This window comes from Prosopis cineraria, unplaced genomic scaffold (genome assembly GCF_029017545.1).
Source record: "Prosopis cineraria cultivar Desert tree isolate PC_DT_omini unplaced genomic scaffold, ASM2901754v1 PC11, whole genome shotgun sequence".
In the NCBI taxonomy this organism is placed as follows: domain Eukaryota; kingdom Viridiplantae; phylum Streptophyta; class Magnoliopsida; order Fabales; family Fabaceae; genus Prosopis; species Prosopis cineraria.
In genome coordinates this window covers 35,089,680-35,161,768 of record NW_026555342.1, presented here as the reverse complement: position 1 = coordinate 35,161,768, position 72,089 = coordinate 35,089,680, and the positions used below count along the sequence as shown (strand labels likewise).

The window sequence follows — 72,089 nt, the reverse complement described above, 5'->3', positions numbered from 1 at the left end:
CTTCACTTGAGAATCGATTATTTATTATTTAAAAAAACACCAATTTGGACAAGTTACGTTTTATTAATGATTCTCAAGTAGGGTTTTATTTTTTCACAATATATGTTAGAAATTTTTTCAAGTCTAGTTAGTGAATTCTCAAGTGATGTTTTTTATTAAACATTTCATTTTCAAGTGGGGTTTTATGTTTTCACAATATACGTTAGTAATTTTCTCAAGTTGAGTTAGTAAATTCTCAAGTCGCATTAGTGAATCCCACCTCACAAATTACATTTTTTATCACAACTAAGAACCATGGTTCTTAACTGATATTTTAAAATTTTACGATCCGTAATTAAGATTAATATTCTTAGAAAGTTCTTAATTGTCATTCTCCCTTATAAGTATATGTACAGCCTTTTTTTTAAAATTATATTCAATGTGAACCAATAAAACATTTTGGTAATATTATATGGACAAGACTTGTATACTAAGTCATATATGTATAGATACTTTTATCCATATATGTATATATATAATATATACTTTTATGAATAAAAAAACATGTGAATTTTAATGCATTAATAATATTAATAAAAATAATTGTATAAAATAAATAATCTATAAAAGATATATATATCTTGATTTAATTAGAAACAAGCATCTTAAATATATAAAGATAAATATATAAATTTTTTCATATTGTATCCTTTTTGAAAAGAATCTCACATATTAATAAATCTCATTAATTAAACTTAAATTTTTTTAAAAAAAGGATAAAAATATAAATTTTAAAACCAGATCCTTGCAAGCGATCTCGCAATAAGTAATAAACATGGAGCTAGAATATATTTATCATTATATGTGAATCTCCCGAGCATTGCAAGGGGCCGGTCACTAGTTATAGGGTTCTTCCTTTTGTTTTTAATAGTTTAATTTTTAATACTATTAGGATTTTTCCCTTCTAATTATGTTGAAAAATTTATAATTACTAATTTTCCCTTATCATTGAATTGCATACACTCTCTTCAAATTTAATAAACTTTAAATAATTAATTAAATAATTTAAAAACATTGTTTGATATTGAAAAAATTTATAGAAAGATAAACATAAATTATACTAACTAATTTATTTATTATTATATTAAATACCATTTTCATTAAGTTTTTTTGCATGTGTGTTTGAAATATTATCTTTACTAACTTATGTATTTATTTTTTAAAATTAGTAAATAAATAACTTTATATAACTAAAATAAAATATGAATAAAAAAGTGAAAAAAATATATGCATTAAATGTTTTGGTATTTTAAATTATTTTCATATAACATTTACATTTAAAAGGGATATTTTGATCCAACAAATATAACTGAACGATTAACTAAATAATTTCGGTGGATGGAAATGAAATCTTTAGAGTAAAAAGGAAGTCTGTGGCTGGTAGTTATTGATTATATGGAAGTTTGTATGGGTTTTTAAAATATAAATGGAGTATATGTAATCAAGATAAAATAAAGGGAAAGTTAATATATTTTACTCTTTATTTTATATGAAATAAGATGTAATGTACAACTATTTATAAAAATAAAAAGCTATTGAAAATATAAAATAAAATAATATTAAATTTCAACCATTCAGTTTTATGCTACGTAGGGAGAGATTTAGATTTGTATCAAAGCATTTAAAATGGAGAAAAAACAGCAGATTTTCCTTGGATTAAGTTTAGAAGTGTCAAGAATCCTAAAATTATTTTTGATATAATATTTTTTTTAATTTTTAAAATAGTATAATCTAACGCCTACTAGTAATAAAAATTAATTTTGATTATTAGTTAACTAAAAAAAATATAGGCTTTAAAAGTTACAGAAAACTACTAAAAATTTTCAGTAAAAAACCCAAAAATTACATAAAAAAAGATCAAGAAAATTTTATTAGTCATATTTTATAATTTTTGACTTTTTTTTAAATTTTTATGATCAACTAACAATCAAAATTAGGGAACATTACACTAAAAATAAATTTATGTTTCAGATACTCCTAAATCTATAGTTTAGTTTTACCTTTAAAATTTATTTTAATTTCTTGAAGAATAAAATCTTACATTTAAAATTTTTATTTTTAAATTTCATCAAAAAATTATGTTTAAACTTTATGTATTTAAAATTCTTTACTTGATTACTATAAAAAATTTAAATTGAAAATGAATGATAAGAGAGAGGTGGAAAATAAAAGCAGGAATTTTTCAAGCAGATGATTGAAATGGCTGACATTTTAAATAGCCAAGCTCAATGAAAATTTTGAAATTAAGAAAATATAATAAAATATAGATTTATCCAAATTCCACTAAATAATCGAAACTGGTGCCCCTCCCAATGCTGGATGGGTTCGATGATGCCAGGAGCCCGCGACTGAGTCTTACAACTCGTCAAATTTCTCAAGAATCCATGTTTTATTTTAAAAAAAATGACAAAGAAGTTTTAAGAGAGTTAATTAATTAAAATTAATTTTATGTGCCAAATTTCATAAATTTATAATCTAATTTTTAATTTTATAACTTCATTATGATAAATTTATAATTTATATTTTAATTTTTAATAGAAAAATAATTTTTTTATTTTTTAACCATGTTAAAATTTAAAAAATAAGTTATAAATTTATCACAATACGGTTATAAAATTAAAAAATTGAGTTACAAATTTTTAAAACTTAGCACTTGAGACCTAACTTAAATTAATTGATCCTTTTAGGATCTTTTTATCATTCTCCTTTTTATTTATTTATAAACTTATTTTCTTAAGCAATACAAAATTAGTCCCTCCAATTTTTTTAATAAAACACTTTCAAATTTTTCATTGAATAAAAAAAATATAATTAATTCACTAAATATATTTTAAAATAATTTTTTTACTTTACAAGTATTTAAAATATAAGAACAGAAATACGTAACATATGAGTTGTAAAATTAAATATATAATAAAATTAAAATAAAAATAATAATAAATAACTAGTCATGTTTTTTTTTTCTTTTGTTAAGAATTAAAAAAAGAGAGAATGATAATTAAGGACCTACTAAGAACATTAATTTCAATTATAAACCGAAAAATTTTAAAATCTCAGTTAAGGACTATGGTCCTTAATTGTGATAAAAAAATGTAATTTGTGAGGTGGAATTCACTAACACAACTTAAGAATTCACTAACCCAATTTGAGAAAATTACTAACGTATATTGTGAAAATATGAAACTCTACTTGAAAATTGAATGTTTAATAAAAAACGCCACTTGAGAATTCACTAATTAGACTTGAAAAAATTTCTAACGTATATTGTGAAAAAATGAAACCCCACTTGAAAATCATTAATAAAAAGTGACTTGTCCAAATTGGTGTTTTTTATTAAACAATGATTCCCAAGTGAAGTTTCATATTTTCACAATATACGTTAGAAATTTTTGTAAGTTGAGTTAGTGAATTTTCAAGTGGTGCTTTTTGTTAAACATTAATTTTCAAGTAGGGTTTTATATTTTTACAATATATGTTACAAATTTTCTCAAATTGGATTAGTGAATTCTCAAGTGATAATAATAAATTCTACCTCACAAACTATATTTTTTTATTATAATTAAGGATCGTGATCCTTAACTAAAATTTTAAATTTTTACGGTTCATGATTAAAATTAATATTCTTAACAAATTTTTAATTATCATTCTTCCTTAAAAAAATGTCTAAAAGTATTCTGTACTAGGAATTAGAGAAAGTACAGGTTTGGCGATTCCCTCTGTGGGCCGTGGCAGATGCCTCGAGATTCTGAAAGATTCTATTCACACGGTTAGCTTTATCAATCATTGCATTTGCATTAATTAAGCCACCAAGTCAGGTTTCATTTTGAAATCAAAGTTTGCTTACTGGCCTCGCTCGTTGACTTAAACTTCAAATCGTCCACTTGATTAAGATAAAAGATAAAGGACGATGCTGGGATCAGCTGAACTGATGATGTTGAAGAAACACCAAAGAAGCAGTCAATTCAATAGTGCTTTTTAATAATCACAATAATAATTGTTATTTTTGTCGTTGTACATATGTATTGTCTTTTTTTAAAAATATATTCAATGTGAACGAATAAAAATATAAAACGTTTTGGCAATATTATACAAGATTCTCATCAAGAAACAATTCATTGATTCATAATTTATTAGTTTAAATATTAGAAATTATAATTTTGATTCCATCAACTCCCAATATGATACTCCTTTCACCCTCATTTTCCTAAGTCACAATTAATTACTTTCATGAGATTAAGAAAATTAGTTTAAATTTCAGAAAAAAATTGTAACTTTCTAAAATTACCTTTTGATTTTTATAGTTCAATTATCGAGAGATAATAGAAAAGTCATTCATAAAAGTTTCCTTAAAATTCTATGACAATAATTTGCATATCTGTTTTTTTTTTCAACTTTTGGATTTGGTCATTATACTTTATTTTATTTAAATTGAGCCCTTATAGTTTAATTTGTTATATATGTTACTATTGAAAGTTGAAATTATTAGTCAGTGATTAATTCTTTAAAAATTGAAGTTTATGTACAATTTGATATAATATTTTTGGAAAAAATTGATTTAATGCAATTTTTATATTTTTATAAATTTTTCACTAAAAATATTTAGAATACATAACCAAATTATATAATTTTGAGTTATAAAAATTAATTATGCCATTAATTCTAAAATTATATAATCTTTTAATAAAAATAGAAAGTGGTTAATTTTAATTTTTAAAAACAAAAATTGAAAGATTTAACCTTTAGTGATTAATAAATATAATAAATTAAATTATAAGGGCTCAATTAAAAAAATAAATTATAGGGACTTGATTTATAATTGAAAGAAACTATAAGAACCTATTATCTCTCATTCTATTTACAAGTTACTTCTAAAATATTTCATCAAAACTAAAAAAAACTTTAAATTTTATTAATTATGTCTTAAAATTTAATAAGTTTCTACTTCTACTCCCAATAAAGATAATATGACCACAAAAAATAAGGGCATAAAGGTACAGATGAAATATGAAAAAACACTTATCCAAACAAGTTTCAAAGTTTTTATATTTTTAAAAATAAAAAAGAGGTTTTAAAAACAAGAAACAAACATAAACATAAACACTACAAATGAATAAACAATTCAATAATGCATATAACTCCAAATAAGATACTCCATTATTCAAAAATGTAAGATACTTTTTGAAAAATTAGATGTTTAAAAATATAAAATATTTTTAGTCTTTTGAAGTGTAATCATTACTTTTTTAAAAAAACAGTGTCCCTGTTAATGAATGACTTTATATTTATTGTAAGGTATTTAATAAGGGTACATATAAAAAGATAGAATTAGTTTGAAAGTAGGTCATTACTTTATTGGACGTGAGATTTGGTTTAAAACGGATGGAGTAATAACTTTATTAACAATTTATTACTGAAATCATAAAATTAAAAGTCACAAATCAAGCAAGGTGGGTAGCGTACGTAATTATCTGGAATCTGTCATCTCACATATTATGATATGTGTTGTGGGAAGCAACAGGTTGGTATAAAAAATATTAATAGCATATTTTAGGCAAAAGGGTGTTATATATAATAACAACTAATTTAATTATTTGTTAATGTAAGGTGACAAACTCTTCAACTAGGGTCAATGTTTTGAAACCCGGATTGGACATCAAACAAAAAAAAACAGCAAGTCAGGGTTCTCACGGTTCAACCGGTTAGACCGGCGATCGAACTGGTGACATAAAAATTAAATAAAAATAATATATATTATATATATATATATATATATATATAAGACATTAATTTGACAAAAAAATAATATATCAAGCAACACCACAAATTCACATTGCATAACATGTTCTAATTGCTCAAAATCTTAAACAATGACATCACGAATTCAAAATATAGTCTCAAACATGTTCTAATTGCTCAAAGTCTCAAATAAAGATACCACAAATCCAAAATATATGTCTCAAACATATCATTGCAAAGTTCACAACATCATAACTCATAAGTTTAAATTTTCATTACTTATCAAATATTGAGGGATCTTGGTTAATCCAAGCATGTGCAAGCTCAAAGGCATCAACATCTTCACCAAAGCTATCAACATCCTCTTGAGAAAATAATTGTAAATCAAGTCCACTAATAGCTTCACCATGTGCCATGTTGCCTCTTTGCTCATTATCTTCACAAACAAACATTCAATGTATATAATCAAATTAATGAGAATCATATGATAAGTGATAAAAAAAGTGAAAACATTAAGTAAAAAATACCAAATCTTCCTCATCCTCTTGATGAATGATAGCTTTTGGTAGCACTGTGTTATCATAAATGAGATCCCGTTCTATATCATCAATATTGAGCAAAGAACAATCATCTTCTTCCATTACCCAATAATCAATCTGATCAATACTTTCATAATCAATAGGATCCAAAGCTTTCTTCTTGTTAGCAACTCTAATAAAAACACATGATAGTAATAAAGTATAAGGATTCATGTAACTTATTTTTTATAACTACAAATGAAAGTAAAATTTTGAATAATTTACCTATTCCTTAATGAAAAATTGTAATGCATATAGACAAGATCATTCAATCTTTCATGCTTCAACTTATTCCTTTTCTTGGAGTGTATTCTTTCAAAGACACTCCAGTTCTTTTCACAGCCCGAGGAAGATGTAGTTTGGCCTAATATCTTAACAGCCAAGTCTTTAACATTTGGACAACTACTCCCAAAATGTTTCCACCATTCATCTATCATGAGAAAAAATAAGTCATTAGAATATATTTTAAAGATAAAAATAATAAATATTAAAGATAAAGGTATACCAGGTCGCATGGTTTTTGCAGATTCTATAGCCAATGGATGACTAAAGCTTTCACACCTTTCTTGGTATTGTATGCCTTCTAACAAAAACTTGGTTTTATTAGAAGAAATTTTTCTATCTATCACATTAAGATATCCTTACATAACCTCTAGCTTTCTAGAAAAATTTTCCTTATCATAAAGGAAAGCAAGATTGAAGAGATATGCTACTGCATGAAGATTTTGTCAAAGTTGATAATCCCACTTTTTCTTAATAATACTTGCGTAAGGCTTATAAGGATTTTTTGTGCCTGAAAGTATTCTTTATAGCTCCTTTTGCTCTGTACATGCCATCATAAACATGGCCAAGTGAAGGTCGGTCATCAGAATCAACAATTCTCAACAATCTCACAAGTGGTTTTACAATTTCAACAACAATTTTACAATTATTCCAAAACTGCTTATCTAATACTATCATTGTCACATCCTTTGCCTTTGAATCCTTATAATATCTAGATTCTACAAATGTCTTGCTTGTTATCAAAACTTGAGTATCATGCTTGTGCTCATAGATACTTTTCAAGGCAATGAAAGTAGTGGCAAACCGTGTTGCACTAGGCCGGATGATTTCTATCCAACCTTCTCTTTTCCTTAACCAAGCTAGCAAAAAGACATGGTTGTAAATGAATTTCGAAACCATGGATGCACGTGTTGCTAAGCTACTAACAATCCCCATTTTGCCAATATCTGATAAAATCAAATTTAAGTAATGGGCAGCATAAGGAGACCAAAAAATAGAAGGAAACTTATCATTTAACAACCTTCCAGCAGCTTTATAATTAGCTGCATTATTAGTTACCAAGTGGACAACATTGTCTGCACCAGCAAAAGCAACCATATCCATGAATAAGTTGTAAAGATTTTGAGCATCCTTAATAATATCCGATGCATCAACAGATTTAATGAAAACCATTCCTCTACAGCAATAAACAAGAAAATTAATCAACTGTCTATTTCTTTGATCCTGCCAACCATCAGCCATTATGGTACATCCAGTCTCAGCCCAAAAGCGTCTATATTCCATCAACTAATAATTGCACCTCCTTTTTTATGTCTTGTAATAATTTGGTTCTCACAGCATGGTAAGTTGGTCCTTTATAACCAAGGCCAATAGCTAAAATAGCATCTATCATGGGCTGATAGTAAATAGAATTTACAGCATTCATAGGAATGCATCATACAACCACCTAACCGCAGCTAAATCCACTCTATGCAAAGCTTTTTTACCTATAAATGCACTTCAAATTCCTGGTTGTGCTCCCGAGCTTGTCCTTGGGGTAAAGAATTTGTCTCCAACTGCAGATGCCTTTTTTTTGGCTAGTTGAGAGGAACTTGAAGGAATTATTTCTTGCACAATTTCATCATCCACTTCCAATGGATTGTCCTCTTCTTTTCTCAATTTCTTAGCTAGTCTCTTTTGATCAATTTCTTTCAAGTTTTCCTCCAATCGATAGCGAACATCATATGGCATACTTTTACAACTAGTTGCATTTCCTTTTTTTTTTCCAGCAAGGTGTTATTTCATTCTGTGTATTCCACCACCACCAAATTCCTTTCCACAATATAGGCATCTTAAGCAAGGTTTGCCACCTTTTTCATTTGGTATTTCAGTACAATGCTCCCATGTAGGATTTGACTTAGCTCTAACAGATTGTGTAGATGCAGTACTAGATATTTGTTCAGATGACATTTTCTAAATTTAAATTGAAAGCACAGATAAAACGTGAAAAAGAGAGCGAATTAGATCATATTCAGAATTCCATATCAATAAATAACAAAGTAATGAAAAATAAAGAAAACAAGCTGGCTGGAGTCTTGGACGAATTGTGCATACATACTACTCATTATACAAATTACAAACTCAAATACATAGATACAACATATAAGCTAGAAATTGAACCTAGAAGGAGAGCAGAGCACACCAAGAATCCAACAAGTTAGAGCAAAATGAGAATCACGCAGAGGCAGAGGCATGAGCTAGAGTTGGGAGGAGTTGGAGGCAACTCGAGTAGAGGCAGAGGCAAAGGCACGAGCTCAGAGTGGCGAGAGAGACGAGAATGGCTGACAATGGCGATGAAAAATCTAGGTCTAAGCTGAGAATGGCAAGCAAGATGCAAGAAGGATATGAATTAAAATTTTAAATTTTAAGCTTAATCAGTTGATCATTGAAGATGAGAAATAGAGAAAGGCAAGAGAGAGACCAGACTCACCACAGGCGCGAGATGGTGAGTCAGCGAGAGACGAGTTTTGAGCTCTGGCCTCAAAGACTGAGTCTGAGGCCGAGCACCACAGTGGTGAGAACAAAGCATGATAGTAATTTTGAAAGAGGTAAATGCACATCAGGTGTTCGATGAATGTTCTGTGAGCAGAACAGAGCTTAATTTAGGCAATGGAAAATGTTTGGGGTGATGTCATTCAACGGTTCACTCTTTAGAATTGCGTGAAATTGGAGGGAAGGACACAGAGAGGTACACTATTATGATGTCGGAGAATCACAGAGGAATGTGACGGTTGGCGAGCTACGAAGTGCTTCGTGGACCGTCAGGTGAAGAGAGCAGCAGAGAGCATTTGATTATTCCTCCTCACTTTACTGATCACCTTGATCTGAGACGGTGAGAGTGAGCTCATGTTTGTATGTCTATAGAGTCTGGATGGACTCTACCAGAGGTGCGAGAGGCGAGACGACGTGACAGAGGGAGAGAGCAGCCAGTGGTCTGTGACTCTGTGCTTTGTGCTTTGTTTCTGCAGTCTGAACTTCAGAGTTCAGACTTCAACTCAGTGGCGCAGAACCGTAAAAGCCCTAAGTAAATTTTTTTTTATTTTTTCAATTGACCCGAATTGACCTATGTTGAACCGGACCCGGGTTTCAGGTCAACTCCGGTTCAATGAAAACCGGACGGTTCTTTTCGAGTCAATCTGGTTCAATAGCTTGAGTGTTTCAATTGGTTGAACCAGACTGCTTTAGTCACCGAGTGACGATTGAACCAATCAGATCGTCCGGTCCGATCCGGGTTTGACATCATTGACTAGGGTAAAGAGTATCTCCATTTCCCTCCACTTCCCTTATCTCAACCATTCATTAATTCTATAATTTTAAAAAAATTATTTAATAAAATAATATGAATTGTTGAGATAGGGGGAAGTGGAGATAAAGAAATGGGGAGACCCTCCATCCCTTCAACTATAGGCGTGTGTGTTTGGATTAAAAATTATAAAATTCAAATTAAAATAAATTGAAATCATCTCAACATTAACGTACGGTCTAAACATTATTGCTAACGTATGTCATTTTGGGTTAATCTCGTCGGACTAGTTTAGAAGGATACAAAGCAGTGGACGGACTAGTCTCCTGTATGTTAGAGATGGGTATATGAATTTTTCTTTTCCTTTCTTCATTTTGGGTTCTTCTGTTTTTTTTTTTTTCCTAACCTCAATTTTTCTTGGGTATTGATTGATTTCTAAATGTTATATTTAAGCACTGCTAATCTTGGTTGAGACAGTTCACGCATCACATTGGTGTTAAGCTCTCCGATACTAGTAGGGTTTAATTTCTTCTTTTTCACATACAAAATTCAAACTCAAGACATTGAAAAGCAATATGCGCCGAATACCTACTAGAAATATAATGAGAGAATTTCATTTAAAGATCATATATATGTGACATATTTTTAAATCAAGCCCAATATAATCTGAAATTTCATTGCAAGATGATAGGTCTGAATTGAAATAAAAATCTAAAACAAAATGACAAAAATCCATATCTATACTATAGCGTAATTATTGTCGGATGGGTTATTGTTGATCTACAGTACCCCGCATCTCACAGTTTCTTTCTTCTTTTAAATTTTTATGTGATATTTTTTACAAAATTTTTAGAAAATATTTATCTATCTATCTATATCTATAATCTATATTTATATCTATAATGTTGGATTTTAATTTTGATGATAACATATTAGAGAAGATTTTGTTTAACAGCTACATAGAAAGGGCATTTGAGGCATAAACATGTTGATATGCTTTAATCTCTGATTTCTTTTTTTTCCTAAGTGCCACTACTGGTATTCTAATGGTATTACCGGTACTGATATGAATGCTTGCCAGGTTAAACCTTTGATTCTTTGTTGTCACTATGGGTACTATTTTTGGCAATACCTATATTCTCTTGAGGCTTTTCTATGTGTCATCTCTTTGTGAAGTAATAAGTCTCTATAAGTATTAAGCTTTTGTTTGAACTAAAATATCTTGGGGTATTAGACTCTCTACTGATATTGTTATCTAAGTTTCTTATTCTTAAATTGCTTGACACTTCCGGTATTAACTTCTACGTTCGATCAAGTTTTTAAATCATTGTCGAACACTTGGTTAGGAATTACAGATCTTAGGTATTAACCAATGTGATTATTAACTTCATTAATTTCACTTTGACCCAAATCCAAAAGTCCCATCTGAGTTAGACTTCCAAATTCCAATCACAACGTTTTGGTGAGCCCGTGAAGGACAATTTTCGTATGGCAAGCGATAAAATTTTTGGTCTTGTAGCTCAGCTCCTCTTTGATCTACTCACCTTTGGGCCTTCATCAACTTGCAGCCCATTCAAATTTCTTTTCCCTCCTCAATTGACTATTCGATGATGAACTCTCCCTTGCTCCCACGTGGCCTTGAAATCGAAAGCCAAATCTACCCTGTAATATTTTGACTATTATTAAGCATATCTTTTTATCAATCCGTGTATTTTTCACCTCTAGATTTAAGTATTTCTCTCTGATATTGTGATAAAGAGGTTTAAATCCTTGACTATATCTCTTCCTAAGTTGCTATAATTTCAAATATCTTCGTGAAATTGGAATTTTTTACATATTGAAAGGAATAATGCTTATATAAAAAAAAATTGAGCTACTTTGTTGACAAGCTTCTTCCTTCAAATCCTTTTTAAACAGTTGATTAATTGTTGATTGTGTGTTTATGCCTACCTCCTTTTTTTTTTTTTTTTAACTTCTCAAGAATACATGAGTCCTTTATCTATTTTTAAGACTCAGTTTTTTCTTGCGCACCTTGATCCTCTACTTCACCAACATCAACCATTGTTTTTTCCTTTTGGATGATGCACATTTGGTTTCATAAACATATTGTTCTTAATAGAGTTTTCCATACCACATAGAAGATTACATGGCATTTTAGGCAAGCAAATAATAAATATAAAAATTTTATTATTTTTTAAATATTTACTTTTTATTAGTTTTATCCATTTTTTTATTATTAATGGTGCATAGTTTTTTATATTAAAGAATAAATTTTTATTGGCTAAAATTCCTAAAACCCTCTTGAGCTTTAAAGAAGTTGCATATGATCCCCTTGCCTTTAAACAATTAGAATCAATCCCCTTAACCTTTAATTATTTTTGTTTTACAAAGTCCCCTACTATTAATTCCTCTATCATGTTATTAATAGAGTTTATCATGTCAAATTAATAAAAGTCACATAGATGCTTACATGGCATTTTATGTAAGGAAATAATAAATATAAAAAATTATTATTTTTAAATATTTACTTTTGTATTAGTTTTATCCATTTTCTTGGTTATTAGCATAGTTTTTTAGTAAAGAATAAATTTTTATTTATATAATTCTTATCAATGAAAACTTTTAGATTTTTTTCATTTGTTTAATATAAAATTTTTTTTAATTAATAAAGAATAATAAAATTATAATTTTTCTCTTAAATTGTGTGAACCATGAATAATGAGAGCAAAGTCCCTCAAGCAAGAAAAATGACAGCATCTTCTTGTGTATTAAAAGTAAATATTATAATTTTGCCCTCCTTGAATTGTGTGAAAAAATTAATAAAAATATTTTTTCATGTATTTCATTAATCTAATATGAAAAAAAATCTATTAATAATATAATAGAATTAATTAACTATATGGAGTTTCAAAAAACAAGACAAAATGTTAGGAAATTAATTTTAAACATTCAAAGGTGATAAGATCATATACAATTGTCTCAAAATTTAAAGAGTTTTATGCATTTTAATCTTTTTTTTTAATGGCATGGTGCTTAATGTATCATTTTTAAAAGTTAAAGAAAAAATTATACTATATAAAAGTTTAAAATATCAAGTATTTTTAAGTGAATAATTGATAAATAGACCTTTAATCCTAGCTTTTGACGCCTTTTGTTATTCAATTCAATAAATAAATAAAATAATATGATAACCGCATGTTGTTGGAGTTATCTCTTAGGGAAATTATCTCATTGATATTTCGAGATACTCCTAATTTTGTTTGAGCTTAGTCCCATTTTCTACCCAAAAAAAAAAAATTGATCATTTCATTTCCAAATAAACTTACCAAAGCAAACTAAACTTGTTTCCAACATGAAGTAATTTTGAATTTTTTTTATTTATTTATAAGTTACTCTTAGGTTCCAACATATGTTCATTAATTTATTAATTCAGTCTAAAGTAAACCTTAAATCCTAAACTCCAAATCAACTTTGTTTTTATTAAATATATATAAATTTTAATAATATTTTTTTTATCAATATTTAATGGGGGTAAAGGAAAATTTTTTTTATAAAAATTTAATGATATAATTTATAAATAGAATAAAAAAATATTTTCTCTTTTCATCTTATAAATACAATTAGAGGTAGAATATTGCATTAAATCCAGTTATTGGCATCGTAACCCTATCTAGTTCAACTTATGAACACAGAATAATCCCGTCATGTATGAGCACATAGAAGATTGGATTAGTTCATCCATGCAAGACTTTTATTTGTTTTGCTCAGGTTAAGGCCTTTTTAAAGTCTGACCTAAAAACTTATTTAAACATTCAACCTAAAAGAAAAAAGCTTATTTAAGCAATTACTAAAATTCAATTTAAAGACCTACTAAACCAGGCCACGAGATAGGATTATAGGCCTAAAGGGAAGTAAAATATTTTTTACAATTTAATAAAATTATTTTGCATTAGACACGTTTGTATTCCCTTCAATCCTTCTATATATAAAACCATGCTGTCCTAATGAGCTGCACCCCCCAAAAAGAACAGTCAAAAATATTATTAAACATAAGTTAAAATACATAAAACTCTCTTAAATTATAAGACAGTTGCATATAATTCTTTACCTTTAAATGTTTAAAATTAAATTTCCTAACATTTAATTTTATTTTTCAAAGTCCCATATAGTTAATTAACTCTATTATGTTATTAATAGAGTTTTTCATATCATATTAATGAAATATATATGGCATATAACATGAAAGAAATATTTTTATTAATTTTTTAATACAATTTAAGGAAGGGAAAAATTATAATTTTTATTTTTAACACACATAATAATACTCTTATTTTGTTAGTTAAAAGACTTTGTTTTCATTATTAACTATTAACATATTTCAAAAAATTATAATTTTATCATTCTTTATCAATTAAAAAATATTTTACATTAAATAAATGAAAAAAAATATCTAAAAGCTGTTGATAAGAATTATAAAAAAAAACTTACTCTTTAATCCAAAAAAATATGCACCATTAATAATTAAAAAAATGAATTAAACTAATACAAAAGTAAATATTTTAAACTAATACAAAAGTAAGCATTTAAAAATAATATAATTTTTATATTTATTGTTTGCTTATAAGCTTCTATGTAACTTTTCTTAATGTGACAAGGCAAACTCTATTAATAACATAACAGATGATTGATAATAAGGAGTTTTGAAAAACAAAATTAAATATTAGTAGGAGTAAACTGTAAACATTTAAACATAAGGGCATCATATGCAATTTCTTCAAAATTCATGGTTTTGATGCATTTCAACCTAAAAAATTAAATTTAATCATTATTTGACTTTAAATTGCAAGAAAAGACTTCAAAAATTACACAAAAGAACCGATAAAATCATACATAATATTATATAAGAAAATTAATATTAATTAAATTCCCTAAATTATGTATAAATTATAAGATACAAATGTTATTTTTCACTAACATAAAAAGCTAAAATATGATTTTGACCCACAGACTTAATTGATATTAATTTTTATAGGGTATAAATTTGCAATTTTATGTGTCATTTCTGTAGTGATTAGTGGTTTTTGGCACATTAATTTTCATTTCCTTTGTAATTACCCCAGGAAGAGCAACAAACAAGTCTTCAGTTTTTCACTTAACAACTATATGTAACACCTCATTGAGCAAGGGACGAAAGAAAATAGAATTTGAGGAAGCAGGACAATGACAGCACTGACCTACAGAGCTATGGTACTACAGAGTCAAAAATCTGTACGATATTTATATAAAAAAGAGCGCGCGCGTGCACGCCCACAATACTATAGCAACATTTACACTATGATACAATTCATGCTCACACCGAGAAATATTGGGTGTTTACACCTACTCTAACATACCTGAAAATTGAAATTAGTTTTGCAGATATGGGCGGAAGAAACAACTCAACCATATCTGAATCAAAATATTCTAATGCAAAACTTGATGTGCATAAGCATGATCAACCTCTTCTGATAGGCTATGGTGCAAATGTTCCATCTAGACTTGTTGCCTTGCTAAATGGTAGAGGATGGAAATGAACAACAAGTTTATTAATAATGTCAAGCAATTGGATATTCGAAGAAAATTAATTGTACAATAAAAAAAAAAAGTCATGCTCAGAGATATATAATTGATCCAAGACTCCAAGTTTTTAAGTGAAAGACCTATTATAGATGCATTTATGTACACGGGTTAATAATAAGGTATTATAGATGCATTTATGTACACGGGTTAATAATAACGTATAATCTAGCATATCATATTTCACAGCAGGGATACAACAGCATAGAAATTAAGCATCTACCAAGGCATAGCATTTGACAAATTATCAAGCAAAACGATAATTGCATTGAATTTCAGGGAAATACTCAAAGTAACTATATTCCAACGATCATATTTTTAGTTAGAAAAGAAGTCAATTATTCTTCCTATTAAAATAATTCAAAAGCCAAAAATAATAAGAGATACCAAAATGCTAGCTTTAGATGTTTCAGGATGGGCCAGATCTAACGTGACAACAAGCTATGTGTACCTGAAATATCGACGGGACTGGTCATACTTCATGATACAAATACAATAGTGTCATGAGTTCCACATCAAAAAGTCTCACAAATAGTGTGAGATTTAAAAGTGTAAGTGACTCTCCCACCTAACAGGCTAGTTTTTTGAAATAAACTCTCCCTTTAAATTTATACTCGTTACATTAATACTTTCATTGAGAGGCCAGTCTTATTGAAAGAGCTATTCACAAAGTTTTCTTATTGGTAAAAGACCGAGTGAAGTGTTGTGGAATGGAGCCGTTGGAAACGTAGGCTCTCGATAGGGTGGTATCTTCACAAGCCCTACATCGAGGAGCCTCACAAGTGTGAGGGGCTCTCCCACCCAATAGGCTAATCTTTTAGGATAGACTCTCCCTTTGGGCTTGTACTCATTACATTGGTGCTTTTATTGAGATACCAATGTCACAAAAAAAGCTACCTATAGAGGGTTCTAATTGGTAGGAGATTGAGTGAAGTGCCGTAGAGTAGAGCTGCCATGGATGTCAACTCTTGAGGGGGTGACATTATCATGAGCCCAATATTGGAGAGCCTCATAAGTGGTGTGAGGTTTATAAATGTGAGAGGCTCTCCCACCTAACAATCTAATCTTTTGGGATAAGCTCTCCGCTTAGACTTGTGCTCATTACAAATAATAATAGCAGCCAACCGCAAGCCAAGATAAAGCCCTAAAATAACATCAACTAACCATCACAACACAGTAAACAATTCAAACAAATATTCAAGCCTATCAAGGATTTAGATATCATGTTTGGGTCCCAAGGGTCATCTAGCAAAGATATCTTCTACAATTAGATCACATTTTTTGTTAAAATGTGATGGGCTTTCTGCACATTAGGGCTTTCTTTATGAAAGGAAACACAAAGGGAGACAAGCCTAAAGCAGTGGGTTAAGCCCTGAGGGCTTGTGAGGGCAAAACAATCAGGGTACTAAACAGTAGAGTACTCTAACATGGTCTGGTTAGTAGGGGGGAACATTATTTAGGTGGAAGGCAAAGCATTAAGAGGTAGGCAAGTAGAATCATCCTTGGGGAGAGGGCCTGGCCTCTCGAATACTAGGAGGAGTGAGGTTACTTTCTTAAGCTTTCCTTGTTATTGAAGTGTAGGCATTTGGCATTTGTGATTGCACCCTCTACATTTTCCTTGCTGTAATAGAGGATACTGTTGCATTTACATTCGATCTGTGCTGAATATCTCTGGGTTCTATCATCTTGGTATCAGAGCAATGATATTCCAGGGAATGGTCAATACAAGAATGGAGGGAAGAGTAGAACAATTAGAGCAAATAGTTGAGGAGGTTCAAAGGCGAAAGGTGAGACGACTGAGAAGCTTACCGGCATGGAAAACTCGATGGCGTAGGTTCTACATCAACTTGCTAATTTTCGGTCCGCTTTCGAGGTAGCAAATGCTCCACGCCCACCACCACCTTCGCCCCCGCCAGCCGAAGGGAAGGACAACCATACTTTAGAAAATGAGACACCCATACTGGAAGAAGGAACTAGAAGGGAGATGAACAACAGAGGCAATGAAGGATTGGGACAAAGTGATGGGTTTAAATACTGACAACTGGAACTACCATTGTTTGAAGGGGAAGACTCGTTAGGGTGGATCTTCAGAGTAGAACGATATTTCACTATAATGGAGTAGGGGAGAATGAGAAGTTAGACGTGGCAATCGTCAGTTTAGAAGGGAAGGCCTTGGCATGGTTCCAATGGTTAGAAACAAGAACACCAATAAGAACGTGGCCTGACTTTAAGCAAGAAGTAATGAACCGATTTCATTGTAAGCAACTTGGCAGTGAGCATGAACATCTCTTGGCACTAAAACAAGAGACTACCATACAGGAATTCAAGGAAAAATTTGAGCTCTTCTTGGCTCCCTTAAGGGAGGTGTCCGACAAAATGTTAATAGGGGCTTTCTTAAACGGGTTGACTAAGGAAATAAGAGCGGATGTCTGCTTGATACATCCTGAAAATCTAAAGGCGTTGATGGATTATGTAGGCCAAGTAGAAGATCGCAACAGAGCAAAGGAGAAGGCTATGGAGGAGAAAAGGAGTAGAGCGGCGAAGACCACTGTGAGTGGCTGATGGAGTGATTACAAACCTTTGATCCCTAATTTTAGTGCAATCGAGAATTTCAAGAGCTCTAGTGTGCCCTCAAGAACAAAGGAACATAGGGAAAGGGCTAAAGAAGAAACAAAGTCTACCCCTTCCAAGACAGTGAATGCGGGCACCACTTCATTGCTAGCACTGGAAGCAATGTACCACGTAGGAGACTTTCAGAGGCTAAGATCAACAGACGCAGGGAGCTAGGCCTATGTTTTAGATGTGAAGAAAAGTTTGGCCCAAACTACAAGTGTAAAAACAAGCAGATCAGGCTCATAATAATTGATGAGGAGGAAGAGGACCAGAACAAGGAAAAAGAGAGGCCCATGCAAGACCAAGCCCAAGAAGAGGGAGAGAGTGCCACGATAGAATTATCCATAGCCATTGCTAATGGGCTGACTGGAAAAAGAACCCTTAAAATGAAAGGGACAACTTATGGGCAAAAGATTTTAGTCCTAATTGATTGTGGGGCAACCCACAACTTTATTGCCTCTGAACTTGTGTCAAAATTAGGAATAACCACACAGAAAGTCAAAAGGTATTCAGTCACAATGGGTGATGAAGATTTATTCATTCAGATTGAAAGTGCCCAGGTGTAAAGCTTGAAATACAAGGTTTAAAATCAAACAGCCCTTTTACCCATTCAGTCTTGGAAATGTCAACTTGATATTGGGAGTAGAGGGGCTAGAATCTCTAGGTGAGACATGCATGAATTGGCGACAGTTGTACATGAAGATAAAGATGGACAGGAAGTGGATCTGCCTTCGAGGTGACCCGTCCCTCACCCAAGCGCAAGTCTCTCTGAAAGCAATTCGAAAAACAATTAAAGAGGAGGGGGTCGGGTACTTCATGATGCTAGCAGCGTTACAACAAGAGGAGAGAGATGTCAAACTTGAAGCAGGTGACGATTTGGCCGCGATACTAGAAGAATACCCAAAGGTATGTATAGTCATGACCGGACTCCCACAGAGGAGGGCTCAAGATCACGCAATAACTATCAAGGAAGGTGCTTAACCAGCTAATTATGTCCAAACCGCTATGGGTACTTCCAAAAGGCAGAAATTGAGAGATTAGTTAAGGAGATGATACAAGTGGGGGTCATATAGCCGAGTACCAGTCCTTACTCAAGTCCAGTGCTACTAGTTAAGAAGAAAGACGGTAGCTAGAGGTTCTGTGTAGACTATGGAGCTTGAACAACATCACTGTTCCAAACAAATATCCCATACCAACCATAGATAAGCTACTAGATGAGTTAGGGGAAGCTATGATATTTACAAAGCTAGATTTAAAATCAGGCTACCACCAAATATGAATCAAAGAAGGAGATGAGCCAAAAATTGCTTTCCGAACGCACGATAGACATTACGAGTTTAAGGTTATGCCTTTTGGGTTAATGAATGCACCATCTACTTTTCAGTCTCTTATAAATAACATATTCAGAGAATATTTGCGAAAATTCATTTTAGTTTTTTTTTAACGATATTCTCAAAGACAGGGAAACCCATAGAGAGCATTTAAAGACAGCTTTGGAAGTACTTAGGAAGCATCAATTGGTGGTTAATCCAAAAAAAAAAATGTGTTCGGCCAACCACAGCTCTAATACTTAGGCTAACATTATTTTAGCCGAGGGAGTCAAAGTAGATCCCACTAAAATTTTAGCGATGCTCTAATGGCCTCAACCCTACAATTTGAAGACACTTAGGGGATTCTTGGGTCTCATCGATTATTATAGAAAGTTTGTCAAAGGATATAGCCAGATCACTTCTCCTCTGACCCAACTTTTGAAGAGGGATTCGTTCATATGGGGCAACCAAGCGCAAAAGGCTTTTGAGGAATTAAAGGAGGCCATGATGAAGGTGCCTGTTTTAGCCATGCCTGATTTCAGCAATCCATTTGAAATTGAGGTTGATGCCTCAAGCAAGGGGATAGGTGCCATTCTGATGCAAAAAGGTCAACAATAGTCTATTTTAGTCAAAAGCTATCTAAGAGGCACCAGCTAAGCTCAGTCTATGAAAGAGAACTCATGGCCATCATGCTAGCAGTCAAGAAATGGCAGCACTACCTATCAAGCCAACCATTTCTGATAAAAACATATCAGAGGGCACTCAAATATCTCCAAGAGCAATGAGTCATTGCTCCCGATCAGCAAAAGTGGGTCACCAAGTTGATGGGGTACAAGTTCCAAATACAGTACAAGCTAGAAAAAGAGAACAGAGGGGCTGATGCCTTATCTCGATGAGATTCTGAGGTGGAATTGAAGGCTATTTCAATGTGGCAGTATGAGTGAATCGAGTTGGCATCTGAAATTGATAAAGACACACACCTCAAGAAGTTAGTGTAGAACATCATCATATGGGATGTTGTTCTAAGTGGGTACAGCTTAAAAAATGGAGTCCTTTTTCATGAGGGGCGAATAGTGCTACCAAGATATTCAGAGAAGACCAAGGGATTGATTAAGGAATTCCATGACTCCATTATGGGAGGGCATTCGAGATACCCAAGAACCTACAAGCGCTTATCAGCTGTGACCTACTGGGAGGGGATGAAAAAAGACATTCAAGAATATGTGGCCCAATGTGACATATGTCAAAAGAATAAGTATGAAGCTTTGAGCCCTACCGGATTGTTACAACCCTTACCAATACCCAACGCGTCTTGGGAGGATGTAAGCATAGACTTCATAGGAGGAATGCCCAAAAGTAATAGTTTCGACATGGTATTAGTTATGGTTGATAGATTAACCAAATATAGTCATTTCATTTGTCTTTCTCACCCTTATAGTGCCAAGGAAGTAGCAGAGGCATTTGTGAGAGGTAATCGAGTTACATGGATTTCCAATCTCCATCGTAACAGACAAGGAACTGAGTCATTGTTAGCCATTTTTGGAAAGAATTATTTAGTATGGCAAGAACAACTTTGAAATTTAGTTCATCCTACCACCCTGAAATGGACGGCCAAACAGAAGTGATCAACAGGACCCTTGAGACTTATCTGAGATGTTTCACAGGGAACACACCTAAGAAATGGGCTAAAATGATACCTTGGGCTGAATTTTGGTACAACACAACTTATCACAGCGCAATTGGGATGACCCCTTTTAAGGCCCTATATGGGAGGGATCCACCAACACTACTAAAGTGGAAAGATCAGCCCTCAAGGGCGCAGGATGTGAATCAACAAATTCAAGAGAGAAATCTCATCTTAGAAGAACTCAAGCACCAGCTTGAGAAGGCTCAGAACCGCATGAAGGGTCAGGCAAATCGACATCATAGGGAGCTGCAATTTGAAGTGGGGGATGTTGTATACCTTAAACTAAAACCTTACAAGTACAGATCTCTCACAAGAAAACCTAATGAAAAACTTTCCCCGAGGAACTATGGCCCATTCACTATCCTTGAAAAAATAGGGAAGGTTGTGTACTGACTGGCATTGCCAGATACAGCCAAGATCCACAATGTTTTCTATGTTTCTCAGCTTAAACAGGCCCTTAAAGCTATAGTGGATGTTCAACCCTTACCTAAAGGATTGACTGAAGAATTGGAACTCAAAGTGTAGCCTGAGAAGCTTGTGGCAACATGTGCATTCAAGGGAAGCAAGCTACAACTCTTGATCAAGTGGAAGGATTTACCAGAATGTAAGAACACTTGGGAGGAAAAAGACACCATTCGCTCCTAGTATCCCCAATTCAACCTTAAGGACAAGGAAATTCTTGCAGACAGGGGAAAAGATGGGCTTTTTACACATTGGGGCCGTGTTTATGAAAGGAAACACAAAGGGAGACAGGCCCAAAGCAATGAATCAGGCCCTGAGGGTCCGTGAGGGCAAAATGGCCAAGGTACTAAATTGTAGAGTACTCTAACATGGTCAGGTTAGTGGGGGGAACATTATTTAGGTGGAAGGCAAGGCATGAGGAGGTAGGCAAGTAGAATCATCCTAGGGGAGAGGGCCTAGTCTCTCGAATACCAGGAAGAGTGAGGTTACTTTCTTAAGCTTTCCTTGTTATCAAAGTGTAGGCATTTGCATTCGTGGTTTTATTCTCTACATTTTCTTTACTGTAATAGAGATACTGTTGCATTTACATTCGATCTGTGCTGAATATCTACGGGTTCTATCAAAATGCTTAAGCCATCTAGTTGTCTTTGACAATTATCAAAAATGAATTGAAATTCAATATGAAATATCTCCCTCAACATGCAGTAGAGATCATGTAAATTAAAAAGCAATCTGAAAGATAAAAATCGTAACTGGACCTTGAAGTAAATGAAACAGAAGACAACAAATCAATGAGTAGTACAAGAAAACTTACTTTTGAGGCTAACCTTCACCAGATTGCATGCCATCAGATAGATCTCATTTGAATGTCCAAGCTCCATAGCAGCTGCCAGATGTACTAAGGGTAGTCTTATTATGGAAAGGATCTTTCTGAAGTAGACTGCAAGAGTGCTGAAACTCAGTTAGCAAAGAGAGTCAGCGGAAAGATAAACGAAGCAGCAGCTATCAAGATAACAACCACAGCTGTATTGCACTCCAGTCTCCAGTCTCCAAATCAGGTCCCCAACATACGCAGATGTTAACTCAAAACATTTCTGATATTCACCACACTGATGTTAGTATTCAGCTTTGCAGGCTAATAATAGGTCAGTGTTGCCTTTCAATGTAGGCAAGAAAGAAGGATTAGAATGATCAATTTTACAGCATGCGTTCTCAAGTTCTAGAAACTTTGCTTCCACAACGTTTTCCTTCTCATACTGCGTAACAAAGAAGAGAAAATCCTTGATCAGTATAATGCACTCACAGTCACCATCATAATCAACCAACACAATGCATTGTAATGCAAAAAAGGCAAATAAAACAATTTTCCCCCTTCACATTCATTAATATACAATACAAAACATTCAAATATAATTGAATCAAAAATGGCCTAGATGTTACCTTCTTTATCAAGCAGGAATAGAATGAAGAAAGCCATCCCTCTTCACTGCCATATTGCAATGGTGAAATCAAATTTGCTTCTGATATTCAGCACAGAGAAAAGGAAGGAGAAAACATGGGAGAAGTGTAAGAATCAATTTGTACTTAGATAAGTTACACATTTCTAAACAGAAATTGCAATGAATGAAGATTCTGATAGATTAGTTAAGAGCTTTTACCCTCCTCACATGTGAGCATGAGATTTTCAATAAGACATTCCAGAGCCTGACATAATCACCAAACAGCCAGAAGAAATTAGGACACTGATGCATATGTGAAGATACTTGAGAGCAAGGAGACATGGTAAATATGAAGCTTTTAAAATTGCATGAAGAGGAAAAAATTCAAGTAGTCAGACCTCTGCTGAAAGGACAAAGTATTGAATTTATTAATTTACCAGCACTTCAGACTTCAGATTACAGAAATATGAATTTTTACAGCATACACTCTCATCAACTATAGAAAAGCAAGGGAAAGACTGAGACATACCTCAGCATAAAGGGTCAGCTTTTATAGCAACTTTGTACCTTCAACCAAACAAAACAGAGCATAATAAGGGAACTTTTCATGTTAATTCTGTTCATTAAATCCAAACACATCATAATTCAACTATTGTTAATGCAAGCCAAAAAAAGAAAAATTAAGATTAAAAAAAAATCTGCTTCTTACGTTAAAAGAAAAGGCATAGTAAGTTAATCATAAGTCCCAAAAGGAACTCACCACAATCGAGTCTGGGCACAGTTTTCCAGAGCTTCATGCATTTTGCCTCTTAAGAAACATTTTGCAGAAGTTGGTTGTCACAGCACATAAAAATGCTTTGAACTAAGCAAACTAGCAAAACTAAGAAAAAGTCAGAATAAAGATATCGTCAATAGTTAATCTTAGCTATATTATGCTACCATATCAAATATTAGAAAATATACAGAATTTCTAACCAGTAAGTGGGAAGAATTAAGGAAAGAACACAGTATTGTTCTTAATCCCTTTCTGGGTAAATGTTTGGGCACAAAAAATGCAAAAAAGTTTATTTTTTGATTTAGTCATACCAAAAAGATGCATTGCGTCAATATCGAATCAATGTTTCTAATTATCCAAGATGTCAGAAATGGAAATAGATTAGGCAAAGCACAAAAGTTTGCAAAGATACAAATTTCTATACATACAGTTAGAAGACGCTACCACAACATGGCTATAATAGCAATTTAAAACTTATAACTTAAACATACATATCACACAAATAACTTAACAACCCATTAGTAAGTGCCATTTTGGTTCAAAACTTCCAAAGCAAACCAAATATTCAACAGTAAGGTATCTCGATGTATGTTTGAGGGAAAATAAACATGTAATTAAGTTTGACGGTTTCCAAAACAGGACATCAGTAAAAGTGTCTTAAAAGTCACAATTCTATGGAATTGCCCTTGATTCCATAGCTTTAAACAAAAAATCCAATTCAACCTATTTTCATGGAATTGGGATTCTTGGGAATAATGATTCATGTCTACCAAACATCACTTTATTCAGATTCTTTTTCCAATTCCATTTCCATCTCTACAATTCCAGTCTACCAAACATGGCCTAAATGTTTTGAAGAATGCTACCCATAAGGAATAGAAAACATGTCAGACTTACAGTAGTAAATGGAATCAGTAAAAGAATGCTACCCACAAGGAATAGAAAACATGTCAGACTTTTCCTTCAGTTTTGAGGATTGACATGATCTCATTTTTTATCTTTCCCCCTCCTGTTCTCTCACTATTTTCCCCCTATACCCTGCTGATTCAACATCAGATGGATTCATGGCCTCCCTTAAGGCAAATCATAAGTCTTAGAAGTATCCCAGCTAAGTTCTTGAAAGAAGGCTCAATAATAATCCTCTTGCGCTAGAATATTAATTTTCGTTTGGTATCTTTTTCCACTTATAATATCAGCATCAGATACTGGCAGTACAGGAATATAGCATTGATATTATGCCACTGTAGTCACCTAATTATAAAGTTGCAGTTGCTTATTGCTTCCAGTTTGATACTATGTTTCTCTCGCTATTTGATTAAGAAAAAAAAAAAAAGTTAAATTCCCAACATTGACTAGAATTGTCTCAAGATCCTTGACAACGCATAAGGGCAAAAGCTTATAAACAAACATTACAATTTACAAGGTAAAAGTAACCCAGAAGTAGCACGTCACTTTGACCTCACGATCTTCACCTTCTTTATCCAAAGTACATGACATTAGAATACTTTGTGTCTGAAACATTGCCTTGTTCATCCACTTTAGCCTCACCCAGCATTAATAAGCATTGATCCCATTCCTTGAGCTCCTCCTCTTTAAGAAAGCAAGTTAATATAGTATAAGCAATTTGTAATATATGTTAAAAAGCAATAAAGATGTAGAATACTACAACTACAAAACATAGCTACAGTCGCATCAAAGTTTGAAAGATTTGTAAAGAGTAATATATCATATACAAATAAAATAGACTGTAATCAATTTCTTAACTGGCAAAGCTACTCAGCTATGTCCCAAAAAAATTTCCAAATGCCACACATTTCGGTCCTAATTTATCTGAAAATTTCTTCCGGCAAAATGGAGCACCAGAAATCCATCTCATGAAGAAATAAATTGGAGGTAGTCTAATGTAGGACGAAAAGGTAACAAAAGGGATAAGCAAAGAAACTACTCTCAAAATTCAATACTCAACAATCAAGAAGTAATTATTACAACTGACTAATCCCAATTCCCAAGAGGATTTATCCAAATAAGGAAATCTCAAGCTGTCCCAACTGATCAAAATTGCATTAACTTTTGATATAATAAAACACAAGACAATCATTATAACATCAAACAATCATGAAAAATGACTATTAGTTATTAGGCTATCATGATCAGCAAACTTATTTGCAAGAGACTCAAGGCCTACAATTCTGCCCAATATAAAACACTTAAAATAAAAGTAGATGTTTATACTATGCACGCATGATACCTCATGATACATATTGCATATTCTAACATTTGTATTATGATTTTTTTTTAAAATAAAAATTTTCTATATTAGAAACTTAAAAAAAAAAAAAATTATTATTTTGGTTGATTGTTACAAACATCCTCATATTATTACCTTAGAAAAACGTGTTTAAAAATAAGATACCCATGCCCATCATCATAAAATATTGAAATATATATTACAAATATTCCCGTAAAATTTTGAAAATTGCCGTATCTACCCCATCATACTATACCGTAAAAGATACACATACCCATATTGGTGCTTCTTAGATTGGAAACTTAAAATTTTGGATAAATTTAACAACATTAACTAACTTTAACTTAATTTCTTTCTTTTTTTTTTTTACTTTAACTTAGGGTTAATGAGTAAATAGGACGCTCAAAAATCACCGTGAACCCTAAACTCTTAAAATATGCAAAATAAACCCTAAACTTTTTAAATTTATAATAAAACAAACTCTAACCGTTAACTTTTTAACACCATTAGCGTCCACGCAGTTACTGTTCAGGGTTTATTTTTCTATAAATTTAACCCTGACTATTATAATACCCGTGTGGACAGTAACGATGTTAAAAAAGTTAATGGCTTGGGTTTATTTTGCTATGAATTTTAAAGTTCAGAATTTATTTTGTATATTTTAAGAGTTCAGGGTCTAGGCAATTATTGAGTAAGAGTTCAAGTCTTATTTGCTGATTAACCCTTTAACTTAATTTCTTAATGCCCATGAGGTTGCTAAATTGTCTTTAAAATAAGAACCAGAGCTAATCTTAGTCTAAGATAATGAGAACGAGGAATAATGTCAGTTGTATTTTTATTCATAAGCGTGACGTTAACAGAAAGTTTTAATTTGGAACTATCATACAGTGCCGGTTGTGTTTGAAGTATCGCCATGCCCCTGCCCGAGCTTCATAGCCTAGTAAGCTCCCCTGTAGCTAGTTCCAACGTTGTTTCATCGGTTTATGACAAGTAACTGTTCAAAAATGTTCACACCGTCCGTCACTTCAAAATATTTGAAAATACAAAGAAGCAGTCGTAATAAATCTCGACCACAGGAAACACAAGGAAAAAGATGATACTCACAAGGCTACTCACACAAATACAACTGAATTGATCCCAGCATTTAGAGTAGAAGGACTTACTAGACACTTGACAGCTAGGTATTGGAAGCGGAGATCACGGAGAACTATCTTAAGAGGCATTGAGGAGATGAAAGGCGCGACCGTAATGGCGGCAGAGGAAGAGGGCCTGAGCCTGCATGCAGATATCGGCGGGATCATTGGCAAAGGCGGCAACCTTGTCTGCGAAGAAGATGGCAGAAGAGTAGAGGTGCTTGCTTACCCAGTCCCTCACAACACCTCGAAGCTTCTCAATTTCTTCCTCCCTCATCTCCGATTAGCTGGGTTCCTGAGTTCCAAGTGAGTGAAATGAAATTGACTTGAGGGAGAATTCTCGTTCGCTGCATCTTACGACAATAATTGATTGCGGACACCTACGATCACATTCCGTTGTAGTCTAGTTGGTTCGGATACTCGGCTCTCACCCGAGAGACCCGGATTGGATTCCCGGCAACGGAAGTCTCTTTATAATTTTTTTTCTTTTTCCCTTCGGTATTGATCTGACTCGCGCCATGTTTTTGTCCGGATATTTTATTTATTTATTATGATAAGTGTTATTTCTTATTCCCTTTGCCTCTATATATATATATATATATATATAAATTATTATTAAATATAAAAAGTTATTAACTTATTTTTTAATAAATAAATTATTATATCCTTATTAAATTAGAAACAAAAAAAGATAAGTATTTGTATTAATTTACTTTAAAAAAATTATTTTTTATTTACAATAATTAGAAGTAAAATTAGAATGTTTCTATACTTTTAGTGAGATAACTAACTTTCATTAGTTTACGTGATTTGATTAAAAATAGAGAAAATTTGCTCAATGGCCTCAAAAAATACAACTTTCATAAATTATGGAAGAAGTTTTTAAATATTTTGGAATATGGCCCATTCAAAAATAAATTAGATGTTTTTTTACTTCGTTATCCTCAAATCCGTTCATTTATTTTTATTAAAATAGAATATAACTAATGTTATTTTTATCTGATTTTCCTTGATTTTATTTCTCCATCTGTACAGTTATTTTCATCATCTTCATCAGAGGTCGTCGAATGTTTCTTATCATACAGTGCTTGCCTCTCTTTGTTTATCTTCTCTGTTTTTCCCAGACATTATCATCACATTGAACAGAAAACTGCATTATCGAATAGAAATTGTCTTGTATTCATTTATCTGGAGGTTGAAGAGAATCATCCATAATCTAATTTTCATCATCTTCATATATCCAGGTAATATATCCATTGAATCAATAAATCATCTGTTCCTAATCTATTATTTTGTTGTCATTGATCATACAATTTGCTTCAATTTCGAACACAAAACATATTATTTTCTCACTGTTCATAATATTTTATTTTTATTTTGGGTATTTAATTTTCTATGATCATCTAAGGCGTTTGTAATTTTTTTTGAACCTAGTTTGATTTGATTTGGGTGAAGGAGTATGGCGTTTTCGTGTTTCTAATTAATGTTAGTATATATTGATATACTATACTATCTCATTAATAAATCATATCAGTGATCACTTACTAACACTATGTCATCTTGTAGATATAAGGATGGTTACTCTCATAATTTCTTATGATGGAAAATAAAATTTGAACAACTGTTACGTGGATGATTCATACTTGGAGGTGCTTATGGAAGATACAACTTCCTATCTTGATGTCATGGAAATTGTGTACAAGAAATTGTGGTTGAATGCAAGTCATGAGGTCAAATTGATGGTCTCTTTCGATATTGGAACTTCAACATATAGTATTTTAAAGGTGAAGAATGATAATGATTTGATATGGTATTTTAATTCACTGAGAAATTATAATCTCTTTAACTTCCCATTGATTGTCTCTATTTCCAATGGACCTTTTTCCATACAAGAAGTGTTTGAACCTTGCCATGAAGGAGATAATTCCTTAACTTCATGGTCTTCTACATTTACCAACAACAAGAATTGTAGCGGACCCGATGAACTTTTGCAAATGGATGATATTAAGGAGAGAGATGCATTCTTTAGCAAATTAGAAGTCCAAAAAGTTCTGCAACTATTAGCTATGAAGAGGAATTTTGAATACAAAACTCTTAAATCAAATGGTGAAAGGCTTGTTATTGCTTGTAGTGTTGATGGTTGTAAGTGGAATGTATAGGCCTCAACAATTGCTTCCACTCAGGTTTGGATCATTAGACGGTATGTAAAGAACCATACTTGCATTGTTGACGTCGTGCATGGTGACCATAGGCAAGCAACAAGCCTTATCATTAGTGAATGTGTGAAGCAAAAAGTCATTAATGGAGAATGTAATGATCCGAAATTAATAATTAAGCACATGCGTAAGGAATTTGGAGTTGGTGTTAGTTATTACAAGTCATGGAGAGCAAAGGAACTTTTTTTGGAAGCAATTTAAGTTTGTCCGAAGGACTCTCATGCCCAATTACCTTCCTTGTGCTATGCTTTGAGTCACACGAATCCTATTACGTATTTATCATTGATATACATTCATTTATTAATGATATATTCAGACAGTAACTGAATTAGATATATTTTGTTATTTAGACAATAATTATGTTTTGTATCCTACTTTGTTGTCTGATTATTAATAATATGATACAAGTACTGTTACTGCTATTGAAGATGGTGGTAATGGTTGTTTTAAGTATTTCTTTGTATAATTTGCTGCTTCTATTAAGTGATGGAGCCATTGTCGGCCAATTATATCCATTGACGGAACTTTTTTAAGGAACAAATATACGGGGACTCTTTTAATTGCATGTATTATGGATAGAAACAATTCAATCTTTCCATTAGCATTTGCAATTGTTGACTTAGAAAATGATGCTTCTTGAGAATAGTTTTTGTATAAGTTGAAGAGTGTATTATGTTATCATCAAGACCTAGTCTTTGTTTCAGACAGGAAAAGTAGTATCCCAAAGGCTGTGTTTAATGTATTTTCTGATGCTACCCATTATATTTGTGTACAACATTTGTTGGGTAATATAAGAACAAAGTTCAAACACCCTTCAGTTGCTGGTATCTTCAATCATTGTGCTAGGGTATATAAGTTTTTTGATTTTGAACATGAGATGAAGAAATTAGATCAAGTGGCACCTGGCATTCGTGATTACCTTCTAGATGTAGGTTATGAAAAGGGGTCACATTGTTATTCTATGAGGAGACGGTATGATATTATGACTTCTAATATATCAGAAAGCATGAACTCTACTCTAGATAATGCAAGGGACCTACTAATTATACCATTGATTGAGTTTATTAGGAATAAGCTCTAGGATTGGTTTTATACACAAAGGATGCATGCTAATTTTATATCTTCTCATTTAACACCATGGGCTGAAAAATAGTTGTCTGAGCAAATAAAGCTTGGTAGACACATAGAGGTAATGTTTTTACAACTGAACATATCTTCATTAATATACTATTGAATATCATTGATATATCGACTTTGAAACTTATCATTGTTATATTATATTGCATTTTTATAGTAGGGTCAACCAAATGATGTAAATGAATTCACTGTAGTACATGGCAAATCTAGTTTTATTGTTTACTTGGAGACTAGAAGTTGTAGTTGCAGGAAGTGGGATTTTGAAGAGATTCCTTGTTCTCGTGTTTATGCAGTGATTAGCAAGCAATGACTTTATGCATATACTTTTGTTTCTAGGTACTATACAAAGTATTCATATGGTTGCACATGTGGGGCAATAATTCATTCATTGGGCAATCAATGTGATTAGGAAATTTCTAGTGAAGTGCTTAAAAACAATCTGATGCCACCAGAGATAAGAAGAGGTGCCGGTAGGCCTAAGAAGATACAAATTCCATCAGTTGGTGAGTTTAAGAGAACTGTTAGGTGTAGTCGTTGTGGACAGTTTAGACATAACAGAGCTATTTGCAAGAACCATATACCTATTAGATTTAGCATCCCAAAGAAACAAAAGACCATAGTTAGATCTACTAGTCAAATTTAAATATTTTTTGGACATTTCAGATTTATTTCAATCTTTCCATAAGTGAAACTTACTGAATTTGGATTTTTTTTTGTTATTTATATGTTTCTTGTCATAGCACATTGCTGATGAATAGTGATTTTTTTTGTAGATATATAGCCATAATTTCACATCAAGTATATGAACTTCTCAATTTTAGATCAAGTATATGAATTACAATTGTGACAATATTAAGCAAATATTTTAAAATATATATCCTTCATATTGCAGAAGAATTATACAATCCAACTATGTAGACAAGAGATTTAAGTCTCAAAACAATATCCATTTGCCTTACTTGTGACCTTATATATATCACAACCATCCAAGAGAAGTAATTTTCCTAATTTGTAAGTAAATCTTGATCCAAATAATTTGCATAAAAATTGTGCTTTTTATACAATATGCAACTTAAAACACCCAACGGAGGAAACAAAAAAATGATCAGTATAGAAGTAACCATAAAAGATTCATATTTTATCACCTCGATATTAAAAGTATGTTTTCTTTAGTCAGTTCAAGTAGATATATATCAACAATAAACAGAAGTATATAAGTGATTAAGAGCACAATTCATATTGATCATCTACTTCTAAATCTATTAAAGGAAACAAAAGACTAAAATTAACCGAAATACAAAAGGCTAAAGGTGCATCAACTTCATTAGTCCTTCAACTTTTCTACAATTGATTGAGTTAGTAACTCATAACTAGGACCATCATATTGATTATCCTCTTTTTGGTCCTTTTCTTGAGCTTTACCCTCATTTGTTGATCCATAATTTTGTAGTGTAGCAGGTGTTTTTTTTGACCTCTTAAGCCTTTCAACTTTCATCCTATTAACAATTTTCTTGATTCTTACCCTTTTTTGTTGGTCCTTTGGAGGTTCAACCATTTTGTCATCCTAAAAAAACAAAGAACAAAGAGTCAATAGTAAATGTATATTATAAAAGTATACTGAAACAATTGTTTGTAAGGTATGTCATTCATATTCAGCCCCATGAACTATAACAATTAACATATGACTAAATATATCATTCATATCTAACAGTACAGCATTGATGTACATTACTATGATGTACTTTTTTTTGTAAAATCTTCAACAATGAATATGAATCACATCGTCAACAAATGATAATCTGATTCGGTTTTCTGTATGAAGTGTAATTTGTACCTGCTTCTTTTCCTCCAATTTCTCATTAGTATTTGTTGATTGATTAGGGTGGCAACCTTCTTGCTTGTTAACCCTCTCAACATTTGAAGGCATTATTGACATCAGTCCCTAATCAAGTGAAATGCAATATGAAAAAAATTAAAACAAGTAACAATTTAATATAGGTTAAATTATAACATCCAATTATAGAAAACAAAGTGAATGTTAACTCACTTGGTTGTTTTCCTCTTTTTCATGAAGATTATCCTCACTCATGACAACCTCAACATTGATAGAGTGGAAGATATCATCAACATTATTAACACTCTTTGTCCCTACTTCTTGTTATTTGACAAGCATGTCAAACAATTTTTTCCATCATTAATCGTATCTCTATTTGACTTTTTGCGATCTCAATTTGTCTTTCTTCAATCTATAACTGTCGTTTCTCAATTATCTCAAGCTTTTTGTATATTCTCTCACTTTTTGATCTAGAAAGTGAGCCTCGTATGCATGTTTTTGGGTCATCATTGTCAGTATCTTCAACACTTAGAGGTGGCACAATATTTCTTTCTACTGCAGCTTGAGTCGTGCTCTTCTCTCCTATAAAAATGTGCATATAATCCTTTTCCCATTCTTGATTTGTGATGATCAGCTCTTCTATTTTCAACTGTAATATCCAAAATAAAATGATACATGATGAGTTACAATTGCTAATTAATGTTAAATGCAAGTAATAGCTAGCAATTTACCAATATATATTAGATATAAAAAATCATATATCACTAATATACAAGTATATACCACTGATATACCAATATATACCACTGTTATACAAGATCATGAACTCTACATTTTTCATTTTCCAATAATGCATATCAATTGCACCCATCTGTATATAATTGACATATAGTTACAGAAACCACTAAATATTAAATGATTTAGAACAGTAGACATGATCATGTTTTTGCATTCTTTGCATTGAACATACTTAAATATAAGTTAAATATAAAATTATGAATATACTTACATTCTTTGCATTGATCATGTTCTTTCAAGTTGTGACCACTCATAATAATCATTCGTTGTCCAGTTCAATATCCTTAAGAGTGCATCTCCTACTTTTTCAATATACTTATGCTTTTTCAATGCTGGTATCATTTCATACGCCTAAGCAACAATGGCATATGGAAATCCTCCAATCCAATAATTGACATTAAATTTATTAATTACATCCTTAAAGGATTCCACAGTCATGTTGTAGTACACCCTTCCCCATGGATATTTTTCAAACAAGTTATCATCTTCAAGAAACTTGTAAAACTTGTGATTAATGGCATTATGATCTTGCTTTGACAAGAGCATGTTCTCCAAACAATTAAGTTTTGCTAACTTAACAAAATCAGTATCATTGTTTGGGATATTGCCTCTGAAGACAAAGAAGACGTCCTTTCTTTTAAGCAACATGTTCTTAACTTGAAAGAATTTGTCTATGAAGGCTGAGATGGCTTTTTCACTAAAGTCCATAGTAGATAAAGGATTACAATTTAGGCCAGTAATGATTGCAAACTCCTTTAATCCAAAAGTTAGCACTTTTCCTCCAATAAAAAAGTACCACTTGTCATCCCTTTCGCCAGGGCATTGACTTCAAACCAACCAATGCACTAATCGCCCTAGAAAAGCATGCATTTTTATGTCTAATAGGTGTCCTAGACATCTTTCTTTGAATGTTTCAAGCTGCTCCTCGTTTAGTTTTTGGTTTATTATTTCAACAACTTCAATCTTGCTGCCATGCAAAATTCTCTAGTGAGGATTCTAGAGTTCCCTATGGACTATATATTCTCTTGTGCTTCTTTAGTCTTGACTTTTGTTCTCTATTACCTCTTTGTCTTTCCTATGAATGGCCTTTAAAGTTGTTGCCCCTGATATATTACAAAAGTGTTAATATATTTAAGTACAATCATTGATGAATCAAATATAAAAGCAATGAAAAAATACACTTCACAATGGTATGTCTTTAATATAGGTATATATATCATTGATGTACTAATAGTATATATCATTGATATATTTATCAAAAAAGGAACAAGAGATGTCATTTATATATTTAAGTATCAGGTAGAGGTTGTGTCAAATAGGCCAAAAAGAGAAGTTGATAGCAACTTGGACTTTGGACTTCTTGACACAAAAAGGAAAAAAACACATACCCTATAATTATTTGATATTATTTCCATCTTCTATAAAACTAAAACCATTGAAAAGGACATAAAAAGTGGGCAAAAAAAGCAAGAAGCTTTTACATGAATTCATGACATAACTACCTTCCCTTCTTTGGTCAAAATAAATGAATGTATATCTAAACTATACTACCTTTCATAAGACCAAAACAAGTGAAGAAAATTACAGCAAGCTTATTCATTGAAGCTGCCCTTAAATAAGCAAATAGGAAAAGTTCAATGAGCACAATAAGAACCTTCAATCAATAAGCAATATAGTATTGAAAACGAATTGAATGCAAATGAATTCAAGGTTGAAATCAAAGGGAAATATTATAATTAGACCAAAAAGATGGATAGTTCCCTTTAGTGAAGATCAATTCAAGATTCATAAACAAATACACTTCAGTATCATTCAACACGAGCAATCAAAATAAATTTGAAACTAATTCTGAAGAAATTAGCACAGACATTAATTTCTTAAAATGTGAATAGGCTTGATAGGATTTCAATATATAGGAAATTGTCCTTCAAAATTGTATAATTCAAAATAATGTTGTGAGCACAATTGGTGTTGAAGTTAACACAAGTATTAGCATTGTAATATCCTCTTCATGATGATACATACAACAACGATTCTCCAGCAACATGACAGTAAAGAACCTAGGCTCCTTCACGGTGAGTAAGTTTTTCTAGTGGTAGAGACTCACGACAAGATCCAATGACATTGAAGCCGACAACAACAACAAAAAAGGAGAAAGGAGAAGTTCATAAGTAACAAATTCACATGCCTCTCATAAACAATTTCAAGCATTGGACATATTAGATAAAATAAAAGGCCACATAAAAAAATTCCATATTTGAACCAAACAATCAACACAATAATAGTTAAACCAAATTTTATGTTTAATTATAACAAGCTCCTAAGAAGGAACAACATGTTGTATATATGAGCATGTTAATAAAATACAAGCATGCAAAGTTGAAAAGAATTTCTATTAATTCATCATTATATGCATAAGCATGTTGAATTAAGATATACAAATTAATCTTCAAAACTAGGCTCTGATACCATGTGTTAATGTTAGTATCTCAATTCATACAACTCAATAAGATTAAGTCAAATAATGTGTGTACTTGAAGAATATATGATTGTAAGTTATGAATCCTCAATTACCTTGAGTGTAGACAGACTCACAATCTATTAGACTCTCGTAGTTGGTAGAGAGTTTAAAGATAATGGAGATAGTGAAAAAGTCTCATCTATTTTGGTTAATGATCGATTGACTTATATCGACTAGATCAGTAACTATTTTGATAAATTAATTAATTATTTAATTTTACATTATCCTTGAGAGATAGAAAATAACTGACGGCTACAGGGTTATAAGTTGGGCATCTGCTCATTGGGCTCACTAGTGTGGTTTACCTATCATGATCCATACAAGATCATAAAGACTAACCTGTCTAGGCTTATTAATTAATGTAAATCCATAAATATTCAATCACTTGGTACATGTAAGTCAAGAGTATGGCCCTAGAAGATCAAGCAACCAATTGCCCTCTTATCTCTTGTTCTAGAGACAATTTAACAAAATAAACTCTTAAACAAAAGGATAATGTAGTATCGCATAGTCTCTTAACAGTTGGTGGTTACTTTAGTTAGGTTAATCATTAATGTATGGGGTTCTTCTTGTTATTGTTGTTGTAGAATTCTTCTAGTTCTTAAATGCACTTTTGTAGGAGTGTAAAATCATTTTCTATTTGAAGTAATGTTCATTATATTTGCATAAATTAGTATAATTTTATGGAAGGGGTTTAATATTCTTTTGAAGAACATGAAAGATGAATGAATGGCATGTTTATTACTTACTATTTCACGTGTTATATGTTAATTGTAGTTTAAGTGTTGGTAATTTCTTTTGCTAAAATTTAAGTTATATGTAGAATGGATTGATATAAGGTATAAAGTTGGAGTGGTTCTAGGAGGCTTGTAAGTTATGAAAAAGTTGGAATGATTGAATTTTTTTGAAAAAGCCAATGTAGAGATCATAACTCATCTGAAAATAATTCTATGTTTGAGTTCATCAAATGGGATAAAAAAACATTAAAATGCATTGTGCTCTCTTTGGAATCAAGGCCAACACTCCATAAGTAAAATTGCATCACATTTTGCAAGGGTCAAATGTGAATTCAAGTGCTTGCATAATTTTTCTATTGTGTTCAACCATTTTTTTTGTGAATATTGTAAGTTGTTGTTTTTATTAATTTTAAAGAAATTTGCTAGGATTATGGTGGGTTTAGCATGCTTGGACATCCAATATATGACAGTCAATTGTTAAATAGGTTGGTAGTATGTTTCTAGAATCAAAATGTAATGCATATTGCTAGCTTACAATATTTTTCTTTGGCAGGACTTAATCAAAATGATTAACAAGCATAAACACAAAATCCACTAGAGAAAATAACTAATAAGCATTGACACACAATTCACAAAGGTAAGTAAAAACTAGTGCGACTTAAGGCCATGAAATGATCAAGCACAATTAGAAGTCATGAGACAAGCACAGGCATGAAACCTATAAATAATAAGCGTGAGTATTAAGCTCATGAATAATAAGCATGGGTGCGATACTCACGAATACCAAGCTAACTAGGATTTAATCATGATACGCCAAGGGCTAATAGAATTGTTATTGCCAACCAACATTCTAATTGAATCCCATAATTCAAATCAAACATGCATGGATTTATAAAATTAACATTTTATCTCATCTCTTCATAACCAACGTAAAATAGTATCATATATGCTCTCCCATGCATGAACCACAATGAATAATCATTCTTTAGCCCATAAAATCAATCAATATTGACATAATGATACTTGTGAACATTCATTTGAAAAAATAATTCAAATTATTTTCACAAGATTTAATGTAAATTAAGAATTTTCATATATAATAGACAATGACAGGATAAACCACAATAATAGATATATATATATATATATATATTATATGAATATGAATTTACTATCAAGTTATTAGGATGCTATTCACTTACTTGAAGTGTTCTCAAAGTATAAGGTTCTCCTCTTACCACATTAATCAATTTTCTCTTCTTCCCAACTCCTTATGTATAGAATATATTAAGATCTTAATTAACTTCTAACAATGTTTGAAAACTCTCTTCAACCATTAGTATGGGCGCACGTGTGCACAAATTTAAAATTTTGGAACCAAGATATACATGAAAGTTTCTTTATGGAATAGCTAATTTCCCAATCTGCTCAAAAGCTCATTTAAACCTTTTATCACAAATTTATCAACAACAATCCACTCTCAAGAATTCACTACTTACAAGCTAATTTCATGATCAAATTTCCTTTGCAACCTTAAGTTAGTTCATAAATCTATAGCACCCACACTAACATACATCTCACAAGAACCAATAAAATTTCAGAAAAATGCAAAATCATGTAAAACTTTCATAATGGGCATTTTAATGAACACCTTATGGACATGAATCCTTTAACTAATACTAAACTTCATTTTCTTCAAATTTCATTTCATTTTCTAATATCAATAATTGAAATAATCCAGCTCTCCAATTTAAATCCTTTAGCATATATAAATTTTAAAACTCAAAGAAAAATGAAATTTCCAACTTTACATTCCTCATAGTTAGCAAAAAAATGGAGGAAAAATTCACAATATCAACCCATAATCATATGCATGCAACAAAGGAAGTGAGAGATCAAAGCTTCTTACCTCATCAATATGTAACATCCCAAATTAAATTTTATAGTTAATTTAGGTTAATAATAATTTTATAGAATATTTAGAGGTAAGTAAGAAGGAGCAGTAGGAAAGAAGAAAAAAGAAATATAAAAGAGAGAGAGAGAGATTGATAAATGATATATATATATATATATAAATTAAAAAAATATAGAAGGGGGGCGGATTTCCATTTAAATAGGATATTTTTAGGTATGATTTTAAGCTTTTTTAAGACTATATAAGTGTTGTAAAAAAAAAATTTTAACCATCCATTCTCTTTAGTTTCTGATTTGGTGATGATGAAAAATTTAGGGTTTGAAATAGGGATGAATTTATGATAAAAAAAATGTAGTTGTTAAGGTTGTTAATAGTATAATAAATATTCTAAAGTATAAATTTGTTAATAGGATTTGAAATTGAGACTTATGAGTTAAACCTTAAACTCCTATGGATAGATTTTTATTAAATTTAAAACTATAAGTGGATTTGTTGATGTTTAGATGATTATTTAGGATGAGAAATAGATTATTATGGTTATAGAATAATGATTTTAGACTTGAGACTAAGTTTGTAATTTTTAAGCATTTTTAGGTGCGAATTTATGAAATAAAAATAAAAATTTTGACAATAGAAAATGGTTTAAAGGTTGATTTTAGCTTATTCGTGTTCATTGACAATTAAAAGAGGAGTTAAAAATTTTACTTGTGGGTAATAAATCTAAACTTGTATTAAGAATGAGATTAGAAATTATATTATACTCTCTAATGCTATTATTAGAGTTATTTTATTAGTTTCGATAATTGAAATTAATATTTATAAATAATATATTATGTATAGATGATATTATTTGTGAAGGTTATGATAGAAAAGAAATTATAAGAAATAATTTATTAAAAAAGTTATGAGGTAATTTTGCTTTATTTTTTTATTAATGTTGCCTTCTACTATTTATGTGATTATTTGGAAAAACATGTTGAGATGTTTGTTGAGAAATTATGTGGATATTTTATTGAGAAATTGTAAAATTGAAATTATGTATTTTGAAATGTTTTGCCAAGTGAGATGTTATATTGTCATGTTGGAAATGAGAAAATTGTGAAGGTTATGATATTGTACATTTGTGCATTGTTGATATTTAATTGCTTGACTTTTGTGGGGGATGTTGGAAGATTTGTTATTATATTTTTGCGCCATATGGTACGCCCTTATGGGAGGCCTATTAGGTGGCTTGTAAGGGCTCGAGCTAATCTATCTTTAGTTAGGTAATTTAGCACTAAGTGAGTTCTACAGCTCGAAGTTAATGGAGGAAGATAATAATGATTATTTGTCATGCATTATAATATCTCTTATATTTTTATTGGAATTATATGATTGTTGTTCCCCCACTTAGCAAGTAGACATTTAATTGTTTGTATACATTATCATAAATTGACATTGGTTACTAGGACTTTTAATTCTTATTATATAGTTCATAATTTTTAAGAGAGGATCCAAGAGTAGCGCTGTCACACCCTCAAAATAAAAGGTGACCGGCATGAGATGTGAATCATTTCACATATCCCTTAAGCCCTAAATTGAGAAATCCTTTCATTTTAAAACATAGTTGAATTTGCACTAAAAATTATAACATACTTAATAATCATTATTATAATAAAAGTTTTAATATTTTTATAGAAATAGCTGCAGAACCTTCCTATAAATAGGATCTCCCAAAAATTTTATAATATAATATTTTACATAAAATATAGTGTCAATCAAGAGCTCAACTCCTTCCAGTCAGCAGACAACATATATTAAAATAGAAATCTAGCTATTGGCTACGTGGAGCATCTAATCATACTTTTCAAAATAAAATATAGAAGTGTTTGTAATTACATCAAAAGGAGGGATCTCAATAAATTTTCCACCTCAAGGTTAGGTAGGAGGATCAGCGTCAACTAAGGTATCTGAGGTCAAAAATAATTTTTCAGTGAATAACATCTGAACAAGAAATAATTTAACATGAATCAAAAGGAAAGTTTGAAATAATTATGCAAGTTAAAAAAGCAATAATTCCTAAAAAAATTTTATAAACTTCAGAATAAAATGGCTGTATAAAATTTTAAATAAAATATTAAACTATTGAGCTCTTATAGAAAATGTTATTATCACTTGATTTCAAGAAAGCATATAAATGAAATAAATACTTATAAATAAATCACTAAATAAAACCAATAGGATATAAAATCACCAAATAACCAAATTATAATTAGAGGGACTTATCAGAACAATTAACAAATGTGGACACATAGTTCATGAGGATAAATAACCAAACACGACTTATACTACGAAGACAAATATGAACATACAGTCCATAAAGGTAAGTAATCAAATGCAGCCGAAGCCACGAAACAAACGTGAACACATAGTCCACAAGGGTAATGCTAACCAAACACAGCTTAAAGCTATAAAATCAAATGCAGGTGTTAAACCTACAAATAACAAACGTGAGAACAGAGTTCACGAATATCAAACTAACTAGTCATTAACCATGGCGCATCAAGGGCTAACAAAACTGTCGTTAGCATCCAATTTTTGGTAATAAGTCCCTTTAAAATTTAATTTCAAATATGCAAGAAAATCATCAATAATGAATGAAATTTTCATTTTCAAAGTCGAATTCGCATAACTCATTCTCTGTATCAATCCAATATTTGACAGAATAAAAATCTCATAATCAAAGTCCAAACTTGTTTTAATTAATCAAATAACGTTTCAAATTTGGTAAAGCTAATTTCTCAAAATAAAGTAATTTTAATCAACAAATATTCAATAATTGCATTATTGCTATTAAAATGATGCGTAGAAAAATGTAATATTTTAGTAAAGGAAATATTGATTGAAAAAATCAATTGGGACGCTATCCACTTACCTATAATGTGCCCAAGTACTTGAATTCATTTCTTAAGATTTCAATCAACTCTTTCTTTTGGCTTTAATTGAGATTTTCTTTCTCCAAATCCCTTATTCAATAATAATAATAATACAAATTTAGTGATCATTGCCCAAGTTTATTAAGCTCCCTTTCAATAATGACACCATAGATATTGAGTCCTAAATCAATCTAACTTATACTCTAGATAAACTAATCCCTTCAACACTATTATGTATACATGTCACACATTACAACGCAAAGTCTACTGTCCAAATTAGTTCAAAGGAGTGGAATAGATAAATCTTAACACTAATATTTCTCAAACATTGCATCAAATGTCCAACTAGTTACACATCACCTCCATAATCATCCAATTTGTTTGCAATACTCAAGTGAAACTCACAATAGTTTCATAATCAAAATTCTTTACCAAAACTTAAGTTAAATCCATGAATAATTAGCATTCAAGTCGAGTATATCTTTATAAAAGTTAAGAGTTAATGAAATTTAAGAAAACTCATCAGCAAACAAAACTTTTTCTAATAGACATATCATCAAACATCCCAAAGATATTTCAAAAATGGATATAAATAGTGATTTGGTTTTTAAATTACCAACTCAAGTATTTCTTCCAAAAGTTTCTAAATCCTACTTTAACTTTCATTATCAAAGACAATTGCCTTCCATGATTGTTTAATCATTGATGAGATAATTATCACAAATATTTTGCTACCTTAAATCCAAAATCTCCTCTCTTTTTTTCATACATTTTATTAAACATCTTCTATTTAGCATAACACTTAGACCAAGCTTCTTCCTATCCCATTACTATTTCCCAAAAATCCTCTAACACTAAACATATATATATATATATATATATATTAAACCCATTAATTCAATAGACAATTAACTCTAATTTCTGTATTTGAATAAGTCTAGTTTACTAAATTTCATTTCTTCAACATAAAAATCAGCCTTAATTGATAGAAAATTCCAATTTATCTATTATTATATAGCTCTTAACATTAAAAATTTTAGCTGGAATCAGTTTATTAATCCTATCCAAGACTCACAGTAACAGAAAAGGAAAAAGAAGAACCATCAGCTAACTCACAGAACATACACACGCACACCCCGAACCACAAATGGGAAGAAGCTTGAAGTTTCTATACCTCAAATCATCAATCAATCATAGAGAAGGGAAGGAGAGAATAGAGATCATGATGAACGGGGGAGAGGGGAGAAGATTGACCTCCACAACAGCACAAGTTTTTAGCAAGCATAGAATAGAGGAGAAGACTGACTGTGACATTGTCAGAACTTCTTGCAGCGGTAGACGGATAACGATGGAGGGAAAGGAAAAGAAGATCTAAATGCCCACAATCGCACAGCTAGGAGAACCCAAAATCAGCGCTGGTGCTCTTATTCAAAAAAGGAAGAATGTTGAAGATGACACGTGAAGATGAGTCACAGCATCAATCCCAGAACCGGCGATGGCGACGAAGACGGAGGCTATGGTCTGAAGCTCTCTTTCTCTCTCTCGCACGCTCACCTTGCTCTGGAACATTCGAAGCTGAAGACAGGTAGAGAAAAGGAAAAGAATCTGATGCGTGCTCCCCATTCCTATTGTCTCTGTCTCTATTATTATGATTATATTTATTATTATTATTTTCGGGACAAAATGGTAATTTGATTAATTAGACAACCACAATAAAATATCTCTTTAGACACCACTGGGATTTGATCACCAAACCTCATAAGCAAGAACCAAGATGGGTTTCACTAAACCAATAACATCTCTTATTATCTTTCTCCTACAAATTAAAAAAATACAGTAAATTTATCTTATTAATTATTCTAAATTTATAATTATAGCTTAGGTATACAGGTGCACGGAGGAGTCCTTGAAGCTAAGTGGTATAAATTCACTGTCTCTTTTGAGTATTTTTAAATTATGATTTTTAATATGTTATATTGTTAATGTTAGAGCTTTTTGTTTATTGACCATTGTAGGAATGTAATAATATAATCATATCCTTCAAACTATTTTTGCTTTTAATATACTTTGGATGACTATAACTTTGATATCTAGTTCATTTTGGATGGTTTAAAATGGCATGATTATGGAGCCAAATAATTGACTTATTCTGAAAATTGATTAAGTTATTTATTTTAGTTGTTGGTCTATGGTTTGCACTTTTTTGGAGCATAAGATTTGAAATGTGATTTTAGCCTAATGACATGTAGGAGGTAAAAATTTATCTAAGATGTTATATTGTGCAACCTTAAGCTAATTATTAAATATTTTTATATTAGATTTATTAATATAAAATATGTTGGGTGGCTGTAACCCAACTATAGTTGTAGATATGTATTAGTTATATCAAAAATTATTTTGTGTTATTTGAAATGGTTGATAGGTGGTTATAAAATTTTAAAATGCAAAACTATTTCTATTTTTTCTATTCTATTGTGTTCATCATATTCTCAATTTTAAAAGGGATCTTTTGAGCCTTTCACACTTATTTTGTTTTTAATTGCTTGGGATCCCTAAATTTTAGAAATAACAATTTAAGGAATTTAAATTCTACTTTCCATAATAATACTTATTTATCTAGTTTTATCTTTTCTACCATGATAGTTATTTTAAAAGGTGAAATATTTTATAAAACTATGTTTTATCATTTCCTACCATGATAGTGTTTTAAGTTACATAATTGTTTCAAATATATATATGATTAGTTAACTTTGGTTTACTATGGTAGACAAATATATATATATATATATATATGATTAGTTAAATTTTGTTTACTATTAACTTTTAGAATTTTATGTTATTTCATCACATTTTTCTTAAATTCTAATCCATTTTGGCTCAATTGTATATGTTTTTATCGCCCAAATTAAAAAAATGTGCATTTTATTTTGAGTTTGTATTCTTGGCTTTGATTTGTTATTTTTGGCCTAATTTCATTTTATTTTGGTTGGAGTTTTGATTAGAAACATTTTTGGAGCTTTATGGATGTTTTTGGAAGGCTTTTGGATGAAGAAATCAAGCATAAAATGAATAATTTTCATTAGCTGCAAAAACAGTGCAAAACTGTCAAAGTTGTGACTTTCATTCGTGACCCAGAAGGCATTCTTTAGACTTTTAGACACATTTGGAGCTTGGGTGTGTTAGGGTTTGGGCATTAGAACTGCTTGAAGCAAGGGAATGGAGTTTTGTAGATATTTAGAGCTTCTTTTCTTTGGTTTTTCTATTCCTCTTCCTTTTCCTATCTTGTATTTTGAAATGGGTTTACTTATTTTGTATATTTGTAGCTTGTGGATGATTATGAGTAGCTAAACTTTTTGTTCTAGGATTATTTGAAACCCTTGTATGGATTAACATTATGTTCCTCCTCTCTTTTTGTGATTAATGATATATATGTGCTTATTTTACTCTTTCCTTAATGCTTTTAAGTGATTGGCCACCATTTAGATGTTGAATTCACTTAATTGATGCTTGAGAGGGCTAGGTTGAGTGTAGAACTTGGGTAATATTCTGCAAGAATTTGATGTTTGCATGTTGAATGGATGATTTTGCTAGTAAGATAGAGATATACTTGCTAGCCTTGCATAGCCACATTAGGGTTGGTGTTTAAAATTGAGTTTTATTAATCGTAATAAGAGATTGGGTAATTAATTTAACTAAGCACATGTTCATGACTTGAGAGAGCTTGTCCAAGTATTTTTAGAACCCTAGGTTAGCACTTATTCTTATTAAAAGCATTTATGAGAGGAAGTAATTTTGGTGTCATGAATTAAGGGCGATAAATAATCCTAGGTCCTAATTTGTGTTTGAAGTTTGTGAATCAATTACTTTTCTTTATTTTCTAGTGTTTTAGTTTGCAAAAATCATTTTCACCTAATTATTTTTGGCCTAACTTAATTGAACTCACTTAGTCTTTTGTTTGATTATTTATTTTGAACAAATCCTCAAGGGAATAATACTTTACTTTCATTATATTACTTGCTATAACCCATGCACTTGCGGTGAGCAACAAGTTTTTGGCATCGTTGTCGGGGATTTGGTTTTGAAAATATTTTGATCAACCTTAGACTAATGATAGTAGATTTCGATTGAGCTTTGTAGATTTTAGTTCTAGATTTTTATTTTGTCTTTGTTTAGTGTTTTTGTTTTAGTTTGATACTTCTTTAGTTGTTTTCTTCTTTAGGTACCTATTTGGCACATGCAAGCCATAGGCCTAGAAGGATTGGAAGTTATATTTGAAGGATTAACAATCTTTAAAGAAGCTGAATCTCTAAATTTTGAAAGAACTCTTGAAACTCAACTTGAAAACATGGCAAAAGACTAGTATGACAATGCCTCAGTCAATGACTTTGCTAATTGAAATTTGAGGGTTACTCAATCTTGTATTCGAATGCCGGAGTTTCAAGTACATACTTTTGAGATCAAGCTCGCCATGATCATAATGCTTCAAATGAATGGGGTGTTGCATGGTCTATTCAATGAAGATACTAACAAGCATTTGATGTCTTTTATGGAAGTATATGATTCTTTCAAACAAAATGGGGTGCCTAAAGATGTCTTGCGCTTACGATTGTTTCCAATTTCTATACAAGATAAGGCTAAAGAATGGTTCAAAAATCTTCTTAAAGGTTCTATCGATTCATGAGAGGATCTTGAGAACAAGTTTAGAGCTTGATTCTTCTCTAATGATAAAACAGTGGAAGTAAGAGATGAATTTCTTAGCTTTAAGCAATATCCAGATGAGCATCTCTATGCAGCTTGGGAGAGATACAAGATATTAATGAAGAAATGCCCTAATCATAGGGTGTATAAATGGGTAGTGATTCGGATTTTCTATAATCCATCTTCTAAGGCCATAGTTGATTCTATCACAAATAGGGGATATCAAAATGTGCCTGTTAATGAAGTTTTTTGCCTCTTAGATCAATTGTCTGCAAACAACACTCAAAACATAGATAGAAGGAATACATCAATGGTGATTAGTACTAAAGATGATTCTTCTTCCCAAATTGTAGCCATCTTGAATACAATGAACAAGCATTTTGATGTGTTAGGATCTCAAATGCAAAAGGAAAATTCTCATAATGTGCATGCTGTCCAAGCCATTCCAACTATGTGCAATCAATATAATGATGTTCACATGCTCGATCAACGTCCTCTCTACATGACCATTGAATCTGTCAATTACATGGGCAAGTTTCAAAATCCTCACAACAACCCTTACTCTCAAACATACAACTCAAGATGGAGGAATCCTCCTAACTTTTCATGGAGTTAAGGGAATTCTTTAAATCTACCTTCTTCCTCTAATGTCAATCCAATTCACCCTCTGGGTTTTCAAGCTCTACTAAAGCCAATGTTGGTTAAAGAAGAGGAGTCTAAAATAGAAAAGATGTTATCACAAATCTTGAGTAATCAAGAGTCTGCAAGAGTTGAAATTAAGGCAACTCTTTCTCTTCATGAAACCGCAATTAAGAATCTCAAAGTGCAAATAGGGCAATTGGCTTCACAAATGAATGCTATGTCAAGAAGCAACCTCCCTAGTGACACCATTCCAAATCCTAGAAAGGATGGTAAGGAGAAGTGTAAAGCAATCATTTTGAGAAGTAGGATGCAATTACCTAGAGTTCTTATGCCAAGTGCAAGTAGTGTGAGTAGTAGTGCTACTAAGGTGGTTGTTGATGATGAAGTGATTAATGAAAAAATTATGGTTGAAGAGTGTGACAACTCAAAAAAGAATCAAGAAGAGAAAAAGAGCGATGATAAAGCTAAAAAAGTTGGTAATGAGAAAAAGCAACAAGAGGCCAAGCCAAAATATGTGCCTCCACCACCTTTTCCTCAAAGGCTTAAGAAGCAACAAGAAGAGGGCCAATTCAAAAAGTTTCTTGATATGTTCAAGTAATTGCATATCAACATTCCTTTTGTGGAAGCCTTAGAGAAAATGCCCAAGTATGCTAAGTTCATGAAAGATGTGCTCTCTAAAAAGAGAAGGTTCAATGAGTTTGAGACGGCTACTCTAACCAAGAGTTGTACAGATATCATTAAGCAACTACCTCAAAAGATGAAGGATTTTGGTAGCTTCTTAATTCCATGTCATATTGGAAATAAATTTTTGAGTAAGGCATTATGTGATCTTGGTACTAGTATCAATCTTGGTGCCTCTTTCTATTTTCAATAAATTGGAGTTGGGTAAAGCTAGACCAACAATCCTGACTTTACAATTAGCGAATAGAAGCTTGACTTATCCACGAGGTGTTATTGAAGATGTTCTTGTGAAAGTAGATAAATTTATTTTTCTGGTTGACTTCATTGTCCTTGATTGTGAGGTAGATCATGATATTCCTATTATCTTAGGAAGACCATTCTTGGCAACTGCTAGAACCTTGATTGATGTTGAGAAAGGTGAGCTTACTATGCAAGTGGATGATGAGCAAGTCACTTTTAACATGCACAAGTCAATAAAGTCTCCCAATGATTTTAAGCAATGCTTCTTTGTTGATATGCTTGATCAAGTTACATAAGAAGAATTCAATGAGGCAATTCCTAATAACTTTTTGGAAGCCTTATTAATAGGAGCTCAATTAAAGACTCAAGATGGAGAAGAGAGTATGGCTATCATGAATGCATCAATCACCAGTTTATTCTAGAAACTATGTCCAATTTGAATCTCTAGATTTATCTTCTCTTGATATACCATCTTTAAAATCCTCTATTGAAGAGTCACTATCTCTTAAGTTGAAGACATTACCTTCTCATCTTTAGTATGTCTATTTGGGAGCCAACAATACCTTGCTAGTGATTATTGCCTTGGACTTGAATGCATAACAAGAAGAGCAACTTGTGGAAGTCTTGAAAGCTCACAAAAGAGTTATTGGGTGGACTGTTGCCTACATAAAAGGTATTAGCCCTTTAATTTGCATGCATAAGATTTTCCTTGAAGATAATCATAAAGCTTTTGTGGAATATCAAAGAAGATTGAATCCAATTATAAAGGAAGTAGTGAAGAAGGAGATCTTAAAATGGCTTGATACAGGTATTATTTATCCTATCTCTGACAGCTCTTGGGTGAGCCTAGTTCAATACGTTCCAAAAAAAGGGAGGCATGACTGTATTGGCTAACACCCATAATGAGCTAATTCCTACCCACACTGTTACTGGATGGAGAGTTTGCATGGATTACTAAAAGCTAAATACGGCTCTAGGAAAGATCACTTTCCTCTTCCTTTTATCGACCAAGTGCTTGACAAGTTAGCTAGAAGGGAATTCTTTTGCTTCCTTGATGGGTATTTGGGCTATAACCAAATTGCCATAGCTCTAGAGGATCAAGAAAAAATGACATTCACTTGTCCTTATGGAATTTTTACTTTCAAGTGCATGCCTTTTGGGTTCTGCAATACACCGGCCTCTTTTTAAAGGTGTATGATAGCAATTTTCTCTGATATGATTGAGCACACTATATAAATCTTCATTGATGACTTCACAATTTTTGGGGATTCTTATGATGAGTGCTTAACCAACTTGGACAATGTGTTGAAAAGATGTGAAGAGACTAACTTGGTCTAAAATTGGGAAAAATGTCACTTCATGGTTAAGGAAGGCATAGCTCTTGGCCATAGAGTCTTTAAAAATGGCTTGGAGGTTGATAAAGCCAAAATTTCTATGATTAAGCAACTTCCTCCACCTACTAATGTCAAGGGTGTAAGGAGCTTTCTTAGCCATGTAGGATTTTATTACCGCCTCATCAAAGACTTCTCTAAAATAGTCAAGCCCCTTTGCACTCTTCTTAAAAAAGATGTTGAATTTAAATTTAATGATTCATGCTTGAAAGCATTTGAAAAGTTGAAGAAAAGACTTGTGTCTACACCTATCATGATAGCTCCTGATTGGAGTTTGCCTTTTATTGTGATGTGTGATGTTAGCAACTTTACTGTGGGTGCGACGCTCAGTCAAAAGAAAGATAAAGTTCTTTACCCAATCTACTATGCTAACAGAACACTTGATGATGCTCAAGAAAACTACACCATGATTGAGAAAGAGCTACTTACAGTGGTGTTTGCTTTTACTAAGTTCAGATCATGCCTTGTAGGTGCTAAGGTGACAGCTTACACTAACCATTCAGCTTTGAAGTACCTATTCAGCAAGAAGGAGTCTAAGGCAAGGTTAATTCAATGGGTACTACTTTTACAAGAATTTAACTTGGAGATTGTTGATAGGAAGGGTACTGAGAATAAAGTAGCGGTCCATCTCTCTAGGTTGAGTACTGAAGCTCAACTTAAATTTAATATTGTTATTGATAAAGCTTTTCTTGATGAGCAATTCTTTAAAGTTGACAACATTCAAACACCATGGTATGCAGACATTGTCAACTATCTTGTTTGTCACATCTTGCTCTTTGATTTGAAGTTTCATCAAAAGAAGAAGTTTCTTTATGATGTTAAGTTGTATTTTTAGGGAGAACCTTATCAATTTCACTAATTTACTGACCAAATGATTAGAAATTGTGTTCCTAAGTGTGAACAACAAGAAATTCTAAGATATTGCCATTCTTCTGACTATGGAGGCCACTTCGGGGGTCAAAAGACAGCATCTAAAATCTTATAAAATGGTTTCTATTGGCCCTCTTTATTCAAGGATGTATATGAATTTGTTTTAAAGTGTGATAGGTGTCAAAAGATGGGTAACATTTCTAAAAGGAATGAAATGCTACTCAACAACATGCTTGAAGTAAAATTGTTTAACGTGTGGGGCATAGATTTCATGGGACCATTTCCCATGTCTTTCAACAATCAATATATCCTTGTTGCTATAGATTATGTCTCAAAATAAGTTGAAGTGGCGGCATTTCCCATTAATGATGTTAAAGTGGTGCTTAAGTTCTTAAAGCAGCATATTTTCACCCACTTTAGAGCACCAAGAGCCATTGTGAGTGCTGGTGGTACTCATTTTTGCAATAATTAATTTCAATCTCTCTTGAACAAATATGGTGTCAAGTATAAGGTTGCACTTGCTTACCATCCTTAAACCAACAGGTAAGTCGAGATTTCTAATTGAGAAATCAAGAAGATACTTGAGAAGACGGTAGGAGTGACAAGAAAGGATTGGTCCACCAAACTCGACAATGCATTGTGGGCTTATCGAATAGCTTAAAAACTCCTATCGACATATTTCCATACTGATTAGTTTTTAAGAAAGCATGTTATCTATCTATAAAGCTAGAACATGCTGCTTATTAGGCTATCCAAAAGCTCAACTTTGATTTTAAAGCTATGGGTCAAAAGAGACTTCTCCAATTGAATGAACTTGATGAATTTCAGTTCAATGCCTATAAGAATGCTAGTCAATACAAGCAAAAGACAAAGAGATGGCATGACAAGAAAATTCTACGTAAAGCATTTGAGCCAGGCCAAAAAGTACTCTTATACAACTCTAGATTGAGATTATTTCCTAGTAAACTCAAATCTAGATGGTAGGGACCATTCAATGTGGTCTAAGTATTCCCTTATGGTGCTGTTGAGCTAGAATGCATTGAAGGAGAAAGATTTAAAGTCAATAGACAATGATTGAAGCATTACTAGAGTGGTGAGGTAGATTGTGAAGTAGTCACCTTGCCTTTATCTGATGCCTTTTGAAGAAGATAAGAGTCAGGCTAAATGATTATAAAACAAGCGCTACTTGGGAGGCAACCCAAGTTTCAAACTTTATCTTTTGATTTTTCCTTTATAGTTTAGTTGTGTTGGTGAAGTTATGTGTGATCTTGTCTCTTTTGTAGATTAATAAGGAGATATGAGGAAGTATAAGTCTTTGGAGAAGTAAAAAATGTAGCCAAAGAACAAAAGAGCACAAAAGAAAGGAAAATTTCAAGGAAGTCAAGCTATTTAAGTTGTTTTTATGCTTATAAACTTGTCTTGGAAATTATTTTGAGCTTATTGAAGTAAATGCAATTTTTTGTGGTTTGATTCCCATGAAAAATAGTTTTTTTAGGGGTTAATTTCATTTTAATTGAAGGAAATTATGTATGGTCGATAAATGATGGTTAGAGATTGATTTTAGAGTGAATATAGTGCTTGGAAGAGATTTTAAAAGGTGAACAAAGCAGATTTTTGAAAACAGAGTGCTGCAGAATTTTACTGTCAAGAAAGTTCTGACAAAAGTCATGACTTTGGGCTCACAAAGAAGATGAAAGTCATGACTTTCATTTCAAGCTTAAATCCAAAGTTGTGACTTGCATCTTCTTTGGACCTGTTATTTTTTTTGTTTTTAGTTTTTTTAAATTATATATACATAACATTAATAATATGTTTTTGTATATTGTTGCGTTTTGCTCTCTTCTATGATAATAATAATAAAATGCATTAATTTTCGTTTAAAAAAATCTCAGCACCGTATTTTGAGCACCGTATATGAGTAACATTTTATCCTTAGTTTCATCATTCTCTACTTCTCATCTCTATCAATGCTCAATATTTATTCACCATCGCATCCCTCTTTTAACCCAGCATCTCCGTTTTGACCTACTCACCAACAACCATTGTTCTTCTCGCCATCCGATCGTTGTCGTTGGTGAGTACAGTGGTCAGCTCCACAAGCTTCATTCTCGAGTCCTTAAGTTACAAATCCTCTTTATTATCTTTTTTAACCTAACATATTATCTCGTCCATGGCGTCCCTCTCCTTTTTCGGCAACCACTATTTCCTCCTTTAATCTGCCATTTCCGTTCAAGCTACAACTCATCTCTGCCATTATTCGATCACAGAGCTATAGTTCATTCTCATATTCACTATTCACCATAGCTCCCTGCCCATTGTCCTTACCCCTACTACTGTCTCTTCCTCTCTGCCATAGCTAATCGTGGAGCTCCAGGGTGCTTATGCTATCATGAGTCTCATCTCACTAGATCTCTCTCGGTATTTCCTTCATTCTCACTTTTAGCTACAGTTCATCATCATCTTCATAGTTGTCCTGCTTGTAGCCATAAGCCTGCTCCTTGATTCACAATTTTCATTCTTAAGTAGGTCCTCACCGTCATCTCTTCCCTTCTTGAACCCATGACTGCTCTGTCTGTAAATCACAAGCTAAAATGTGCATTTTTTTTCAAGATTCAAGTGCCTTGAATCTCGTTGTTGCCCAGCTGCTGTTATGTGCACTTTGCTGTTATGAATTCCAAATCTCCTTGAATTGTTGAGTAAAGCTCTGATTTATGCTTTGGTTGGGTCTAAAATCACTCTCATAATTTCTGCCATAAAGCTCATTGTTCAAGTTTCTTCATCCCTATCCTTATCATGTTCTCACTTTATAATATTGTATTTGTTATCTCTTTATGCTTTAAGGTATGCTATCATGCCAGCTTCTTTATGTTCATGTGGTTTCATTGGTTGAGATATTTTAGTATTAATTTCTAATTTGATTTTGCTGCTGGAGCTGAATTTAATAGTGCTATAAATTTGCGAGAATATATTGGCATTTTGATAGTGATTTTGTGCCTTATTTCTGATTGTAATGTTGATTTGGATAGTGGTTTTGAGATTGGGTAGAGTTATATATTTGGAATTCTTGCTGGGGCAAACTTGGGCATTATAAGGTAGAAGCAAATCTCTTCTACAAATTGAATGTTGGATGACAATGAATTGCATTTGCCCTATTAATTATTTTTATTGTTTGACTGACACAATGGAGATGCTCATTGAGAATTTTTGACTGTTTAGGTTTGCTTTTTGTTGATTTTTGTGATTTACTCTGGCAATAAAATTGCAATTGTGATGATACACAATCCTTACTTTAGGAATTTAAATTGTTCTTTATAATTATATAGCCTTTATTAGGTTTGTGTCCTAATTATAGCCTCCACTAGGCCTGAGTCTTGTTTGTTTGGTTACATGGCAGAGCTCATATTTGAAGTTAAGGGCATGTTTTATATTGAATTCATTATGTTCTTATGCTTCTAATTTATGGGTTATTTTTGTTTTTGTTGTTTATGGTCTCAGTTTGCTGTGTTTTGGGCATTTATGCAAGCAATGGGTAAGAAAAGTGTCCTACTTTCTAAAAAAGCCAAGGTCACTGAGGTTAGTGAAAGTTCCAAGGCATCGAGATGGGATAAAACTCAATTTGCCACTACTGCAATTCAAAATTATTTTGAGCAAAATTTGAAGGAGAGAAAAATAGTCTAAGAAAGACCCTTCCTTTGAGATGGTCTGAACAATTTTAAATTGATTTGCATGATATCTATCATGCCACTAGCCTCATTCGTGAACGGAACCATGCCTCTCAGCCGCTTGTTGAAGCTTACTATGCCTATGTTGCTTATAAGGATACATTGTGATGCAAGATAAGGGGCAAATGGGTAGAGATCACTGAGGACACATTTCACAAGGTGTACAACCTTTCTACAATAGAAGAGTACCAATATACCATTTACAAGAACAACAGAAATCAATTTCCATTTGATGATGTAGTCCAAGTACTATGCCTCCCTAACAAAAATATTTGGAAACATGACACTCATGGCAATCTCAAGAGCATTCTATGCTGGAATTTGAATAGGACAACTCATATATAGTACTTGCGTGTGTTAGGGTTTGGGCATTGGAAGTGCTTGAAGCAAGAGAATGGAGTTTTGAAGACATTTAGAGCTCATTTTCTTTGGTTTTTCTATTTCTCTTCCCTTTCCTATTTTGTATTTTGAAATGAGTTCACTTATTTTATATATTTGTAGCTTGTGGATGATTATGAGTAGCTAAACTCTTTATTCTAGGATTATTTGGAACCCTTGTATGGATTAACATTATGTTCCTCCTCTCTTTTTATGATTAATGATATATATGTGTTTATTTTACTCTTTCCTTAATGCTTCTAAGTAATTGGCCACCATTTAGATATTGGGTTCACTTAATTGATGCTTGAGAGGGCTAGGTTGAGTGTAAAACTTGGGTAATATTGTGCAAGAACTTGATGTTTGCATGTTGAATGGATGGTTTTGCTAGTAAGATAGAGATATACTTGCTAGCCTTGAATAGCCACATTACGGTTGGTGTTTAAAATTGAGTTTTATTAATTGTAACAAAAGATTTGGCAATTAATTTAACTAAGCACATGTTCATGACTTGAGAGAGCTTGTCCAAGTATTTTTAGAACCCTAGGTTAGCACATATTTTCATTAAAAGCATTTATGAAAGGAGGTAATTTTGGTGTCATGAAATGTAAGGAGGATAAATAATCCTAGGTCCCAATTTATATTTGAAGTTTGTGAATCAATTATTTTTCTTTATTTTCTAGTGTTTTAGTTTACAAAAATCATTTTCACCTAATTATTTTTGGCCCAATTTAATTGAACTCACTTAATCTTTTGTTTTATCATTGTTTTTGAACAAACCCTTGAGAAACGATACTTTACTTTATTATATTACTTGCTAAGACCCGTGCACTTGTGGTGAGCAACATTTACCATGGTAGACACTTTTCTACTATGGTTCAGTTAATTGATTGATAAAAAATTTAGGGTTTTCTTCATCCTCTGTACTAGTGTTTCATACTTGGAATCATTATGGCTTTCACCTTAGTAACATTATTTAATTTGTTTCACTATAAATGTTGATGATGTTAAAGCCAAAATAGAGGATGACCAGTACAGGTGCAAATTACATCGCGCATTCTTATAAGCCTTAAAATGAAAATTCATTTCATTTTAAAAAAAATCAAGTTATATGGAAATTTTAACACTTTTAATACTAATTGTCATAACAAAGCTTTAATATTTTTGTATAATTTTAGCAGAATCTCCCTTATAAAGAAGATCCCTCGAAAATTCTACAATACAAAAATTTTCACAAAATATAATATTAGTTAGGAGCTTAGCTCCTTCTAGCCAACAAACAGTATAGAAATCAAAATAAAATCCTAGCAGTAATCCATGTGGAGCAACTAATCTTTCTTCTAAATTAAAATACATAAAACTTAAATATTTATATCAAAAGGTAATAGTACCAAACAAAATTTCCACCCAATATAGTTATATTGCCCTTCAAAGATCGACAATAGGACTGAAATCAAATTAAAATTTTCAGTGAATAGCATCCCTAAAACAAAATTTAAAAGACTTAAAATAATAAACTCAAATAATTGTGTAAGATAATTGAAAAGATGATAATTTAACATAATAACTTTATAAATCTATAAATCATAATCATAATCATAACCATAAAATGAGAGTGAATTGGAAACACTTTATTCTATCCTTGTTAAAGAAAAAAAATTACTCGCACACAAATCAAAATAGTATACTTGTTAATCGAAAGCGTTGAAATTTTGAATGAGGGAGTTAATCAAAATTTAAATTTTTAAGGACTCAACAAAACATGTAACAAATATGGACACACAGTCTACGAGGATAAATAACCAAACATGGCTTATGCTATAAAAACAAACCTGGATACACAATTCATAAGAGTAAGTAACCAAACACAGCCTAAGCTATGAAAACAAATGTGGACGCATAGTCTATGAGGGTAATGCTAACCAAACGCGGCCTGTACCTCCCTGAGGTTAAACTGTAATTTACTCCAAATCATAATAATCTAGGTTTTAACCCTTAAAGGATTACCAAGTTGTAAAGTTTTATAAAAGGAATTTCTCAAAATTCTTTTAAAGGAATCCCAATCTCGACAATTCAAATCTCAAATATGATTTAAGAACTTTAAATTAGAGTTTTGAAAGTAAAGCGAAAGCTTGGAAATCAATTGGGACTTAAAATAATGGGTTTTAAAACTCAAAAATAGACTTTGTGCATAAAGTGACTCACACTCCGCAGCTTACGGCATGGGCATCGCAGCTTGTCTTCTCTGTGCCATACGCCGTGGTACATTGCACGAAACTTGATAGCATCAGTGCTATCATATGACAGCACAGGGCGCGAACTTCCGAGGTGTCCCAAGTCTCCGTCCGACATCTGTCCAAAGTCTACACGGAGCTTTCTCCTAACTCTAGCTAATGGAACCAGTTTGACATTCAAACTAATTTTCTGTAAAAAGTTAGACATCAAAACCCATTTGACCACTTTTTCACAAAATTTTTCAAATGGGATGTCCTAATTCAACCACACATGCCAATAGCTTACACCAACCATTCGACCAGACTCAACGAACTCTTGTAGACTTGTGCAATGCATCACACATAATCAAAAACACTTATATCATAAAATCACTACTCAACCCCGATTTTCACAAAACATAAAGGAGGAGGAAAAGTTGCATAAAATCAACAATTTCATTCCAAATTTCTCAAAATATATATGTTTCTACTTGCACAAGTATTTTGGCCCTATGCACGGGTTCACAACCAAAACTCACTAACTTAAGGCACAAAATACACTAGTTATACACAAAATCATGCAAGTAGTGCATAAAGCATATCCAATAATCCTAGTTGGCAATTATATTAACAAATACACATGAAAGTAATAAAAGAGAGGCATATAGAGGATTACTCTACAAATCCTACACCTCTATATGTTTTCCCCGACTTGGATCCGATGAGCTAGGTCCTAAAAATATTGAGAATTGAAGGGTGAGTACAACCACTCAATAACCAAGTTTCACTTAACCCATAAAATTGCATATCAATTATAAATAGATGCAATTAGGCAAATAAGCACATATATTACATAACACTCGGCCATAGTTCACAAAACTAACAACCATGTGATCGAGCTTGCCACAAAATACTATATCATGTTATTTAGCAAAAACATAACACAGGGTCACAAAAATAACAACCATGTGCCCTCAACATATGCCAAACCACAAAACTAACAATCATATGATCGAATTTATATGCATGATCATATGCTAACCTTATATCCTCCTATTACCCTGACAGGAAATTGGTAGCTATCACATGGCTACATCCTTCACGAACTAACTCAGCCTTCCACTTGTAAGGAGCTACCAGGCCAAGGTGAACTCACTCACTTATGTAATCCAATTTCCCTTAATACTAACAACTATATGGTGTCGTACTCTTAATCTAGCCTCCTTATGAATCGATGGAGACTAAGGTTTGAGTCCTTCATAGAACAAGTGGGACAGTCTCGAATCAACCATGGGACACAAGCTACCTCCTGATGCTAACGGTTGATGCTAAGGCTAGTTCCTAATTCCAACAGTCACTGCCAATACTATGTGGATTTTCAACTAATCTACTCCTCTCCCTAGGCAAACTCCCACCAATGATCATGCTATGCACATTTGTCACATATTATGCATTTTAAAAATAAATTCATGGCAAACAATCTCATATACTCATTTAAATCACTCCACATATTCAACATATTATATGCCACAAATCTTCACTTTTGTAACAACATGCCACAAGTAAACTTTTCAATCACAAGTAAGTGGCATAATCAACATTTTCTTTCCTAAAATCATTTCACAAGTCAAAATTTCTAGCATGTATCATACATTTAAATCATTTATCATATTTCACAAAACACAATTAATATTCAACTATAAAAGTTAAGTTTCCCCCGGTTACTTCAAACCTTTGAGAGGTCAAAGGTTTACCCCTCACTATACCAACTTTTCAGAGCTTCAACAAGCTTGAATGGTGCCAAAAATGAACCCCTCTATATCCATACTATAAGAATATCATCATTATCTAACTCTTAAAGCTTTATCCACATATAACTCCACACACTTTATTTTTATCAACTCATGATCACTACCCATTCATATCCAATGGGCTCATTAGGTTCTATTAATGTATATTATCACTAATAATACCTCAAACCATCATTAATGCACATTAACCTCTCCCAACTACCATATTTATGATAATTTTCAGATAATAAAAGCTTCCAAGGACCAACCATTTCCAAAATCATCAATGTGGTGCTCCAATACATTAAACAACTCCCATTATACTTACTTTAACTAATGGAACCAAACCCATACTCCTATAAACTAAAAATATATCTCTCAAGTTAAACCCTACCACAAATCATCATAAATGAGAGAGAGAAAGGAAGAAGAAGGCATTGTAAACTTACCTTGGGTGTTTGGAAGCTTCAATTTATCAACAATAGAACCCAATATCGTGCCCTAGCAGAGCCAAAGTCAAGTTCTTCATTTTCTTCTTCTTTTTCTCTTCTATTTTTATGCAGCACACAAACTGATTTATCAAAAATTTTGGCTGTACATTGTGGCGCACGCTGTCCTCCACTGTAGTGCATGGCATAGAGGAGCCTATTGCATTTAAATTTGTCTTTGTACACTGTGGTGGACTAACTATATGCCATGACGTGTGGCACAGAGAACAATGCTTCACTTTTCTTCCTGTTTACATGCCCGAGTTGCCCGTCATTGATCTAGACCCACTTCTAAGGCTGAAATCATAAAAATTATGCCAAGTTAAGCCCCTCTGGCCACACACCTCATTAACTCACTAATTACCTTTATTAGGTTAATAAACCAAGGTTACATTTTCCTAGATGTTACATGGCCCATAGCCACAAAAATCAAACACAAGTATTGATAGACCCCATGGCATGGACAACATAGCATTAATGACAACAAAACTTGAGGATGGTAATCATGAACATGGTGGCATGAAAAGAGCCCAAGGAAAGGAGTGAGGAGCCCAATACTTCTAATCTAATGTGCCTAAAGACCCTTTATAACATATTGGAGGTCCAATGACAAGAGCCCGAACTAAAGCCATGAAGCAAGCCTTGTTTATTCTTGTGCAAGAAGTCCAAGAGCTTGAAGAGAATTGGGGCACTCCTCTCAAGCCTAAAGGAGAGCGTCTAAGCGTGTATAATGTGCTTAAGATCCAAATCCATGAAGAGTCAAGCCCAAGAAGTGTAAACCCTAGCCCAATGCAAGGAAGATTATAAGTGGAGCCTCTTACAAGAAAGGAGGCATGAAACCTTAGTGAAGAAGTCAAGGGTGGCATGATTTTAAATCCTTTATGATCCCTTGATTGTTTCTTAAATTTTCACCTATTTTAATGGTCCTTTTACTTGACTCCCTTTCTTAAGGAGCAAGACTAGTTATAATTTCTTATTTTGAGTCTAGTCAAAGATTAGGATTAATTATATTATTTTTAATTTCTAAGTTTTATAATCCCATAATTTTAGGATCACATTTCCTAAATTATGTGGCTAAATATTTATTTTATATTATTTTTTTCTCCTTTTAGTATTAGAAAATTAGGGTTTTAATTTTAGGAAATAGTCTTCTCTATGAGCCTATATATATTAGGCATACTCCCTCTTGTAAACAAAAGAGAAGTTGAATGAAATTATTTATTTTAGAGTTTATAACTCTTGTGAGCTTAATGCTTTATGGTGGCATCTCGTGTGAGAAATAGACATGATTAAGAGCGTGATCAACTCTTGTGGTGTCTTTGAAGGTTGAGGTTTTTAGAGGCAGGTGCTCTAGAGGATCTTATCCTTAATCATTATCCTATTGTTTATTTCCTTTCTTTCTTTATTTTCATCATAAATTTCATCCCTTTCTTGTTGTTCTTGTATTTTTATTGTGTTTCAAGGTTCTATTCCTAAACTAGCACGATTCTACTTTCGTGTTCCCTATCAGATTGGTATCAAAGCTTTGGTTGCTGGTTTGCTAGTTGTGATTCCAATTCTTGTCCTTTCTTCTTCTTCTTCATCTTGAGTTATTTCTTTTTGTGATCATTTCTTATATACCCTATCTACTTCTATCTTTTAGTTTTTCTCTTTTCCATCTTTATGACTTTTTCATCTTAAGTGAGTTTTCATTTTATTAGCCTTTTCAAAAAAAAGAGAAAAAAAATACTGAGAAATTTATGAAAAAAAGGCAAAAAAAAAGTGTTAGTGTGTTGAAAAAAAAAGGAAAAAATCCAACAATTCAAAAAAAGTTACAATATATATATATATATATATATTGTTGTGAGTTGTGACTATAGAAAAAGGCTATTCTTGAATTCTAAGTCACTGAGAGGTTGCCTAAAAAGAAAAGTCAACTTGGGTGGTAAGAAAGTCTTCTACTTTGGTCACTTTCTTATTTTTAATTTTTTGTAGCACTTTTCAAATTCTCCACTCTTCTATTTTGCTATTTGTACTACTCTCCTATTTTATTTAGCTTCCTATTTTTATCTTTGAGTATTTGAATCTTTGACTTTCATTTCTTTCTTTCCTATTTTTGTTTGTCATGTGTGGCTTTCCCTTTTGCAAGCTTGTTTTATTTGAAAATTTTGCTTTCCTATTTGTTTCAAAATTTCAAAAAAAAAAATTCTCTTTTCATCTTGTGCTTGTTTTCTAGTTTCCTTAATTTAGAAGATATTCACTTGATTGTTTCTTAGTTTCTTGACTTGTGTTTGGTTTCACCATTAGATTCTGTCCACAAGCTTAGTGAGTGGTAAAAGGCAAGTGTGTTTTTCATCATTAAGAAAAAGCCATTATTTTTTTTGTGAAACGCGAGTGACTTTATTTCTCCGGAGAGTAAACACGTGAGTTTGTGTATGTAAGGATTCATTTTTATCTTATATGGTTTCTAGTGCTTCTGTGAACATGAGTAACAAGGATGAATCTCCTAGTGTTGATATGAACTCTGTTTTAGAACTTGTTAAAACACAGTTGTAACAATTTCACTTGGAACTTGATCATAGGTTTCATAAGGAGGATAAAGATGAGTCGGAGACATCCTCTTCTAAAGGGAAGAAGCATGAGACCCCCAGCAATGATGAAGAGTATAAAGAGCTCCCTTCTCCTAAGGGAAAGAAATCCTTAAAGTATGATGTTGACTTACTAGACCAGAAAGTAAAGTATCCTTCATTCAAGGGTAGCAACAATTCATAAAAATACCTTGATTGGGAAATGAAGATAGACTAAATCTTTATGACTCTTGATTTTTCTAAGTCAAGAAAGGTAAAAACTATTTCTTTGAATTTCATTGACTATGCTATTTATTGGTGGCAAGATTTACAGTGCAAAAGAAGTCAACTTGGGAAAAAGCCTATTAAAACGTGTGAGAAGCTTAAAAGATACTTGAGAAAGGCTTATGATCCCAGCTATTACTATATGGAGCTAAATAGAAAAGTGAGAATGTTTTTTCAAGGATCTATGAATGTGGAGGAGTATGTGCACGAGTTGAATATATTGAAATTTTGTGCAAACATTTAAGAAAATGAATGTGAAGCAATGTTAAGAATTATAGATGGCTTAAGGCCAGAGTTAAGAGATAAGATTGACTTATACACTTTTGTGGATAAGGAAGAGCTTATACATAAAGCTATAAAGTTGGAGCAGAGAAATAAGAACAAATGTTCCAAGTCCTCTTAGAAAGACTCCAAGGCAACTTCCAAATGGAAGGATTCTAAGGCCAAAGATACATCCAAGGCTAAGAAAGAAATGAAGATCAAGTATAAGGGTAAAACTTCTCACCCTAAACCTTCTTCTTATTCATCTAACACTTCTCCTATTAAGTGTTTTAAATGCCATAGTGTGGGCCACATGGTGAGAGATTGTAGCAATAAAAGAGCTATGATCTTGAGAGATGATGGTGGCTATGATTGTATGCATGAAAATGATAAAGATGATGATGATAATATTGATGATGATTCTACCTTCCATGAATCAAATGATGAGCTTGAATGTAATGGTGTAGTTTGATAAGTATTGTCGTTTGCCTTCAAAATTAAAGTAAAGCTAACCCTAATGCAATATAAGGCCAACCCTTGGTCATCTCCTAAGGAATGATTTTAAGTCTAATTTAAAAGTTATCTAGTAAAATAAATCACCTAAGTTTGAAGTTGATTAACTAATTGCTAACCTAATTATCTAGTGAATTAAGCTAGCAAACTAAAACAAATTATGAATGGAATGGACTTCTCTTTTAATATAGGAACCCTAGGGTATTGCTAATGGAAGAATCCTAGCCTTTAATTAATTATGGCAGCTCACTCAACTCCTCTTCCTTGGCTAAAAAATGCATTTACTTAAGACAACTATCTCAAGTATCCTGACTTCACTAATTCAATTTCCTAAGTGCTATTACAAGCCCCTTAGGTAACCTCACTAGCTTAGCTCAAGAATTAACCAAGTGTTTAGTTAAAATGCATTCCCAATTGGCACCAGTGAAAGCTGTACCTAAGCTCAAAATTATGAAAACTCAAGCAACTCATCAAGTATTCACCACACAATTATATGCTAGACTAATACAAGACATTCACTAAATGAAATCATATATTACAATGCAAAATCACTAAGTGATAGAAATTTTCAGCAATAAAAGGAAGTGAAATTCAAGTCAACAATCTTGTTTCAACACTAAAAATTACAACCAACCATGAAACTAAAGTCAAATTGAACTACAATTAACCATAGTCATAGTATTCTAGTGAAATTGAAATAAGATGAAGAAATAATTGAGCTTAGCTAAATGAAGACTTTAAAACTCCTCTTCTAACAACTCCTCCTTAGGATTTCATGGAGAATTTATCTAGAAAACATTAAAACCATCTTACTCCTCCAAGAACTAGACATAGCCAAGTAGAGCTCTATAGAAATAGTGGAATTAAGCTTTAAATCTCCTTGCAAGTAGCAGGGATAGGTTCATCCAAGTAAGAGGAATGGAATGGTGATGGTTTTGTGGAGGCTTGATGGCTAAATGTGGAGTTATGGGTGCTAGAAAAATGAAGAAAGTAGAGCGAAGGTGGAGAAAATGAAGAACAAGATGAACTAGAGAGAGAAATTGTGGAAGATGAGTGAATGAGTGAATCAATCTCATTTTAGGAGCTGAATAGCATGCTTATTCTATTTTTGGCACAGTTGAAAATTAACTAAAAAAAGGAATATAAATTAAAATGAAAATGGGAGCCTTGTCACACTTGCAAGGTGGCAATCTCCTATTGGTTTGTAGATGATTTCAAAGTGTGTGTAATTTTTCATTTGTTATCCACATCATTTAAGTTAATTTAACATCCCAAAAGCAGCATAAATGATGTGCAAATGCTCAACCATTAACCTCAAGGAGTGTTGACTTCAATTGCCCAATTGATGCACAAGTCACAAGCCATCTATGTCACATAAATCACATAATTCAATTAAATGGCATGTGATATAATAAAATTTAATTAATATCCAGAATTAATTCATAATTAGAAGGGAGAATTTATTAAATTAACCAAATTTTAGGCTGCACAAAATTATATAAAAATTTCCATATAAAGGCAAACCGAAAACTAGGTCAAACTAAAACACTTAAGAAAGTGTTGACTTTTTTATTTAATTACTCCCAAACTAAAGTAAATTTTAAAAATATAATTTCACCAATCATCAACTAGATAGAAAATGCACTTTGTCAATTTTTCTTGTACATTTTCTCAAAAGTTTAATTTTTAGACCAAAATACCCCTAATGCACTGAACTTAGAAACTTAGGCAAAATTCCAAATCTAATGCAATGTGTGCACTTGAAGGTAATAAATCATTAATAAAAGGGTCCTAATTGATAAACAAATGTGGGTAACAAATATGTTCTATCATAGTTGATTCTATCTTTATGGTAAGAAAAGCTCTCAATATTCAACCAAAGGAAGATGATGAACATAAGCAATGTGGGCATATTTTTCATACTAGATGCTTTATCAAAGAGAAAGTGTGTAGCATGGTAATTGATGGTGGTAGTTACACTAATGTAGCTAGCATTTTACTTGTAGATAATTATCTCTACCTTTAATTCCATACCTTAAGCCCTACAAATTGCAATGGTTGAATGATTGTGTTGAAATTAGGGTTTCTAAGTAAGTGTTGATTACTTTCTCTATTAGAGTTTATACTTGTGATGTATTATGTAATGTAGCCCCTATGCTTACTAGACACTTGTTATTAGGTAGGCCTTGGCAGTTTGATAGCAAGGCTACTCATGATGATTTTAGAAATTGTTATAAGGTGCCTTTTAAAGACAAAACTGTCGTATTAAATCCTCTTAGGCCCATCCAAGCCTATGAAGATCAACTAAAGATTGCTCAAGATTATAAGCAAAGGAGAGATCTCCTTGATTGTGGCATGAGTGAGAGAGAAAAGAAAAAGAGTATTACGTTACTTGAAAATCAATCAAAAGAGAGGAAAAGGAGTGGTGAGAAGGTAAGAAAAGAGACAAATAGAATAGTAGGTGTGAAAGAAAATAGTGAAAAGAAAATATTATTGTGTGGAAAAAGTGAGATTCAAGAGGCTTTGATGAGTAAGCGAGTTCTTATTGTAATTTCCAAGAATATTTATTTTTCTACTGACACTTTTGACCCTACTTTGCCTTCTAGTGTTGTTTCTTTATTGCAAAATTATGGAGATCTATTTCCTGATGAGATTCCTGATAAACTTCCTCCCTTAAGAGGAATTGAGCATAGGATAGATTTTTGCCCGGAGCTGCTATTCCAAACAAGCCTACTTACAGGGCTAACCTTGAAGAGACTAAGGAGATCTAGTGCCAAGTGGATGAATTGATGATGAAAGGCTTTATGCGTAAGAGCCTTAGCCCTTGTGCTATCCCTATTATCTTGGTGCCAAAAAAAGATGAATCTTGGAGGATGTGTGTTAATTGTAGAGTAATCAATAAAATCACTGTAAAGTATTGTTACCCCATCCCTAGACTTGATGATATGCTTGATGAGTTGCATGGTGCTTCTATCTTTTCTAAAATTGATCTTAGAAGTGGTTATCATCAAATTCGTATGAAAGAGGGTGACAAATGGAAAACTACCTTTAAAACTAAATTTGGATTATATGAATAGTTAGTTATGCCTTTTATTTGACTAATGCTCCTAGTACTTTTATGGAATTAATGAATCATGTTTTTAGAAAGTTTATAGGCAAGTTTGTTGTGGTTTACTTTGATGATATTCTGATTTATAGTAAATCTTTGACTGATCATGTGAATCATCTCAAAATTGTGTTTGATACCTTGAGGGAATATAAGCTATATGCTAACTTTCAGCAGCGACTTTTATTATTGCCCAGATTAAAAAATCAGTGACAAGAGCTCTCGCGATGATATTGTGATGACTTTTTATCATCGCTGAAAACTTTCAGCGATGACTTTTTGACTATCGTCACTGAAAGTCAATTTTTTTTGTAGTGGTTTGACCTAGGAGTTAAAAATTTCCCTCTAATATCTTTCATCTCTATGCATTTTTTGGGATTGTTTTTCAACATGTTTATTTCTTCCTAAATCCCTAATCAGGGTAGAGAATAGCTTGATTATGATGAGATTTCTTTATTTTGAATTTTATTACTATTGAACGTATGCTTTTTATTAATTATTACTTATTTGTTCCTTTTATATCTATCTCTTTTGCTTTTATTCTTATCATATGATTGGCCAATGTATGGTATTTTTGTGGGACCATTTGAAGGATTGAGAGGTGAAGAATGGGTAGAGCCGGCAAGTCAAGTAAGCCAAATGTAACATTCCAATTTTAACTTATAGAATTTAAGTCATGTTTGGATATGATTTATTAAGTAAATTGAGATTTAGGGAAACTTAATTTATGTTCACTAAGGTCTAGAGGCACATAGGAGTATAATTTAATATAATAGAATATGAAATTGGAGAAAATCCTAATCAAGATAAAAATTCTAATCATATTCTTGAAACCTTGAATTATTATTTTATGAAGGAATAAAAAGTTAAAGGCAGTAAAGTTATTTAACGAGATGATGTAAGATAGAGCCAATAATTTGAACCAAGCTCAACAAACTAGCCAGAATAATCTTGAAAAAAATTTGGGCTGGCTTAGTACTTAAATTGATTCTTCAAGTTTATTCAGGTTACTAGCTTGGCCCAAATACTTGTTTATCTTTTTTTTTTAAAAAATCAAATAGCTAGCTACCTACTTGCCCAGCCCTTAACAATTAACATGAATCAATCTCTCTCACACACTTCACAATTACTTGCGATCATTCTACTTGTAATCTCTCACACCCGTCATTCTCAAACTAGAACTTATGGCCAAGATGAGCTTCGTCCAAAACCCACGACTAGAACAAGCTTTGTCTAAAACCCACGGCCACAACACCAACATGAACGAGCTCAAGATTGAAGAAGTTTTCTTCTTCTTCTTTCTTTTTCTCTAATGCACATTGTCGAAAAGTCTGAGAGGCTGAATATAATTTGTGGAATATGATTTGAATCTAATTTGTGAAATCTCTGCTCTATTTTGATTTCCACTCTCATGCTCATTATCTATTTGATTGTTTGAGCTATCTCTGATAGGGGACACGAAAACAAAATCGTGGTAATTAATATAATCCTAAAACACAAAGCAAACACAAGAAACACAAAGGAAAGTAACAAAAATATGGAGGAAGAAGAATAAAGAAAGGAAATAAAGTAGCAAAGGAAAGATAAAGATTAAGGAGAAAATTCTCTAGAGCACTTGACTCTAGCAACCTTAACCTTTGAAGATATCACAAGAGTTGATCAAGCTCTTGATCACGTTTATATACACCATGAGATGCCACCACAAACATTACAGCTCATAAGAGTTATAAACTTTAAAAAATAAAAATAATCTTATTATTCAAATTCGACTTTCTATACAATAAAGAAGTGTGCACCTATATAATTCAAAAATCCTAGTTTGGATGAAAATACTAATAAAATAATAAAATTCATCCACATAGTCTAGGGATTGTATCTCCTAAAATCATGAGATTACATTATTAGATAAAATCCTAACCTAGAAATAGGAAACAAAACTTAAATAAAATATTAAACTAATATCTAAATTATTAAGCTAATTAATTTAGAGCATTCAAGAGATATGTCATCATCCATATTTGCCCTTGTTTCACCACCTTTTGTATTGTGGGACTCTTAGCCTTATTAGGCTTGTTGGACATGCGGGACTCATACTCTATTAATATCTATCTCCACTTTTGTTTGTTTTGAGCTTGTTTTTTGAGCTATCTCTAACTCTGTCTCTATTTGTATTATGATATAGTTTTGTTATTATGCTGAAATTAAAGTTCTTAAGTCTCGGTTGTTACTTGTAATTAAGGCTTAGTATACTTAAATTGATATTTAATTTCCAATTCCGTATAGTGAAATATGTCTTTTATCAAAGAAAGAAAAACCTATAATAAAAATGTGGGTGGTAGTTCTAATGGTAAGGTAGATGATAATATGCATGGCAAGGATAAGGTAATTGATATGGCTCCCTCTCACAAAAACAATCAAAACAACACTATTACAATATAGACTTTTAACAGCAGGTAAAAAATATTTTTAACAGTGATTTTGTAACCACTATTGATTCAAGGGATGTTAAAAGTATATGACTTTTAACAGTGATTGTCCAACCACTGTTAAAAATAAACTTTAAATAGGAGGCCTATGTTCGTTGTTGAAAATACAACTGCTATTAAAACTAAACTTTGAACAACAAGCCTATGTCCATTGTTAAAAGTTATTCGTGGAATTTTTTTTTTGACAAAAGGGAGACTTTTAACAACAGTTGGAGTCATAACTGTTATTAAAAGTTCACTTTTAATAGCAGTTATGGTTTCAACTGTTGTTAAAAGTGGTTTTTTTTTAAAAAAATTAATTTGTTTTTACATGTAAGAACTTGCCTCTGTAATTAAATTAGCTGCCTCTACATATAAGAAATCTATTAGTTCTGGTAGTTCTAGTACAAGAACAAGTTTTGAGCAAGAAAGGAATCCACTTGTTTCTAAAAAATAAAAAACTTGTATGTCTAATATTTGGAGGTTGTTCTAGAATTGTAGTTGATGGAAAAATAAATTGGCAAATAGCAGAGACTAAGCTGGCAAATGTCTCGGGCTTCATATATCCCTCTCTTCCCGAAGCTGGTATAACTTGTGCCGCAAGATGGGCGATTAATACCTTCAAGTAGAACCGAACAGCAATAAAAAATTAAAAATAAATAAATAAGCCCAGAACAAGTGGGAAAATTGAGAGGAGGAGATACTATTCCTACAATGTCTTGGCGTTAGTGGCGACGGCAGAAAGACCAATGAAAAGCTTGTCTTGAAATTTGGATATCCTCTAGAAATCAGTTGCATTAGTCTGATGAAGCTGAATACACAGTTACGTTCTTACCCATCATAGCCACTAGGGCACTTCCATTGTACTCGAAGATTGACATAGACTCACTTCATTTTGACACATATTTTCTTTATATTCTAGTAATTTAAAATTTTAATTACTTTAAATATTTTATTTTCTTCGTGTTTTTACTATTGACCTTCATGATTATTGTATCTTTTTTTCATCTTTTATCAATTGCAAAATAAAAATAAATTCATCATTTTTAATTTTTAATTTTCATTTCAAATATCATTTCATATTTCTTTTTCATTTAAATTTTTTTAAACTACACAAACAAATAATTTTAAATACATGAATTTTAAATGTAAAATTTGAAATACAATATTTTAGATATAAAATTCAAATCCAAATCCATCAATGCATATACTACCTTAGATTTTCTGTTGAGGAAATTGAGAGTGAAATATAATTGTATTTCATTGAATCGGCCACGGGATTTATTGCAAAAAAAAAAAAAAAACTGCAAAGCCTTTTCATTTAAAAAACAATAAAAATAAATCTGTCAGGCTCAGAGGTTATTTATCAAAAATGCAGTCGAAGCAAATTATGATCATGCATTTCCTATTCTGTAAGGAAATTTTAGGTTCTTCAGTGCCTTATGCTTTTTTTGAAGTTACCGAAAGAAATAAGAGCCAACATTAACCAATTTAAGATATATACATGTTGATGCACACGAGAGCTTTGCTTACTCCTCCTTATATACAGCTTTATAGTTTTTCAAGAAATAAAAGAAATTTCAGGTAGAGAAAGAGACAGCATCAAGCCGTCAACGCAGAGGAGAGGAAGAAAATGCCAGTCACTGAAGATGATGAGCACACTACAGACGTCGGACGGAACTCGAGCTCACAAAGTCAAGGCTTGTCGGCTCGATGACGAACCACCACGACGGTCCACGGACGAGCTACACGAGGTCGAACACACGAACCACGGCAGAAATTAAAAATATAAAATTAAAAAATATATATACGAGCACTGAGACGTAGACGAAAGCTGGCTTGGACATCACTCCGAGGCCCAAACCATGATGGAATATGGAAACAAGAATGGGTCTGTTCGAGCTCTTAGTTGGCGGTAATGACGGGTTTTTCCATGGATTCTATGAATGGGCCTAATGGGCCAACGAGTTGGACATCAGCCAACATTTCGGCCTGTTTTTGTATGTTTTGGCAAAAGGATTGCATAGTTGCATTAAAAAAAAAAAAAAACCGCACACGGAAACGACAATGATAATTGATAATTGAGTGCACCAAGAGCCTTAGACCGCAAGGAGGTTTTGTCCAAAAACATAAATGTGTGCGGATATACCGAAAATAAGAAATTGTGTGCGGAAACTACTTTAGCGTTTTTTTCCATAGTGCAAAAATTCCTATGACTAATAATTATGTATGTGCTAATAATGTTATAATTACGTATTTCTTTTTATCAAAAAATAAGAAATATTTTTTTTATTATGTAGCTATATGACAAAGTCATATTTGAGTATTTTGTCAAGTTCAATTGAGATAGCTATCTTAAAAATATTTTTTGTATTTAGACGAACTTAAATTTGAAGTATCATTCTTAAGTTATCATAGCTCATTTTATCAGGACTAATGCCAATTGTTGTAAATATAAGTGAAAAACGATCAAGCCTGATTCATATGGGCTTGGCCTTATGAACTAAGGTTTTTAAGCTTGAATTTTTTTTAAAATGATTAGCTTTTTAAGCTTGACTCTTATTTAAATGCCTCAGAGTTAAGCCCATAAGCTTTTTTTATTTTTTTTACTTTTTTTGTATTTTTAAAAACTAAAAATTTCAATTATGTTATTTTATATTTTTAAAAAATGTGAATTATAATGTTCAAAAATTAAAAATAAATAATAAAAATTTTAATTTTAAAGTATAAATATATAATTTAAAGTTTAAATTTAATTTAAAAATAAATTTTTTTTAGAGGTAAAACGAAAAATGGTCTATCGGGATTGAGCTTCAAAACCCAATTTTTGTAAAAAATATCATTTTTTTCATATTCAAACTCTTATAAAAATAGATTTAAATGGATGGCCTGTCAGGTCCGACTCTTATTTCCTACTCTAGTTGCTAAGGACATATATTTCGTTCATATCATATTCCAACATGGATCCAGATATCCTTATACACTGGAAGATATGATCATAATAACATAGAGGAAGTTGGGACAGACATATGGGGGAAATTTTGAAAAATTATAATTAACTTTTGAAAGTTATGATATCAATTAATTATCATTTTCTTGAAACAGAAATAATATATAGAAATTAAACTATAAGAATAATTAAAAAATTGATTTTGAAATCTGAAATTTTTTATCTTAAAGTAAATCTTATTGAAAGTGGTGTATCACGTGGAGTGACATGATTGAATGAGAAGCAGCGCGTCGCTCAACGAAGGATATACGATATCACGTGGCTGAACCCAAAACAAATTTGACTCTGATTTTATAAAAATAAAAGATTTTCGTAAAAGGCTAAACCCCTTAAAATCAAAGTTTGGTTTATGAAACTTGCAATTTGACATTTTAAACTTAAAAAAAATATTTTAAATTTTTAAGGAGGGTTTGAACAATGAATTATTATCTTCATCCTTTTACAAAACATAGTTTAAAGAGGCATATAACTATATATCATGATTTTAGAAGTATAAATGATGATAATTTTATTTAGGACAAGACTTATATAATTAACTTCATATACTTAATATATTTATATCCAATCAAATCAAACCAATTGAATTTAATGTAATAATAATAATAATAACAAGAATATGTTATAAAATAAATAGCTAAATATAGAAGTTGTTTCCTTTTTATTTATTTACTATGATATATTAATATTTGAATTTTAAATTTTATTAATTAATTTCATATACATAGAGATTATACAGTTAAGATTTGTTTCTATATTTGTTTTCTGTCAAAAAGATTTGGTTCTATTGATATCTCTATAATATATAAAATAAAATAGCTCTAACGAAGATATCCTATCAACTATTTTCTTTTTTTTTTAAAGCGCATTTATCAATAATACAGTTTATTTCCTCAATCAAATTCAATTATTTATTTTTATTGTAATATAAAAATTCAATTCGACATAATAAATTCAATTATAACATAAAAATTATACACTTAATTACAAATGATCATATATTCTGTATGTGTATGTTGTATGTACTTTAATTAATTTCCATATCCCATTCCAATTATAACAAGGGGAGAATATACATTAAATACATAAGTTTATTATCCACCCAATTTTTTAATATCAACTACAAATTGATCCAATATATACTCTAATATAGAAATAATTTGTCGTAAATAAAACATAAAATTTATCAAACATGGTAAAAAATTATAGTCGTTTCGTTGATGATAATCAATATTAAAAGGTAAAATAGATCCCCACTTCTACGGCGAACATATCTTCTTTTTTCTAACTTTTGATATTATTATTTTTTCAATATTATTTGAATCAAATCATAGTTTATATCTAATAATTTAATTAACCTTTTTATGTTTCACATTCTCAATCTTCTTCATGTTGGCTAACAGATATTTCTAGTTTCAAATTTTTAAAATTTTCATTTGAATATCCTATTCTAGAGCACTTTTATCCACTTTTTTTTCATTTTTTGATTCACTTAAAAATTTTTATTTCCAAAAATCTT

General features: G+C 31.8%; 1 protein-coding gene, 1 long non-coding RNA gene and 2 other non-coding genes across 10 annotated transcripts; 2 read left to right on the top strand and 2 right to left on the bottom strand.

Annotated features, from left to right (window-relative positions):
- Window positions 1-15,173: 15,173 nt before the first annotated feature.
- LOC129284855 (uncharacterized) lies at window positions 15,174-27,687 on the bottom strand. Of its 7 annotated transcripts, none has more exons than XR_008586981.1 (9): window positions 27,232-27,687; window positions 26,955-27,062; window positions 23,806-25,410; window positions 23,575-23,612; window positions 23,265-23,310; window positions 23,047-23,126; window positions 22,625-22,862; window positions 22,421-22,546; window positions 15,174-15,467 (listed from the first exon to the last, which is right to left on the bottom strand). It is a non-coding gene; the product is annotated as an uncharacterized LOC129284855 (long non-coding RNA). The 7 variants fall into 7 exon arrangements; XR_008586985.1 differs by having other exon boundaries at window positions 22,625-22,700; XR_008586980.1 differs by having other exon boundaries at window positions 22,421-22,862; window positions 23,806-23,916; window positions 25,293-25,410.
- Window positions 27,594-27,666, top strand: TRNAE-CUC (transfer RNA glutamic acid (anticodon CUC)). Its single transcript has one exon. It is a non-coding gene; the product is annotated as a tRNA-Glu (tRNA).
- An 18,013-nt stretch (window positions 27,688-45,700) lies between the features above and the next one.
- LOC129286491 (uncharacterized) lies at window positions 45,701-46,588 on the top strand. Its single transcript, XM_054922448.1, has 2 exons — window positions 45,701-45,938; window positions 46,008-46,588. The coding sequence occupies exons 1-2, from the start codon at window positions 45,701-45,703 to the stop codon at window positions 46,586-46,588; spliced, it is 819 nt and encodes a 272-aa protein (XP_054778423.1).
- On the bottom strand, window positions 46,010-46,116 carry LOC129287370 (small nucleolar RNA R71). The gene has a single exon (XR_008587689.1). It is a non-coding gene; the product is annotated as a small nucleolar RNA R71 (small nucleolar RNA).
- Window positions 46,589-72,089: the final 25,501 nt, after the last annotated feature.

Coding starts and splice junctions, on each gene's coding strand:
- LOC129286491 (XM_054922448.1), top strand. CDS start 45,701: ATGCCGGAGTTTCAAGTACATACTTTTGAGATCAAGCTCGCCATGATC. Junction 45,939..46,007: donor GTTCAAAAATCTTCTTAAAG/GTTCTATCGATT, acceptor ATGATAAAACAG/TGGAAGTAAGAGATGAATTT.